Source organism: Hevea brasiliensis, chromosome 9 (assembly GCF_030052815.1).
Source record: "Hevea brasiliensis isolate MT/VB/25A 57/8 chromosome 9, ASM3005281v1, whole genome shotgun sequence".
NCBI classification, from domain to species: Eukaryota; Viridiplantae; Streptophyta; class Magnoliopsida; order Malpighiales; family Euphorbiaceae; genus Hevea; species Hevea brasiliensis.
In genome coordinates this window covers 9,316,030-9,385,677 of record NC_079501.1, presented here as the reverse complement: position 1 = coordinate 9,385,677, position 69,648 = coordinate 9,316,030, and the positions used below count along the sequence as shown (strand labels likewise).

The window sequence follows — 69,648 nt, the reverse complement described above, 5'->3', positions numbered from 1 at the left end:
AAATATTTTAATTTTTCTTAGAAATCTTTCAATCAAAATAAAATAAGAAAAAAAAAAGAAAGAAAATAATTTATCTTTAAGAAAAATTTAATAAATAAAGACTTGAACCTAATTAAAAAACTAGAGATGAAATTAATTTTTTTTAAAGAAATTAGCAAAAAGTGTATGAACTTAATTTTGCCTAAATATCCCTTTAGGATTTAGAGGAATAAAAATTTCTAGTTCTATTACTTGCCTTTTTTAAAAAATTATATAATAATTGATAATTAAAAAGTATAAAAGAGAAAAAAAAATTAAAATAGAGGGTATTGGAAATTTTATTGAGGATTTAAAGTAATAACAAAGTAATTGAGATAGTACTGAAAATTTCAGTAAGTATATAAAATAATAAAGTAGGAAAATTGAGAGAGTATTGGAAATTAAAATGAGAGTAGAAAATAATTATTTAGAGAATTTGAGAAAAAATGAAAAAATATTAAGAATTGAAGAAAATACAGAGAATAATTGTGTAGAGAATTAATGATATATATAAATGAATTAGGAGTGAGGTAATATATTTATTGAATTTTTTTATATTTAAATCGCCGGTTTAATCTGGTTTGAAATCGTCGGTTCAATCCGGTTCGGAACCGCTGGTTCACGGTTCTTAAAAAATATGAACCTGAACCAAACTGCAGAATAACGGTTTCAGTCCAGTTCAAAGCCGGTTCCGGTTTTGACAGAACCGATTTCGATTCGATTCGTGTTCAAAATCAGACCGTGGCCACCCTAGTATTAAGGGATTATCATAGACCCAGTTTGTGGAACTGTTCATCAACAGGTTTGTGCCAAAAAGCTTTAGAGATCAAAAGCAATGGGCCTTTGAGACTTTAAGATAGAATGGCAGATCCGTAGATGAATATGCTACAAAATTTTTGGAACTGAGTATATATGCCCCTACAGCAGTGGCCACAGAAAGTATGAAGGTAAAGAGATTCCTAAAGGGGCTGGACAGGAGGTATGTAAATCTGGCCATGATGTCTGATAAGTCTTTTAATATGATAGTTGATCGAGCCCGACAGTTTTAGATTAGCTATACAGGAGATGACAGTGGAAGGGCAGAGAAGAATAGAGCAGAAGGTTCTTCAAGAGTTCCCTACATGGGTAACACAAATAGCGGAGGCCAAAGTCACTACAGAGAAGGGTAGGAACAATAAGAAGAGTGGTTTTAAACACAAATCTCGAGGATTCAGACCAGGATATGGATCAAGCAGTGGTCATAGTTTGGGTTACAGCAGTTCTAGGTCTGGTTCAGGAGCCTCCTTGGCACCTTGCACACAGTGTGAAAGAGGACATTCAGGATCTTGTATGATGGGTTCAGGAGTATGTTTCCGGAGTGGCCAGTAGGGTCATTTTACTAGAGAATGTCCAATGTTCAGCGAGCCACATATGGGGTCACAGGGTTCTGTTGCAAATGTTCCTCGTCAATTGTATCCTAGTGCTTCCAGCATGGCAGGCAATCAGTTCAGTGGCCAACAGGGCTGAGGACAAGGAGGACGTGGATTTGGAGGCAGGTCAGGACGTAGAAGTCAATTTCAGGATTCTGCAATGTAAGGTAGGGGTCAAGCTCGGGTTTTCACCTTGACCCACTAGGATGCTCCGGCTTCCAATGTAGTTGTAGCAAGTATTCTTCTAGTATGTTCCTGTGAGGCTCGTGTTTTGATAGATTCGAATGTTACGCACTCATTTGTCTCCCCTGTTTTTGCCATGAGATTGGGTAGGAACCTTATAACTTTAAAATGCCCCTTGTCTGTAGCTACCCCACTTAGTGACAACATATATGTGGATATGATTTTCTGGGTAGCCCAGTAGTAGCGGATGGAAGGATCCTTCCAGCAGACTTGGTTCCTCTACCAGTAATGGATTTTGATATTGTAACGCCCCTAAGTTCGGTAGTGCGTTCTACTGTTCCCGTGACTAGTGTTGTTTGGACAGCTAGGATGTCTAGAACTACACTTCGATATGAGTGAGGAGACATAAAATAATGAAATACAAGAAAAGAAAATACAAGAAAAACAAAGAAAAAATAATAGCAATAAAATGTAACCAAGTTAAACGAGCCGAGAACCCTAGCGATGGGTGACCGCACCGTGAAGTTGCGGCTTGGACCGTTGACTAGCCCTGGACCGCGGGGAAACCTGGAAAATATTTTTAAGACTTAAATAGACCCCTATTGAAGTATAAATACCATTAAAAATATTAAATAAAAATTAAATAATTAGTACAAAAAAAGTGAGAAATCGAAAAATGGACAAAACCCGGTGTTACCGAAAAATCGGGAATACAACCCGAACAGGGGCATTGTGGTCATTTGACACCCCCAGTTGTCTTTTGACCTAAATGTCCATTAAAAATATATGATATTATATTTGTAAAATGTCATGAAAAATTAAATTAGTGGTACCTAATTCAATTGGCAAAAATTAGGGACTTAATGTGGGAATATGGAAAGTTTAACAATTATTTATTATTAAACTATGTTAGTGGACCATTATACAACATATTATATCATAAGTGGACAGAAATATCCACTAACAAATCTGCAATTCATCTTCTTCAATTGAAAATTTCCATTAGTTGCATGAAAGCTCTCAAACCTCTCCCATGGCCGCCCACCTTCAAGCCATTACAACTCCATGATCAAGCCATCTTTTCCCACACTTTTCTTCATTAAAGTTTATCCTTACCTTGCAAGGAAGAGTTTGATAGCAATTTTAAGAAGTTTTGGTGAGGTTTTAAAGAATTTTCAAAGTGGTAAGTTTGTGTTTTTTATTATTATTTTATTAAAGTTTGTAAGGATGTTATGGGTATTTGAATTATGGAGAGATTTTTAAGGTTTGATGTTTAAAGGGGGATCTGTACTTTTGACAGCCATGGAAACTCTTTGAGGATAGTTTATTCTTGCTTGTAAATAGTAGATTAAAGGGTTGATTAAATGTTTATGTGTGTAGGAATTAATTTGGGTGATGTATACTTAGTATATGTGAATGTGTATTTGAAATTGGAAGCTTGGAAATTAATGGAGTGTAATGTATGAATCGGCAGCTTGGTTTGGTGAACCATAAGGATGTTATTTCATGTTTGGTTTATGGAATATTAATGTTGAATTGTGATAGTTGTTATGGCAGCTTGGGTATATGTATGATGGTGTGAGGTTGGATATGTAAATGAGCTAGGTTAGGTTATTAAATTGTTGTAATTGAGTTTGAAAAATTCTGCACTATATGGCGCACGTTGAGTGTGATTTTAAGCTGCCAAAATGACTAACAATATGTTGTGAAATGTGTTTAGGTTATGGTACAAACCAGAATTGGCATGAATGGTTAGTTTGATAAGTGTTAAAAGTGACCTTGATGAGTAATGAACAAAATGCAATAGGGCAGTTTATGTTTTGGACCTAGAACCTTAAGTGTGTGGCTCCAATTGGTATGAGACCAATTGGAGGTGAAACTAGGCACAAAATGTGCCAACTTTCATGAAGGAAGCTTACCAAAATTCTGCTTGTAAGGTAACTTGAAAAGTGACCAAATCCGGATTAGTGCATTTAAGGCCTGAAAATTGACCATTTGGGCAGCAGTTAGTATTTTGGCCATAACTCACTCAAAACAGGTCGAATTGACCTAAAATTTTGACCATGAATAGTTAAGACCTATATCTACAAGTCTTATGAAGACACTAAAGCTCAGAAATGACCATAGGCAAGTCAAAAAGCTTGTATAATTTCAGGTCAAAAAACTGGCCGAACCTAAATTGACCTAAAATGACCTAAAGTGATCAATTTTGATGCATTTTGACCAGCAATAGTAAAATGACCATAACTTGGTCTACATAACTCAGAATGACTTGAAATTTTGCTCCGCGTGCAATAAGACATAGATCTACAAGTTTGTAGTTTTGACTGAAACCCGAAAGCCGAGGGAACTAGGTCATCCGGCTAGGTCAAATTAGTATACCGGGATCCGACAAATTGCAATAAAACGCAATATACATGGAAATGAATTTGGTAACACGTACCAATACTAAAAGGCTACAAATGTGACATATTGGTAACATTAAAAACCTAATTCACCTAGAATGCATCGAGGGTCGACATATTAGGTTGACTAAGGAAATAATAGAATTCGATAAATTAATTATTGAATCTTATTCTTAGAGACAGTTTAAATGAGTACTGAAACACTTCAAATTTGTGTTTCTCAGTTAGCAAAGACTCAGGGAAGGGGAAGGAAACACTGAGTCAGAGCCAAGAGACAGTTATCAGAGGTTTGTGCACAACTAGTTTTTAACTGATTTTGTTTTGAATATTTCATATGATTAAATGATATATTTTTCTTATGTATTATGTTTAACAAGCATTGTTATGGATTGAATAAATTATGTTTTGGAAAATTGTAATAGAACATGTTTTGAATTGTGATGGTAATTTTCATGGAAAAATGCAAATTTATGATTTGAATTGTGATGAGCATAAAAATTATTGGATATTGGAATTGACTTTGAATCGAATTATATTGTGATTTATGCTCACTAAAAGGATTGTGATATTGTTTTATATCTCACTATAGATGCTTGACTAGGTTATTACCCGTCTCTCTCATTTATTGAGAAGACAATGGAGTTAGTTGTGTTTTGATTACCATGGTACGTGCACAGGCTTAGATTTTCCTCTGATTTGAGGTTAGATCTAAGTTTTTTTTTTATCGTTATGGCCCTTGCAGAACATTCATTATTGTAGTGTGTACTGTGCACGATGATTCGACCTCCCCGACCATAGGGAGTTAGAATCTGATTCGACCTCCTCGACCATAGGGAGTTAGAATCACCCCAAAGATGGCCCTTTCGGATTAGTCTTGCATAGTTAGTGAGATACATAATGATTTTTGAGATAAAGAATGATTTTTGAGATACAGCATGGTTTTTGAGATACAGAATGGTTTTGTATAGTAAAGAATTGTGATTTCAATTATGATTTATGTATAATTGATTTTGTTGAAATTATCTAAATGGTTAGTTATGATTTAATAAATTGAATTTCATGATCAAAGTCATTTTATACAAATGATTCACATTATTGGCAATGAATATTTTAAGTTTTGGAATTTGATGAGTATTCAGATTTTCAAATTGTTTGCTGTAAATTTTGTCAAGGTATATTGTACTATGTTTTAAATTATAGTTGTGCACCACTGAGTTCACCACTCAGCGATAGCTTTGTATCTTTGTCATGAGTAAAAAGAGCATAGAGCAGTGAGTAAGTTTCTTTGAAGGCACATTCAGATCAGCTCCAAGTATATCATAGGTATACCCATGTACATAGGTTTTGATGTATGCATGCAATAATATGTATGCAAATTATTTGAGCAGTTGTATAAAAACTCTTGTAAAATATTTTGGTATGTAATTAAATGTAAATTATTGTAAATGTAAATTTGGAATTTCATTTATCTGAATAATTTTGTAATATTAAATGTTGAGTATTGTAATCAATGAAATGTTTCTTTATGATGAGATTAGTTTGAAAATGAATTGATTGTTTATTGAGAATTGAATTGTGAATTGAAATGAAGTTATTGGAGTTGTATTTGAGAAAACATATTGGGAGCATTTTCTTTTGCATGATTGAAGAACTGTTTTCTCAAAATACAGCAGGCACTTTGTCGAAAATTTGAAAATTTTTTTATAACACCAGATTTTAATCGATGATTTAAATTTCACAAAAATTGTTTTAAAATCCCTTGTAGTATATTTAATGGATTATCAGTAGGCGAAGTACGATAATTCATTAGGTGTACTACGGGACCATATTACATCTTACAGGGGAGTAGGGTGTGACAAATATAATTTTGGGAATGGATTGGTTGGTAACTCATTATGCCACTTTAGACTGCAGAAACAAAAGGGTGTACTTTCATATACCTGGTGTGAAAGAGTTTAGCTTTGATGGTGACAGTAGCGTGGCTCCATATAACTTGGTGTCAGCAATTAGTGCTACAAAAATATTGAGGCATGGATGTCAAGGTATTTGGCATTGGTGAGAGATAAATCTGTAGAAGGTGTTAGCATTGAAAATGTTCCTGTTGTCAGAGAATTTATGGATGTCTTCTCTGAGGAGCTTTCAGGGTTGCCACCAGAAAGGGAAATAGAGTTCTGCATTTATGTTGTGCCATGTACAAACCCCATATCAATGCCGCCTTACAGGATGGCACCAACAGAATTAAAAGAGCTAAATGAGCATTTATACGTCCGAGCACTTCACCTTGGGGCGCTCCTGTTCTATTAGTGAGAAAGAAAGATGGGTCCTTGAGGTTGTGTATTGATTATAGACAGTTGAACAAGGTGACTGTGAAGAACAAGCATCCACTTCCTCGGATCGATGATCTGTTTGATCAGCTCCAAGGGGCAAGATTCTTTTCTAAAATAGACCTACGATCAGGCTACTATCAGTTAAGAATCAGGAATGAGGATGTGTCCAAGATAGCTTTCAGGACAAGATATGGTCATTATGAGTTCTTGGTGATGTCTTTTGGACTCACTAATGCACCAACGGCCTTCATAGACTTGATGAATAGGGTGTTCAGGCCATTCATGGACCGTTTTGTCATCGTATTCATAGATGACATTTTGGTATACTCTCGGACTGAGGAAGAACATGTGTGGCATTTGAGGATGGTGTTGCAGACTTTGAGGGAGCAGCAACTATATGCCAAATTTTCAAAATGTGAATTTTGGCTAGAAAGCATCTTATTCTTGGGACACGTGATTTCTAGTGAAGGCGTTCAAGTAGATCCCAAGAAAATTGAGGCTGTAACTAATTGGCTTAGGCCTACAACAGTCACTGAGGTACGAAGTTTTATGGGCTTAGTTGGCTGCTATAGATACTTTGTACAGGATTTCTCCAGGATAGCAGCTCCCCTAACTAAGTTAACTCGGAAGAACGTTCTGTTCATTTGGACAGATGATTGTGAGGAGAGCTTTCATAAGCTTAAGGAGTGTCTAACTACCGCTTCTGTGTTGACATTACTGATGAGTGGTGAAGGATATACTATGTACTGTGATGCCTCCAGAGTTGGCTTAGGGTGTGTTTTGATGCAGAATGGAAAAGTAGTGACTTATGCTTCAAGGCAGTTAAAGAGGCATTAACAGAACTACCCCACTCAAGATTTAGGAATGACGGCTATAGTCTTTGCACTAAAGATCTAGAGACACTACCTGTATGGTGAAGTGTGCGAGATATACACTGACCACAGGAGTTTAAAGTACATCTTCCAACAGAGGGATTTAAATTTGAGATAGAGGAGGTGGATGGAGCTTCTGAAGGACTATGATTGTACCATCCAGTACCACCATGGGAAGGCCAATGTAGTAGCAGATGCTTTAAGTATAAAATCTTCTTGCAGCTTAGCGCACATATCAGTGGAGAAGAGACTATTAATTCAGGAAGTACATGAGTGGATGGATCAAGGCCTGATCTTAAATCTTTTACATGAGGGGGTATTATTGGTCCATTTTTCAGTGAGACCAGACCTGCGAGACAGAATTAGAGTTTCCCAGCATAGAAATCCACAATTAATGAAGATTATAAAAAGTGTATAGTAGGGTGAAGGTGGTGAGTTTAGATTTGCCAATGATGGCGCTCTTATGCAAGGTTCCAGGATATGTGTGCCCGACATGGATAATCTCATAAATGAAATCATGCGAGAGGCACACTATACACAGTACAATGTCCACCCAGGCTCCACCAAGATGTACCATGATGTGAAAGAAAGCTACTGATGGAATGGCATGAAGAGAGACATAGCAGACTTTGTGTCCAAGTGCTTGACTTGTCAGAATGTGAAGTTTGAATACCAGAGGCTGCCATAGTAGCTGCAAGAGCTCCCTATCCCATAATGGAAGTGAGAAATTATCACTATTGATTTTGTAACTGGGTTGCCTCGTACCACACGGGAATATGATTCGATATGGGTAATTGTAGATCGTCTGACTAAATCAGCTCATTTCTTGCATGTGAAAATCACATATTCTGTTGCACAGTACGCTCGGCTCTATGTTTGAGAAATAGTTAGATTGCACGGAGTTCCTGCTTCCATAATATCTGACAGAGGGTGCCAGTTCACTTGTAGGTTTTGGAGAAAGCTGCAAGAGGCACTTGACACATAATTAAACTTTAGTACTACCTTCCACCCTCAGACAGACGGGCAGTTCGAAAGGACAATCCAAACACTGGAAGACATGCTTCGCATTTGTGTTTTGGATTTTGGAGGTCAATGGGATGATCAGCTACCCTTGGTGGAGTTTACCTACAACAACAGTTATCATTCCAGCATCGGGATGGCACCCTATGAGGCGCTATGTGGCAGAAAGTATAGGTCTCCTTTATGTTGGACAGAAGTGGGAGAAGCGAAGGTGCATGATATAAACCTAGTGTAGTACACTTCAGAGATGGTTCTTTTAATCAGGGAATGATTGAAAACATATTTCAGTAGGCAGAAGAGTTAAGCAGATCCCAGACGGAGGGATGTAGAGTTTGCAGTAGGCAATTACATATTCCTGAAGGTTTCTCTGATGAAGGGAGTCATGAAATTTGGAAAGAAGGGCAAGTTAGCACCTTGGTATATTAGACCTTTTGAGATTACTGACAGAGTTAGAGCAGTTGCCTATCTGTTGGAGTTATCACCCAACATTTCTCATGTTCATCCTATATTTCACATCTCCATGCTTAGGAAATACATACATGATTCTTCTCATGTGTTACAACCAAATGTAGTAGAGCTGAGATAAAACTTGACGTTTGAGGAGCAACCTGTAGTCATAGTGGACTACCAAGTGAGGTAGCTAAGATCAAAACAGATCCCTATGGTTAAGGTTTTGTAGAGGAGCTAGTCAGTGGAAGAGTGCACCTGGGAGTCAGAGCGGGACATGCGTAGCAAATACTTTTATTTATTCAATGTGTAATTTTGTTCTTTTATTCTGCCTTATATAAAAATTCGAGGACGAATTTTCTGTAAGGGGAGAAGAATGTAACACCTCTAATTTTTAAATTAATTATTTTATGGGTAGATATTAATATTTTATTTTATTTAAATTTTAGGAAATTATTTGAAATTATTTGGATTTTAGAAATTGGGTTAGATTTTCCAAAAATATAAAATTTTGATGATTTTTAAAAATTAATTTTAAGACCGTGTGGAAAAACTAAAAATATATTTAGACTCTACGAATTTTTCTGAGTTTTCTAGAATTTTTTTCAGAATTTTTGGGCCTCGTTTTTTGTCCCAGGACAGAGTAAAAATTTAATTTTAGGTACCTGAATCGGACCGGCCGAATCGAACCGGTTCATTCTTCTCTTTTTTTCCTCTATTTTCTTCTCTCCCCGACACCATTTTCTCTTCCACGTTTCTCTCTCCTCCCTCCCCCTCCAAGCCGGCCACAGCTCCACCACCCCTCCCCGCGCTGTCGTCGACCTCCAGCACCCCTTTCCCGTCTCCAGCAAGCCTCCAGGCCGCTGAAAATCGCGCCAAACCCCTCCCCGCACGCTCATGTCCCTTCGCTTTCCCGGGCCAATCTCTACCAATCCGGCCACCAATCGGATCGGGTCTTGTCCCAAAACACTTCTACACCTCGAGAGCTTTTCATAGACACCAGCAATACTAAAATCCATCTAGCGGTTTGTCCAATTTTTGTCTGGGAAGTTTTAGCCCATTTTGAATTTCGGGCTAGATTTCTCAAAAACTGTAAACCCCACCAAAAATCTGAGAGTACCGGAGTGCTCCACTCGTCGAGAGCTTCGCGGCAATACCCATTTCAAATTTGTTCGACATCATTTTTTGGTAGGTCCCGTGAGACTTTACAGTATTTTTTCGAGTACTAAATGAGCTTAGAAAATTTCGTAAAAATTATATACTAACCCCCCGTGTTGTGGGCTTCTTGTAGGTACCTTCAATTAACGGAAATTCAATAGTTGCTCGGGTTTGTAATTTTGGGCTGGGCAGACAGGCTAATAAAAAAGTCTCCTAATTGAGTCAAGGTTATAGGCTATCCCACTGTTTTCAGACGTCCCGGACTCGTCTCCAAGGTCGGAATTGGCATAGGTAAACCCGAACCCTCATTTTTCTTAATTATCTAGTGTTTGATTTCGATTAAAAATCTATAAAATATTCGTGGTAGGTTAGAAAAATATAATTCCTTTTGCTTTAGCTCTATAATATTACTAAGGACCGCGGGGCAAAGTTTTAGAATTTTTAGAGCTCATTTGGATAATTTTTGCAAAAAGGGATAAATGTAGGGACTAAATTGTAATTTTTCAATTTGTGGTTGTTGACTGTTTGGATCGGCCCAGGAGGGGCCATGTGATGTGATTGAGTTGTGGATGTGTGGCTTGTGAATATAGAAGTGCAATTTGAACCCTTTTTCAGGTCCTATCCTAGGTATAGGGGAGACTCTGTTGGATTTCGGCACGACTCAGGGTGTCATTTGTCTTTTCCAAGCTTGTATCGAGTCAAATATATTAAATATTTGTAATAAAATTTGTCGGGTGAGCTGGGACAGCCTTCCTCCTCTGCCCAGCCGCCGCAGTGACCTCGGTTAAGTCCGTGAGTAAAAGATTAATTTTAATTATAATTTTAATATTATTATATGTTTAAGCATGCCCATGCATTACTTATAAATATATATATCTATGTAGTTAAATACTAGGTATGATTTATATTACATTATTAATTGATGAAGTGCTATGGATGTTGTTTGTAGTCATTTAGAGCAGTGTGCGTGCGTTGGCGTATGTGTGGTATGGTATTTGATATGGACAGGACGGGTAGACACGGCTTGAGAGACACTCGCTATTTATGGGTAAGTCGGGATAGACACGGCTTGAGAGACACTCGCTGGGACCCCACACTTGGTTTATTAAGCGAAAGTCCGGCTTGAGAGACACTCGCTAGCAGATGTTGAATAAGAGAGCTGTATAGAAGATCAACTCTCATATATGTACTGTTTAAATAGTGTTGAGTGTGTGAGTGCTACAAATTGCCTTTTTACTACTATGATGTGGTTTTTATGAAAATTATGATGATGTTGCATTCCACTCCTTAGGATGCATTAGCTTTAGTTAGCTATAGAAATTGTGGTTAAAATTAGTATTTTACTTTTTGAGTTGAACGCTCACTCCTGTTTATCTATTTTTCTAGGCTACAGGAGGATTATTTGTTGTGCCTAACATGCTCTTCTTTTTCGCAGGTCTATTAATAGTATTTAATGTATTTTATTCAATTGAGTTAAATTTTAGACTCCGCATGTGTTAGAAGTACTTATTTTTATTTTGGGTCTCTATTATAAAAGTTATGTTAGACCTATAAAATTGTTAACAGTATGTATGACTAGATTGGATGAGGGAGCTGAGCTCCCATTGGATTTTTGATATTATAAGTATGTAGAGGGTGAGCTGAGCTCCTCAATTTATTTTATATTGTGTTTACAGGTCGAACGAGTCAAAAACTTCCCGTTGAATAGTCCATTTTATGGCCGGACTCTGTCCTGTTGAATTCTTGAAATTGGGCCCAAATGGGCCTTAGGATTGGGTTGAGGAATAGTTAGGTTTACTACGGCCATTGGGGGCTTTAGGCTGGCCCAGGTCCTAGTGCCGGTTTGGCCCATAGGTTGGATAGTGGCACCAGCGGAATTTTATCAATCAAATTAATCATTGTTAGCAAATTTAAAATTTTTATTATACTGTTTTTAAAATTTTATAATTAAAATATATTAAATTTAAAAGTCTTAATATAAATAATTTGAAATAAATATGTAACAACCCAAAAAAAAAAAAATAAATAAATAAATATTATTTGGACCTAATTGTAAACTCCTAAAAAGTTGAGGACTAATAATGTAATTAAAAGATAAAAAAAAAAACGCAGCAGCCCTCTTTCCTCTCTCCCGCGTCACCCTCCCCCTCACCTTCTCCCTCTCGTTTTCTAGCCCTCCAGCCAGCCAGCACCAACGCCGGTGGCTCTCCCCCACCTCAGGACGGCGCTAGGCGGTGGTAGCCACTGCAGCAAGCGGCAGGAAGGAAAAGAAAGAGAGAGAAGAAAGGAAAGGAAAAGAGAGAGAGAGAGAGAGAGAGAGAGAGAGAGAAGTCGGGCCGATTTTGACCACCAATGCCTGCGATCCAAGGTGCCACTAACTCCCCACGAACCCAGCTCCATTTTCCGACCAGCCATGCCTGAAATAGTGGAGTTTCCGACGAGTTTCGAAGAGAGAGAAAGAGGAGAGAAAAAGGGACGGCAGTGGATTTCCGGTCACTTTTTCAGCGATCCGACCATTGGATCGGAAATCCAAGGCCACCAATGGACTCAGGACGACGAGATCTTCGAGATAGGACCGATCCTACTCTGATCGGACACCATTTGAAAAAGGCGATAATCGGACGGTCTAGATCGTTTGATGAGATTTTCGAACTTTTTCGATTCTCAAAATTTAAAAATAATTTTATAATAATTATTAACACAATTTGGACTTAATTTAGGTGCAATCGGATCGAGGATAGCTCACCGGCGTCGGGACCGCATTTTCAGTCAGATCCTACTGCCCGACGGCCCGTCTCAGAACGTGGTCAATATTATAGTCAATCTTGGCATTTTCAGGCGTTTTGGACGCATTCCATGTGTCAGAATTGACATAAGTAAACCTGAACTCCAAGTTGCTCATTTTCGACAAATATCGATTTAGAATAAAATTCATAAAATATTCATGGATGATCAGAAAATTATAATTCCTTTTGCAATAGCCTTATAATATTATTAAGGACCGCGGGGCAAAATTTTAAAATTTTTAGAGCTCGTTTGGATAGTTTTTGCAAAAGGACTAGTTATGGGGGCTAAATTATAATTTTTCAAATTGTGGATTGTTAACTGTTTGGGTAGGCCCAGGAAGGGTCTTGTGATATGATTGAGTTGTGATTGTGTGATTGGCAGATATAGAAGTGTATTTTGAAGCCTTTTGCAGGTTGGGTAGGTTCTAGGTATAGGGGAAATTCTGTCGAATTTTCGGCATAAATTAGGCTGTCTGTTGTCTCTTTAGAGTTTTATTTTGACTTAGTACTAATAAATTTATAATTTAATTATTAGGTGATCGATGTCAGCTATTCTCCTACATCCAGTAGCCACAATAGTCCTCGGTGTACTGTAAGTAAAATATTAATTTTAATTGTAATTTCGATATTATTATATGTTCAAGCATGCCCATGCATCACTTATAAATATGTATTTATGTAGTTAAACACTAGGCACGTTTTATGTTGCATTCATAATTGTTAAAGTGCCATGGATGTTGTTGTGGTAATTTGGAGCAGTGTGCGTGAGTTGGCGTGCGTGTGGTATGGTGTTGGCTATGGACAGGACGGGTAGACACGGCTTGAGATCTTCGCTGGGACCCGGTCCTTCGGGGTAGACACGGCTTGAGTTCTTCGCTGGGACCCCAATTTGGTTTATTAAGCGAAAGTCCGGCTTGAGTTCTTCGCTGGCACAGGTTGGATTAAGAGGGCTGTATAGTGGATCAGCTCCCATATATGTATTGTTTGACCTTATCGGGTGTGTGAGTGCTCCAGATTACCTTTTTACTATTATGATGTGAAAATATTGACGATGTTGCATTTCACTTTACAGGGTGCATTAGCTTTAGATAGCTATATAGATTATGGTTAAAATTGATATTTTACTCTCTGAGTCGAACGCTCACTCCTGTTCACCATATTTTTCCAGGCTACAGGAGGAGACCTTTTTCAGAATAACTTGTTCCTTTCCTCGCAGGTTATGAAAATAAAAATTACTTAACTATATTATTATTATCTAAATTTGTAATTTAGAACTCCGCATGTACTAGTAGTAGCATTAAGTCTGTCAGGGACTGCATGAATTTAAGTTTTTGTATTAACAAATAAAAAATTTATATGAGTTTTAAATAGTTATAAATGAGGTAACAGGGTTGAGCTGGGCTCCCCTAATTTTAGTTCCTAATAATTACTGGGTTAAGTTGGCCCAAAATACAATTATAACAGTTTAATTTAAATTATTTTATATGCATATTGGGCATAAATTGTGGGCCTAGTCATGGGTTGAGGAATAGTTAGGCTTACTACGGGCCTCGGGGGCTTTAGGCTGGCCCAGGTCCTAGTGACAAAGTTGGTATCAGAGCTTAGGCTCTAGATTCATGGGAAATAATATACTTGGGAGTGTAGAAGGAGTCTTGTTAGGATGTTACATGCGAAATATAGGATTCTATTTCGTCTTTTTCTATAATTCTTTGTTTCTAGATTCTGCGTTATACCTCGGGAAATATAAGAGTACCTCAGTTAGTGTCTTACTTTTCGTAGAGTACATAGAAACGTGAAATAGATTTAGTGTCACACCTTACCCCTCTGTAAGGTATAACATGATCCCGTAGAATACCTAATGAACTACCGAACTTCACCTATCGATAACTCATTAAGTACCCTACAAGGGATTTTAAAACAATTTTCTTATTTTTGATAAGTGGTGAGCATTTTCCAATAGGTATTTAAAACATACGATTAAAAGTAAATCTAGTTAATATTTTTGGTCCATTTTATTTTTACGCAAATTTTATAAAAATTTTGATAGAGTTCCCTCTGTATTTTGAGAAACCAGTTCTTCAAATACCTGAAATAAAAGCACTTCCAATAATTTTCTAACCACTGCTTCAAATTCATACTCAATCTCAACCAATTTCTCAAATTCACAAGTTCAATAATTCTCAAAATACTGTCAATCAATATCATTCATATTTCCTTAGAAACAAAACAATTTAGATACATCATTATAAGAAATTTACATTAAGAAAATCCAAACTAAAATTTATTACAACTTTATACAAACTTTATACAAGCTGCTCAAGACCGATTTTACATGTCCATACAATTACGTGCAATACATACATCAAAATGAATATTTACAGTCAGGGTATAAAATTATACCCGATAACTTCTAGCAGGTAGCTCCCCTGTCCTCAGCAGCTTAATCTGCTGCTCCTCTAGTCTCTATATCTGCGACAGCATAACAAGCTATCGCTGAGTAGTGAACTCAGTGGTACACAAACTAACAATTTAAAACTTAATACAATTTATGCTTGACAATTCATAACAAATAGAATTTAAAATTTCTAAATTCTTCAAAATCCATGACCTTCAGAAATCAATATTTTCATTTATGCAAATTATTCATTCGAATAACATTTTGATCAAATAGTAACTATTTATTTACATTTCTTTTAAATTCTGAGACAATGCAAAAATTTTTGAATCATTGACAAATTATTTATTTTAATCACAATTTATCAAATCATGCATAATTTAAAGGGCGTTGCCAACAATACACACAGTCGAACCCATGACCCAAAATTCGAATAGATGCCGTGTTGTACACCACGACATTTCACATACTCCCAATAACCGAGGCTAAAAGGGAGAAACAAAGACTAGCTAGTATATATGAGTACTCATTCACATCATTCCCCAAGCGGCAAGCTGGAGAGGAAGAAACTCGCCCCATCAAGTGGAGGAGTTATCTCACTAGACAAGCTAATGAGAATTCACAACATATTTTGTCATGTCAACTGTGGTTTCAAATCATATTCAAAACAATTTCTATTTACAAAGCATTTACAAATCAACATTTTTAATCATCATAAATTCATGCTCAAGGTTGGCAACACATCAAACTTAAAATTTACAATCCTCAAAACAATACAATAATTTCTTAAATGCATAAGAAAATTTGTATTCAAATTATACAATTTCATTCAATAAGTTAAAATTCTCAATATAACAAAAATCATAAATCATACAATAAATTTATTTCAAATCAATTTAGAATTGAAAAATAACAAAAGAGTTAGTTGTGCACAAACCTCAAGCGAGTCGCCTGTTGGCCTTGACTCGACTCCTCGGGTTCTGTTCCGGTATTCTTTTCCACTGAAACACACAATTTTATAGTGTTTCAGTACCATAATTTAACATAAATCCAAAAATAAATTTAACTTCACTTTTACCTAGCTCTAATGTGCTAATTTCGACGTTCTTGAAATTTTTGTGTTTCGGGTTACTATTCACTGCACTATTCAAGTCAAATAGTTGACTTTCTAAGGCTTAATAGGTATGGGAACTCCAACTTCACCCACATACCACATTTTAGTCATTAAACTTGTTGGTTTTGGTCATTTTCTCCAAGCTTAAGTCATTTTGGCAAAATTGCCAATTTTCGGTTTTGGTGCTCCGAAGTTACACTGTTCCATTGGTCAATCTACTGTTGGAATTTGGCAAAACTTCCTTCATAGAAAATGTTTCCTATTGTCTTAAGTGTATTCTCATTTTTGGATCACCCCAATCGGAGTTTTGTAGCTCAAGTTATGGCCAAAATACAATTCTTCATTCACGTGCTTTATTCATCGGCATTTTGGTTCTGGCAGATTTTTAGTCCAATTTTGTTCAGTAATTTGATCAAGTTAAGTTCATAATTTGGTCTAACTTTCTTCATATGAAATGTTCTACTATGTCTTAGGTTTCCATCGGTTCAAGAATCACCTAAATCCGAGTTTCCTAGAGAGAGTTATAGCCCTTCAAACATTACTGCTCAATGGAATTTCTGCAGAATCACAGGTACAGTAACTCAACTTTTTTCAATGATTTGAATGGGTTAATAGCATAATTTGGGTTGGTATTCTTCATGAAAGTTTTAGATCTATATCATATCTAATTGCTGGTAAAATTTCAGGTCATTTTGACCTTCCTAACTTGAGTTATGACCAAATGAGCGATTCTTATTCATTTGGTCGATTTAATCTTGATGGCAACTGCTCTCATTTCACTTTGGTCAATTGGTTCACCCAGTTTTGGTCAGTTTTTGGGCATGGTTCCTTAATGAAAATTGTGCCCTTTTATGTCTATTTTCATCCCCAATTGGTGGCATATCAATTGGGCTTGTAAAATTCCCGTTTTGGTCCTTCAAAGTAGGTTTGGTCATCTTGCCAAGACATGACCATTTGACCTACGAATTTGGTTTTCATTCCAACAATTCCCACACATCTCTTTTGGTCATTATTGACCATTTTTCATCTCATAATAAACCAAAGTCATCATTTAAGCATTTCTCCAAAATTTGGTTCACAAACCCTAGCCTTCTAACCCTAATCTCACTTAATTGTTTCATTTAACCAATTCAATGCCTATATACATGTTTCTTTAACTCTATCAAGCTCATATACACCTTAAAGTCCATCAAATTCATGCACACACATCAAACCCTAGCTAGCCTAAATTCAGCTTTGATCCCTCACAATTATTTTTGTTTCATTTTAAGTTACTTTCTAAGTTAATTAAACTAAGAACATAGAAATTTAGTAAAAGAATTCAAATTTATATACTAACCTTTGTTTGATTTTCCAATCACTAATTTTCTTCTCTTTTTTCTTCTTTTTTGCTTCTTCAATCTCCTCTTCTAGTAACCCAACCAAAGCTTAATAATAATTTAGTAGAATTTTTGGAGAATTTATGGGGTTGATTCAAGCTTTGAAAGCTTGAATTTCATGGTTATGGAGAAAACTAAGGAGAAAAAAGAGAGAGAGAGGAGAGATACACATTTTTGAAGAAGAAGAATGATTTTTTTTTTCTTTTCTTTTATGTTTTTATCCCTTTTTCAAGACCAAAATTCCCAAATTAATAAAATAATTTAATTAATCTTTTATGACATCATTCATGATGTCATCACCTTTGACTTTTCTTACTTCTTTCTTTTCTTTTTTTTTCTATTTATTTTTTTCTATTAGTTCTTTAATTTAATTCTCGATTCCAAAATTTTTTTTTTCTCTGATTTTATTTGACAGTTAGGTCAGGAGTCAGCTCTCGGGGTCAATTGACCAAATTGCCCTTCGCCGGTTCAACCCGGTTTGCAAATAATCCAATATTTCTTTCGGCTCCCTGACCTAATTATTTGACTGGCTTAACAGTTCTTTTTCATGATTTTCTCTTTTTCACTGTGTTTATAAGGGTCCTAAGGACCATGACGTCACTTTACGGTTCGAAATTTGAGTTTAAAATGACTTCGCAGTCGTTCCCGAGGAGGTCACTCATCGCTATGACTCTCGGCTCGTTTAACTTCTTATGTTCTGTTTTTTTTATTTATAGTTAACTAATTAAACATTACTAATTATTTGTGTTTATGGCTTATCAAGTTGTCTTAAGTATGGTTCTAATCCCCTTAATTGTCCGGACCGACACTGGTCACCGGAACAATGAAATATACCAAGCTATACCAATAGGGGTGTTACATTTAGCAGACATATTGAGGTCTACCATGAAAACACGTACTCCAATAAATACTATATTTTTGTCAATATGGGTTTAAATGGTGTGCCAATTTCGTGCAAGGCACGAGTACATAAAGGTGAGTCTTGAAAGTACAGTTGCCCTAGATAAGGATAAGGATACCACTGCTCGCAGTCGTCAGTGGATGACCCAGTCAGAGTAAGTTTATGATAATAGTAGATTCAAGAGAGATAAGAGATTAAGAGACCTAGTCTGTCAGGACGTATCGTAGTAAATATACAATGTTCTCGATGTCTGCTCTGTAAGCTACAGATTACAGTACTGACATGAGATTATTATGTAGAGCTGCGCGCATCCCCGTGGTGCTCCATAATGAGGGTGTTTGCGAATGGCCTCTGTTTTGGTACAGTTATGCCAGAACAGAGTTTTATATCTGTAGAGGAGTTAGGAACTCCTGGTTAGGGGTCTAGAGTTAGAATATTGAAAGGTCACAGTTGGGTGATAACTAGAGTCAGTGACTCAGTTACCCTAGCATGAGCTAGAGTTGCATTAAGAGTTGCCATCAGACCAGATGTTGCGGATTAGTTGCAAAGTAAAGGTGACATCTATAGAGTGAGACCATCTAGTCTTCAGTATGGAATTTTGGATGGTTTTTTTCTATACGACAGACGTTTTGCTTAGAGCTTAGTGAGAATAGTATACCTTATGTGTATTAGCAAGGTGTAAAGTACAACCCTACTACCTAGGAAGGTCGGAACTATGAATTGATGATTTACAGAGCTATGATATGATAAGAGAGTCATTAATTTGATATGGTTTTGGCAAGGTGGTAAATGCAATACCTTTGTTGCAGTAAGTTAGGATATAGTCCTATCTTTTCAGAAGGGATCGAAGTTTATTACTAATAATGGTGACCAACAAAATAGTGCCCCAGGTGAGACTGTAGAGTGTGGTAGAGAGTAGTTGGCTCGGGTATCCTGGAGAGGATAGAAGTTCCATTATAGGAATCATATATAATCAGATCATGATGGATGTAAATCCTTTGAATTGGATGACGAGTTTGGGTGCCCGGTACCTTAAGTTTTGGCTAATTAAGTAAACATGGAAAGAAAATAATAATAATAATAATAACAAATAAATAAATAAAATTGCTGCAAAATCAGTTCTCGAGGTAGTAAAGGTATTATGTAAGCTAAAGGATAAGAATAGAGATCATACAATAAAAGTATGACTGCAATTTTGTGAGTTCCTTTCTAATTTCATATTGTTCAAAACAATAGTATAATCTAATTATGATAGTGTTAAGAGTAATAAATTAGCGAAGATAAATCACAGAAGGCCAATGGATAGAGAAAGTGCAGAATGAAAGTTTAGAAAATTGATTGCATATGCAATATAATCTAAATGCCAGTGGAAGTACTAGCTAGAGTGATCAAAGGACCAAATCTGAGTAGCACAGATATGTGATAACGTGGTAGAGACTCTGAAAGATATAACTAGCAAGTACAGCTCTCATGTTATAAAAAGAATGGAACCAGAGATAGAATAGTCAAGTTCTATTTTGGGTAAAACAAATGAAATAAATGAAAGAACAACCTGAAGGGCACGTAATAAAAGGAACAAATTTAAGATATAGGGTAGGCTAATTGTTATTCTTGGTAAGGTAAATAACAACACTTAGCCTACCCTCAAGAAAAAAATGACTAAAGTGAAATTGCAAGAAAAAAATAAAAATTGGACGCGAGCACCGTTAGAAAGATGGAAGCGCCGCGTTTCACCCGCCATGCAGGGCTAATACAGTCATTACGGACATCAATGACCCAACTGCGCTCCTGCAGTATTTTTTTTTCTTTGAAAATCAAGGCGCGAAAACCTGACTCATCTCCCGCGCCTTGTCGACCAACCCTGATAGTCTATCCCTCTTTATTTCTCCGCTGGCACCTCGCCCTCCCTTCCCCCCTCCCCTACGCCCTCCCTGGCTTTGCATCCGCAATGTATCACCCCAACCAGCCTCACATCTCCCCCGCCACTCCTGGCACCTCCTCCTTCTCCTCGTCTGTCGATTTCAACAAGCCTGTCAAGAAACAACGCGGTAACTACAACTGTGGCCGCTGTGGTCTTCCCAAAAAAGGCCACTCCTGCCACCTTCCACCTGCTGCAACCTACACTCCGACCTCCGCTGATTCCTTCGCTTCCGTCTCCACTTCTAAGTCGCGTCCCCTTCCGCCGTCGCGTCAGCAGTACACTCACCTACGTAGAGCTCTCTCATTTGACGATATTGATATCCGATGCGACTCGCCGGAGCCTGAAATGGATGAATCGGAGTTGGATCTGCTGGTTTCCGGTTCAGGGAAATTGCCGGCGAGCTGTTTGTGGGAGGTGCTAAAGAGGCTCCCTCCAGCGGGACTGCTGGCGGCAGCTAGGGTTTGCAAGGGGTGGAGGGACACGGCAAGGCGGCTATGGAGGGCTGCTGAGGAGCTCAGGCTCAGGGTTCCACCCAGAGCTCAGCTTGGGTTTGTTGGATCCGTGTTGCAAAAGTGTCCTGGACTTGTTAGGCTGAGTCTTAGGATGGAAAGGTTCGGGCTTCTTTTAATGGGACACTCTTTGATTCTATGTTTTATCAGATCTAGGGTTTTACAGATTATATGTAGAATGAACTCGATCTGAACTAAATAAAAAGCAAGTAATAGGTGATCGCTGCTTGATCTATGACCATGAGTATGCCATGAGAATAATAAATGGTCAATGCAGGCACGTCGTGTTACTGTTTGATTTATAAAGTATCAATACAGGACTCGAAGCAGTGCTGTTTTCGTCGCATTTTGTTAGAGATATTATTTTCATGATAAAATAGCTAAGAAGTGAAATTTTGCTTTCAGTAGCTTGAAGATGATCAAAGGTAAATTAAAAAAAAAATTATGGACTCATTATCTAAGGACTGCCTTTTTTTTGGGGCATATTTTCATTGATTTGTACGTTTGACTTCAATCGACTACCATTGAAAGAATTGGTTTTTGATTGGTTTGTGTTCTTGGGCTGCTGCAGTGATGTCGACGCAACGATGTTGGCTTGCATCGCGTTCTCATGCCCCAATCTGGAGTTTATGGAGATTTCCACATCTGATACTGCAGTCAATCGGATCACAGGGTAAAAATTTCTTAATTATTTTCCCGATCACTGCTTGATGACTTGATCTTTTGTCTGGTTCTCTTTTGCTGTTCTGTTTAACCCTGCATCTCTCAAGTGATCCAGCCCCCTGGCAGAAAACGGTCTACATGTTGCTTAATAATGTTGAGACAATGTCAGCGATAATAATAATAATGTCAAAATAAAGGATTAAACGATGACCTTTGTGATTGTTTAGCTAGTGGAACTGAGTCCTATTTTATTTAGAATCGGTAGTGGGTTCAATTTTATGCATGTATTTTGTGCTTTTACCTCAGTTTTGTCCTTCATTTGTCGTATCTGAATCTGATAATACTTTTGCGTTGCTTTTGTTATAGGAATGGTTATTTCCATTTTTAGAGCGCTTTATTTTATTTTATTTTTATTTCACTAGGGTTTTAATTCCAGTTTGTAGAGTTTTATGTGATACCAAATGTTCCTATCAATTTTGCAGTGTTTAGGAATGAACCAATTCAACTTTTTTGGTTCTTCCAATGGTAAATTTGTTACTCAGGGTTCACATCACCGTCATCATCATTTTCAGTTGCTTATTGTCTCCTGTAATGCAAGAGAGTGCTGGCTCTGAAATAGTGTATTGATAAATGCTCCATCTTTTAAATGCAGCGATGAACTGAGTCGATTTGTTGCTGATAAACGTTGCCTTACAAGCCTTAAGATGGAAGGATGTTTTAACCTAGGAGGTTTTGTCCTCTGTTCATCAAGTCTCTCCACACTTTGGCTTTCAGATCTGCATTCTTTATCTAAGACGGTAATTTTTTATTCTTTTTATCTGAATTGATGCTATCCTTGTCTATATTTGAAGCTCTACCATTTGGTAAAAAAATGGCTATTTGGAAAGGTACACTGGCATTTAAGTATATTCTTTTGTACTTCTCTGTATCCCCCTTTTGTAGGTCTTTAACTGTCCCAATTTGAAAGAAGTTTCCCTAGATTTTTCTCCGCAAGAAAATGATAGTACTGACCTTGTTGCCATGGTTGATGCTTTGGGAAGAAGTTGCTCCAGATTACAAAATATACACATTGCGGCAGTTCGACTTTCTCACACTGCTGTGCTTGCTCTTACGGGTGCAAACTTAAGGTAACTTGAAAAATTTTGTAATTAGGTCAAGTTTTGTTATTTATGGTATGTGAGCGCTAAGTGATGCTTGTTTTGTTGAAAATTTGAAATTATTAACTTAATTGTTTACAGTAGTCTTCTTCAATTTTCTTTATATGCCCAACTAAAAAATTGTCAATAGATTTGCATTGTTGAATTGGATATGTGTGTGGGTGTGATAATGATTGTTTGATTGATCTATGATTTTAGGGGGCTGCGAATGCTTTCACTTGTCCTTGGAAGTGAAATCACTGATGCATCTGTTGCTGCCATTGCATCAAGCTATCCAAAATTAGAATTGCTTGATCTAAGCGGGTATGTAGTGGGGCTAAGTACTATTTATGTTTGGGCATTGGTCCATTGTCAACATTATATTTCTCATGTTGCAATTTGGTTTTAGGTCTAGCATCAGTGATAGTGGCATTGGTATGATCTGCAATGTGTTCCCTGCAACACTTTCCAGATTGCTCCTTGCTCTTTGTCCAAACATAACTTCAAGTATACTCCCAGTCCAAGCTCTATGTCTTTAATGATTTGATTCTATGTATGTTACATGTCTTGATGTTTACAATGCAGATATTCAGTTGATTCTTTTGTTGTTTGCATCTCTCAGGTGGAATTCAATTTGCTACAGCTCAATTACCTCTTCTTGAACTCATGGACTGTGGAATGACCATATGTGACCCCAGTTCTCAGTGTCTAAACTCTGATGGAAGTGGTGATGGCGAGTTGCAGACGACATTTCAGAACAAATTACACCTCATATGCCAGAAGCTCATTATAAAACATGGCCGGTTGAAGAAACTGAGCTTGTGGGGCTGTTCTGGCTTAGATGTGAGATTTTTTATTATCTTAAAAGCATAGTGTGTCTCAGAAGTATTGGTTTTCATTTTTTTCTAATTCTTAATTTGTGAACTTAAAAATTGCAGGCTCTATATTTAAACTGTCCAGAACTTAAGGATCTGAATCTGAACTCTTGTAGAAACTTGCATTCAGGTACAGTGCTTTATGCTTGGCTTCAGCTGATAATATATTTGGGTGTTGGTGTAGCTTTTTGCCCCCCTAATCAGCCAAATGACTAGGTTGTTTATGATTTTTATATCTGCAGAAACAGTGCTTCTTCAGTGCCCCAGTTTGGAATGTGTGCATGCCTCAGGTTGTCAAAAATTGTTGATCGGAGCAATTCAACGCCAGGTAAATAGTTGGTTACTTTGGAGTTCAAGTTTTGTTATATGATTAATGGTGCTACTTGCGGTTCGTTGGGGGTTCCCTTAGCCTAAGAGAGTTTGTGCACAAGCCGTCCATGTTACCTGTTGAAATTAAATTTGGAAAACATCAGTAGAAACCTTTTATAGTTGCATCATGATAGATTGATAGTTCATATTCAATTGTGATTATTCATCAAGCAAAAAGTGAATATTATGATCTTACAAGAGTCGAGCCTCTATGTACTCTCTTTCTAGTTGCAGAGCTGCTTTAGCGGAAGTGGAATGGGTATTTTCTACTATGTTACTTTTAAACCAAATCAATTGGCATACAAACATTAATAGCATAATTCTAGGCAATTCCCTATCCACTTCACTAAGAGAAGTTATTTTTATTCAATAAATTGTAAAAATTGGTGGAAATGGTTTTACGGTCATTATTTTGTTCACGGCATGGAAGGAAATTGCTTCAAGTGGTGACAACTATTTTTCAGTTGCATTGACCTAATATTGGCTCAAATTTCAATAATCAGATCAGATTTTTATGGCATTCTTGCTATTGAAGACTTCAATTTAGCATCGACACCTTCCTAACTAACATTATCTTACACATGTAAAGTACAATCTATAATCAATAGAGTTTAATTCTCACTCTTTCAGGATTGTTGGACGTGTCTGCAGGTTAATGATTTAGGTACTAAAGAAAACCAGTGCCCAAGTAAACGTCTAGCTGATGGCTCAAAGAGAGTTCGGGTGCCCCATTTCCTCAGTCAACAGGTAAGTTGATATCTTTTTCTCTGTTTTCCACTGGAAAATTCTTTCCTATTATATTAAATTAAAATAACCAATAATAGAATCAAATAAGTGTTAAATATGAGTGATTGTATAATAATTGAAGTAAATGTTACGTGCTTGGGTTTTTTGACTTGACTCGACTCATAGAAGACAGCATGAACGAGGTCCAAGTAGTATGTCTCCATGCCCTACCCTACCCAACTCGAGCAAGGCCTATGTTCAAGAGGGGCTGGACTTGAGATTTTATAAAACGAGGCCTTGTTCTACCTAACTCATTCATGCTAAAAATTATGTATATTTCCGTAGTGTGTATATATATGGGGTTATGCTCAATCTATGAATTAGGGTTTGATCATTCCACTGAATTGGGATATTAAAAATTTAGGTCTGATTGGATTTAGCCATTGAACTCGATTATATGGGAGTACTATAATTGAATATTCTTTAGCCATATATATTCGGCTTTTCTGTTGATTCTTGTATTTTTTTTAAAGAGATGACATAAATTGAAACGTATTTGAGAAGAATATGTTTGGATTAAACTCTATGCCTACATCTCACATTAGTTTTTTTCTCTACTTGTAGCCACTTGATGATGAAAACAAGAAGCAGAGGATTGGGGCCCGTCCTTGCAATGTGCTCGTGGACTGAGAATGTGTATCAGAAGCAGACAATTTGTTACTGTGCACATACTGTTGTCATCAATTTCTGATTTCTGTTGGGCGATGTGCCCTGTGAATCCATATGGTTTATAATAGTTCGATATGGCGGTAAGCATCAGGTTCAGTTGCCTTGTGGAAATCCCTTTTCATCAGACATAGTTGTTCAAAGGAAAAGCGGTACCTGAAGGCCTATGTTTGACTTGGGAGCTCTTACTGTTATAGCTATTCATTTATGAAATAAAATTTAATGCAATTTTGTTCGAGCTGTCCTGAATTCCGTAGTAGCATATAGCAAGGCCAACTCTCGGCAATTATAATTTACCATTGTTAAATATGTTGGGACTCGGGAACAAATGCCGATGGCGCTTAGTGACGTGAAAATAACCCCAAGTTTCTGCCAGGCTAGAATAAATTTGAGGTGGAACTATGACCCATCAACATTTCATCATCATAATTCCATCATGTTCTGCCCCCAAGTCTTTTGGGGCTTGGATTGAGATTTTTTATTTTTGGACGAGCTATATACAATTTACTGTAGTTCTCTCCCTTGCATAAACTTCCTGCTCTGCCTGTAGCGGGATTCAAATCACTCGACTTAGATCTCAAGTATTCACTGTTAGGATGTTCCCTCGGACTCGGAGATAATAATTTTAAACATTTAACTCAAAAGTTTTTCACATAAATTTACTTCTGATGTACCCTAACTGAGTTGAGGTAGGCAAAGTGAATTCAAGTCTTTGAGTTTTGAACATCCATCTCTTGTCTTCTTGATAAAAAGGTGGTTCTTGACTTTTATCTTCTTGAATCGGAGAGCTCAAAAGCGCAAATTAAAGTTAGCTTCCAACAAAAAAAAGTTGCTGGCTCCTTTCCAAAAGACAAAAGATGACAGACAGTTACCATCCAAACTGCCCAATCCTAAAGTCTTAACTGATTGCCTGCAGAGCGGAGACAAACATGACAAGTTGACAACCGTATTTAAATCTAGAAAATTCTTGCTTACATACTACCACTCATAAAAATGTTTTTATTTTACATGATAGGATCCATATCAACTCTCTATTTTTTCCCTCAAAAGTTTCATTTTTTTAGAGGCTCAAGTTCTCTTCCACTTTCGTTCAAGCTGCCGCCCCTGCCCCTTCCAAGCAGGGGTCGACTTTTCCTTTCCTTGCTGGAGGGTGGGTGAACAAAATGGTTTCTCTTTTTTCTGTGTGATAATTTGCTGTATAAGGTAAATATTTATATACATAGAAAAATGATATAGGTAAATCTACAGATTTCTTAATATCCTTGATTTGATATGATGATCCTTGATTTGCTTCTACAGATTTCTTAATATCCTTGATTTGATATGATGATCCTTGATTTGCTCCATGAATTTCTCTGATTTCATGATTGGATCCAGCTATTGATGTTATCAGCCCCCCTTCAAGCTGGAGATTGGATGTGCTTGTAGCTCAATTAATCCCAACTTGGCCACGAGAACAGAAAAGGAAGGACCGCCGAGGCTTTTGGTGAAAATATCAGCCAGTTGATGTTGGGCTGGAACATGCTGAGGTTGAATGAGGCCTTTTGTGATTTGCTCCCTGACGATATGACAATCAATGTCGAGATGTTTGGTTCTTTCATGGAAGACTGGATTGGATGCGATGTGAAGTGCTGCTTTGTTATCACAATATAGTTTGACAGGAAGCAAAGTACGTATTTGGAAAGTTTGAAGTAGATATGGTAGCCATTTTAGTTCGCAAACTGTAGAAGCCATGCTTCTATATTCAGCCTCAGCGGAAGAGCGGCTCACAGTGGGTTGCTTTTTAGACTTCCATGAGACTAGTGATTGACCAAGGAAAATGCAAAAACTCGTGATGGAACGCCTGGTTTCAGTACAAGAGGCCCAATCAGCGTCGCAAAACGCTTTCAAAGTACTAAGATCATTACCTGCTGGAAAAAAGAGCCCTTTACTTGGGCAGCCTTTGAGATATCGAAGAACATGAATTGCTGCGTTCCAGTGGACCTGTCGAGGTTGTTGCATGTATTGACTAAGCTGTTGCACAGAGAAAGAGATGTCTGATCGGGTGAGATTAAGATAAAGTAGCTTCTCGATGAGCCGTCTATATGTGTCTGGGGCAAGAAGTAGCTCACTCGTTTTGGAGGAAAGTTTCATGCCTCGCAGTAGTGGTGTTTGAGCAATTCTTGCATCATTGAGGCCGAGATCAGTCAAAATGTCAAGAATATATTTCCTTTGGCAAAGGTACATTCCAGCGGTAGAGCGAGCTATTTCAAGTCCTAGGAAGAATTTTGCAATACCTAGGTCCTTTATTGTAAAAGCTTTATCAAGGGATGCCTTGGTGTGGAGAATATCATCCTCATAAGGTCCTGCAATTAATACGTCATCTATATAAACTATCAAGGCAAGAAAATGAGCTCCAGTACCTCGCGTGAACAGGCAATGGTCGTGAGAGCATTGAGTGAAACCAAACTGGATTAGTTTGGATGTAAATTCCTTATTCCACTGACGGCCAGCTTGCTTTAGCCCGTATAAGGACTTCTTAAGCTTGCACACTTGTCCTGGTGTAGCCTTTGTATAGCCAAGTGGGGGTAACATGTACAACTCCTCTTCAATGGTTCCATGGAGATAGGCATTGTTAATGTCTATTTGATGAATGGGCCAACCAAAAGCAGTGGCTATCGCAAGGAAAAGTCGAGCGATGACCAACTCTGGTGAACAAGAAAATCAGTATAGTCAATGCCTTCTAGCTGGTTAAAGCCTTTTGCAACAAGACGTGCTTTATATCGGTCCACACTACCATCTTGATTATATTTGATTCTGAAAACCCATTTAGATGCGATGGGTTTTTTATGTGTGGGATGAGGAACCATGTCCCATGTTTGATTGAGCTCTAATGCATCAAGTTCTTGTTGCATGGCCTGAGTCCAGTTTGGATCTGTTTTTGCTTGCTCATATGTAATAGGTTCATGAGCTAGTGATACTGCTGCAACAAACTCAAGGTGATTGTGATCGAAACAAACATTAGAAAAGTGAAATGGGTGTTGATTATGGTTACCTGAGTCATCCGCCAGACTAGGTGAGTTACTATTGTCAAATGGGAAGGATGGATTAACATCAACTGTTGCCACATAATCATTCAACCAAGCAGGACGTATATGTGTGCGTGAGCTTCTTCTCATGATTGGAGCTGGTTCTAAAGCAGTGGTATTTTCTGGTTGGGGAACATCGAGCTCATGGTCAGTGGAGGTGTTAGGTATATCATTTTCTGATATTGGGTAAGGAGAGGGTGTTGATGTTGGTGTTTGGTGGATTGATTTGTAGGGGAATATATGCTCATGAAACTTGACGTCTCTGGACATATATATGGTTTGAGTTTCTAGGTCCATGAGTTTATAGGCTTTATAGCCCATAGCATGCCCCAGGAAAATGCTTTTGATCGCTCGCGGCTCAAACTTAGCTTTGGATGGCTTTGTGTTAGTGCCATAACATAGGCACCCGAAGGTTCTCAGTATTTGATAATCTGGTGGTTGAGAATGGAGAACTTCATATGGGCTTTTCCAATTGAGGACTGCAGTGGGCAGTCTGTTGATGATGTAGGTGGCATGGAGGATGGTATGTCCCCAAAACTTCTGTGGTAGATTGGATTGGAATAGAAGGGCCCTCGCAACTTGAGGTAGATGTTTATGCTTTCTTTCAACGACTCCGTTCTGTTGAGGGGTGTATGTGCAGGTCCTTTGGTGTAAGATACCATTTTGAACAAACAATTGTTCACATTCGTGGTTGATAAATTCAGTCCCATTATCCGTTCGTATGATTTTCAAAGTGCCTTCAAAGTGGTTCTTGATGAATTTTAAGAATGTTGCGATGGTGGAGGGAACTTGAAATTTATTAGCTAGTAAGTATGTCCAGGTTGACCTACTATAGTCATCCACGATGGTGAGGAAGTAGATGCGCCTTGCAAGGACTTGATCTTATATGGACCCCATAGATCGAGATGTAATAGTTGGAAAATGGCTAAGCTGTTGATGGTACTTTTTGGAAAAGGCAACCTTTATTGCTTAGCCAATGGACATATATCACAAGCAAAATGATTTCCATTGAATTTTATTTTGGCAATATGAGAAAATGTAGACTCAGATGCATGCCCGAGCCTTTGATGCCACAAATAGGAGTCACTCACATGACTTGAAATTGCATTGACAGAATCTCTACAATTATTTGAAAGTTGACATAGTTCCTCAAATGTAGTGAGCACAGAGGGATGTCGAGCTTGGTTGAATGAGCTTGTGACAAGCGTATATAGTCCCTTGTCCATACTTCCAATTGCCAATAACTTCCTAGTCCAGGGGTCCTGCATATAACAATGATTATTAGTGAAGAGAACAGGAATTTGTGAGTCTTTGGATAATTGGTGAATGGACAAGAGGTTATGTTTGAATTCAGGTATATAAATCACATTTTGTAATTTCAAATGTGGATGTAACTCCACGGTTCCTATATGGGTAATTTTTTTGGTGGAGCCATCAGGTAGTTGAACAAAATTGTGTGATTTTTGGGGCGTGAGAGTGGTAAAAAGATTTCGATCACAACACATATGAGTCATTGAACCACTATTAATAATCCATTTACCATCTTTACATAAAGCAGAGGTGTGAGAACTCTTACCAGCGAAGTTAGGGAAGTCGACACAACCAGCTTCATGATCGATTTTACCTTTCAATGCTTTCATGATTTCTTGCTGAATCAAGTTAGTGAGATTTGGGTTGTTCCAATCTCCAGAATGTTTGCCTTGTTCAATGGGTTCATCTGCTGTACTTCCTTGAGAAGTTGTATTTGCTAGATTAGCAGATGGTGTGGTTCTTCGTCCTTTATACCATTCCGGGTATCCAATGATTTTAAAGCAGCTTTCCGAGAAGTGGCCGGTTGTCTTACGATGCTCACAGTATTTATCCTCTTTCTTGATTCCATCCTTCCTTTTGTTTTAATTTTTGTTGCCTTCATGGATTCTTTTGGAGCTCAATCCTTTTGCCAACATGGCTACGGAAGATTCGGTGCTGTCAAGGGAAAAAGTGTTGATCTCTCTCTGTTTTTCAACTCGCAAAGCCATAGAGTAGGCTTTGTTGACAGGTGGGAATGGGTCCATGAGCAGAATTTGGTTGCGAACATGGTCATAAGATGGGTTCAATCCCGTAAGGAACTGAATCAATTTTGTATTATTTTCCATTTCTGCAATTTTCTTCAAGGCTCCACATTCACGAACTAGAAATTGCTTGAGACAAGCTAGTTCATCCCAAAGCTTTTTTAGCTTATTGAAGTAATTTATGAGAGACATATTACCTTGGCTAAGAGAGCATATCTCTCTGTTGATTTGATATATCAAGGGACCGTTGCTTTCACCAAATCTCTGGGTAAGCTCATCCCATAAATCCTTGGCAGACGATGCATATAGAAAAGCTTCTACTATTTCTTTTGACATAGAACTTAGTATCCAAGAGATGACCATGCTGTCGACCTTGAGCCATTTCTCAGAATCTGGAGAGGTATCTGCTGGCTTTTTGCAAGTGCCATGGATGAACCCAAGTTTATCATTGGCCCTTAATGCGATCAACATGGATCGACTCCAAGCGAGGTAATTATCGCCAGTGAGAGGGACGTTGACCAGTGACATGCCTGGGTGATCAGAATTTGATAAGGTGAACTGGTCATGTTCTGTTTCTTTCTTGGATGTGTTAGCCATGGTGGAGTAATAACAGGTACAGAAAGATTAGGTGTATTTTGAACGATAAACTAATGTTGTCGAGGTGGGATCTTTACTGCTCTGATACCATGAACAAAATGGTTTCTCTTTTTTCTGTGTGATAATTTGCTATACAAGGTATATATTTATATACATAGAAAAATGATATAGGTAAATCTACAGATTTCTTAATATCCTTGATTTGATATGATGATCCTTGATTTGCTTCTATAGATTTCTTAATATCCTTGATTTGATATGATTTGATATGATGATCCTTGATTTGCTCCATGAATTTCTCTGATTTCATGATTGGATCCAGCCATTGATGTTATCAGTGGGTCTCTCCTTCTTTCTTCTCTGGTGGAGTGTATATAGTCATTTTGTCTGCTTTTTTTTTTTTTTTTTATTGCAGACGGTTCTTTATCGAAGGAGTTCCAAGGCCTTGCATGTGCCCCTCCCTAAATCCTTTTGCTTCAGCAAGGGGTTGAGTTCTGTTTTACTATGGGTGTTAATCTAGGTTTACTTCTAATCCTTGGGTTTATTGTTGTTAGGTACCTTCCTAGTGACACTAACAATACCACCTCGGATTTGTGAGCATCCGGTCTCTTATAGGAGCACTGCCTAATGCCTTTGGATTTGTTGTGTTCTTTTGATCGAGCAGTGCTCTGCATGTTTCGTTTCACCGTTGAACTTGGGCTCTATCTAAGCTAGAGTTGTTTTCTTTTGCGGGAGGAGGTTAGATGCATTTCTCCAGTCTTTCCTCATGGGTGGAAGCCTGCCGCTGATCTCCTATCAGTTTCCTCTTCAACTCGAGCCACTAGCTGAGCATGGCGTCGGTAGTTTCAACTGGGTCTCTTGCCTTGTTTGACGGCGCTGGGAGCTTGAGGATTGAGTTGTTCTTTCGATCCTAGGGATCCAGATGGGATGTATGGGTTCCTGGACCGGGGTGTGTTAGATAGGGCCCTTTTTTGTGAGCTTTTATTTCCTGTACTTTGTTGTATTGGGCTTTTGAGCCTTGTTTTATTAATGAACTATTATATCTTTGTTAAAAAAAAAAAAAAAAAGATAGAATCCATGTCATATGTAGCATTGGAATGACGAGGGAAATTTTACTCTTCATTAATTGGACGTTATGTGAATCAGCCTAACTTCAGACCCAACCAATCACCCAACAAAGGCATCTATGCACCCTACGAAAAGCTCAAGTCCAAGAAACCGAAACCCTAGATAGGCAAGAATTCCTCTCACAGGGAAAGGAAAATGCTGCCGACCACACCAGATACTGCCACCGAAGAATTGTAAAGTGAGGGAAGCTCAAGGGGCGCTCAAGACTTTTGGTAGATTAGAAAAACCTTGGTACCATTCCTCGTGATGTTGGTAGGCTGAAACAAAAATCCATCAAACTATGCCATATAGTTCTCTTATCTTACGTCGTCAAAGAAATTTTTTTTTTTTTTAATAGAAGAATGAAGGATTATGAATTCAAACGTAACATCTACTAAGTAAATGATATACTTTTAACAATTAAATTAAGTTAGATTAGGCTTATCAAAGAAATTATTAGAATATCTAAATTTATTATATAAGGTACCAATTTCCCTTTAATTTCAGAAGATATCCTTACTATTCTATTGTATTTGCTGACTGAGTTCCATATTTAATACTCATATGCCTGAACTCTTTTTAATTGGCAAATAAATTCCATATGATTAATAAACTAAACGAAAATAAAATAAAATAAAATAAAATTATAGTAATCAGACTATTTCCCCAAGGGTATATAACAATAATATATACGGCAACCTTTTATTGGTTACTTGATAAACCATTTTGATGAATTCTTATAACTTAGATACTATCATTAAGAAAATGAATTTTTTTTTTTTTTGAAAATTTCTTATTTATTAACAAGTATGGTGTTCTCTCAATGGGCCAGTCAACTGCATCGGCCGGAGTATTGATCTTCTTGTATTTCAGTATTTGGAATAATTTGCAAGTTATTAAAATAATAACATAAATGCATGGATTTCAGCAATGTCAGATCCAAGATACGAAACTCATCTCTAAGCCCTTCATTTGTTCATAAAATAGAGCATCTTTAATATATATAATATTTCTTCTGGCAGATAAACTACCATCACCATCACAAAATTCTATTAATAATCCACTTCTCACTGGTCAAATGAGCTAATGGTAATGTGATACTTTCTCTCTCCATCGTAAGCGATTTTCCTTTTTTCCTCATTTTCAGTTCACCGGAGAGAAAGAGAGTGCAGTAATTTATATATATGTCAAAACTCTATAGTGATATCAAAGTGGTTGTGATTTCTCGAATTTGAGTCTAAATTAAAGTTATTTATAATTTTTTTTTAAAGTTTGTTAATTTCAGAAAATATCAAGAGACCTATTTATATACAGATGGGCATGAATAAATTCTCCATGAACATGCACATGATCTTGTTCCCTCCTCCAACAAAGCTATGGGACATTTCCCCTACTAAGTCTACCCCATATATATAAGAATTATAGCAATCTATCTACCATATAAAATCCAAAATGAATAAATAATTGAAGGAACTGCAGCACACAATAACTGCAAGAAACAACAGGTACGTTGATTATTACAATCATTAATTAATAGGCAAACCATTAACTCTAAACAAACCAGACATAATCAAGTCTTGCAACTTAAAAAAGACTCTTCATTTTTCCCTGTCCAAAGCGATTAATACTCAAGCAGTAGTACATATATAAAATATATATTAATTATGTAACAAACCACGACCATTAATACTGAAACAACCCCAAGAACCTGCTCAATCCATCTGCATGCGATTGCTTTTGTACTTGTCCTGCTTCACACTTTAGATAAAAGGAGCAGGCTCTGGTTGCTCGATCACTACTTCAGCATCTGTTCTTGAGTTTCTCCATGGCTTTTGGTGCTGAATTCCAAATTAAAGAAAATTAAAAAAAATTTCAATGATTTCATTAGCTTTTGCCTGAATTAACTACAATGATTTGGAAGTCAATTATTAACTTAATTAATTAATATAAGAGTGTCATCAACGAAAGAGTAATTTACTTAATTATTTTATTACTGATTAAAAGGTTAACCAGGTCTCAAGTTAGTGCTTTTTCTTTTCCATCTTTCAAGATTAGCTAGGTTAATTAAGTACTAACCAAGTCCAGTTGCATCGGTTCCTTTCATAATACGCAGCCGCTTGCATGATTCGGCAAACATCCTGAGGTTGAAACAAAGAAAAATGTTAATTTAATTAATTAAAATAATAATAAATTTTTTGTTAATATAATTATATAAGAACTTACTCCCATGGGACATCACCCACTAGCATCCAGTCACCGTCCTTATCTTCATAAGTTGGAACATAGTCAGTGCCATTAAGAAGATCTACGAGCTTGCTCTCATTCAGGAAATCTTTCATTCCTTGGGATCCACAATTTCCTTCAATCAAAATTAACACGCAAAGAAGCAGCCATCTGAGTGATCTAATTACTCAAAAATTACTATCAATTACATTAATTTGTTCATATATACCTATAGTGCTGAAGGAACTGAACATCTTTCCTAGGGCATGAGAGAGCTCCTGGTAGCTCTTGTACATCTTTAAGTCTACTTTTCGGAGGTAAGGTGCCCCATCCATGCTAACCTTGACAAAGGTTGCATTGAGCTTCTGTTCACAGTCCTCAGTGCTACTCTTTTGGACAGAAAACATGTTCTTTCTGAAGGATCGGACAGGAGGCCAACCAACTACTTGTGCCCTAAAATTTCACACAACAAAATTTTTTATAATTAAATATATACTATCATCTTTCATATTTAATGATCTTTAATTAACGTCCCAAACAGCATTTAATTGTTTTATAAGTGAAGGTATTATAGAGAGAATTACAGAAGCAATGGAAAGTGACAAAGCAAGTCAATGGAATTAAAGATACGTAGCTTTTCAAAAAATAAATTGATTGGGTCAAAATGAAAATGAATTATCTACGTTAATCTGTTAATTGGGCCAATAATTGCAAGCCACTGGATTTTTATTTTGGTTCTTTATGAGAAGGGCATCGATGTTGGACACAGGACCACTTTCAGGGTGTACCAACTGAGCTAAATAACGCAATTGGTTAGCTACTGAAAGTTTTGTTATAATTTATGTATCCTCCAATATTATAATTAGTTTATTTTTTTTAATAAGCCAATATTATAATTAGTTGTTTATATATTTTGTCTATTGAGATCTCAATTCTTACCTTATTACTCAAAATTTTCTTTCCTTATTCTTGGAAACCAGGAACTACTAATTATTGTGGTTTGCATCATTAAATGCATGGCTACACAAACTTAAATTTATATAGACAAGATCTACATGTAAATCTACTTACTGGCTTTTAAATTTGCTATAGTATGAAAATTTGCCAATGGTGATTTATGCTAACAGTAACTTCAATTATTTTCTTTATTCTTTATGTATCTATTTTTCTCCAATCATTCTCGCAGATTACTAGATGAAATTTACTTAATTCATGGAAAATACTTCTGTGGAATTCTAGATGCATATACTTGAAGTGCATCAACTAGCAGCTAAGCTAGAGATTAATGTTGATAAATCTAAGTTATGTGCATGTGCTAAAAGCTTAATTAGCATCAAAACCAGAAGGATTATTATAGAAACTGTTCTCTCTCATACTCACAAAGACGTATATTACCTAATCAGATATGTTACAGAAAAAAAAGAAAGACAGAAGGAAAGAAAAGGGAAGGGAAAACAAGAGACTGATTAAGTTAGATCAGAAAAAGAAAGCATGCAACTTACTTAGCTGGAGGCTTTTCTGGATCAGCAGCGAGAAGATGCTTCTCTCTTTGTAACTTGCTGGTATTGCCATTTTGATCGATCCCAGGGTCTTTGGATGAAAGATTAAGCTTCAAATCCACAGTCTCAGAGAAGCCTCTCTTCCTTGCCACCTCTCCTTCGCTCCCTCCACCATTATTTCCCGGCAACCCTAGCCTAAGCTCAGTCTCCTCAAACCCCATCTTTGCCTTGTCTCCTACTTCCATGGCCTCTGTGCGTTATGGTTCTTGAAATGATTGAGAAAATGGGAAATGTAATGAAAATTGTAATAATAATAATAATACGGAATAATCAAAGAGAAGCTTTTGTGAAGAGTTTGAGTCGTTGGGCTTTATGGGTATTAATATGCATATGTAGGGGTATGCTTCCCTTGTTTTTTTTAGGGTCAATGCGTTGTTGACACGTGGAATCTTTTCTGAGCTGGAATTTGAAAACTTTGCTGGTTTAGGTGACGACACGGTGATGCGTAGGCTTCCCATTGTTTGTGGTCTGTTGGCTTCGATTTCCATTTTCACTACTGCTTGGCCTACCCCATTTATTCCCTTGCTTCCCATTTTACCATTCTTAAAACAAGCCTTTCACTTCATTCCTAAACATTCAATAACCTTGCAATAACTTATATTCGTCAACAGTCATTTCATTTTTCCTTTCAAAAACTAATTACTATATATTTAAAATTACTATACAAAACATAATAATAATAATAATAATAATAATAATAATAATAATAATAATAATAATAATAATAATAAATCGAATCTGCTAGGAATGTGAAATTTCAGTGCTTTATTTGTACATTTCTAGGAAAGTTCAATTACCAAATTTAAGTTAATTTGTAGGTGGCCATATGGTCCTGAATTAATGAGACATCAATTAGAAAACATTCCTAAGATATAAATGGTGTAGATGTGCTTATCAAAGTTAATATGCAAATTTATTTTCAAGGGTGGCCGGCCCCCGTGCTGTGACTTAATATTAAGTGCTATATATATGTCGCATGCCTTTCCATTCATCGTGTTCTGTGGCACACAAACAGCTCACTAATACGTATCCCATCTACATTTTCTTACGTTAATTTCAATGCTTTGAGATTCAGCCATTACATTTTTTCATTGATTATATATACATATACCGACTATACTAACTAATAATATGCCAAAGTTGAGTTGGTAAGTGGGATGAATCTTGAAACTCTTGCCGAATCAGTAGCAAAATTTCGACATTTCTGCCATCTTTTTTGGTTATTTTTGTACGTATTTTAATGCATCAATTTATACTTGCATATATAAAATTGTACTAAATTAAATTGTAAATCATACATAAAAGGATACGACACTGTGTTTTAAAATGGTGACTTAATTACAAAAAAAAAGTATTGACTGGATAAATTTCAAATGTTTGGGTTTATTATTTATTTTATTTTAATTTTTTAATTTTAGACAATTAAATTGAACATTTCAAAATCTAAGAAATTTTATTCAACATCTAAATTAGAATTTGATAAATTATAATTTAATTTCTGAAGTTTGGTGAAACCTTATAACTTAGTCCTTATAATTTCAAGGTTAAGTAATTTAATTTTTGAGATTTAACAAATTTATAATTTAATTCCTTAATATAAACTTTATGTTAAATAGTATAAGATATATATATTATAAAGTTAAATTTTTCTTATTGTCAATAATTTTTCATAATTGTTTTGAAAATTTTATTAAGTTTTGTGAAATATGTTTTTTAGATTTTAATTAGTGAGATTTTGATTTGTTGAAATAAAATAAAAAATTCTTACGCTAGAAAACAAAGATCCGGTCACGTTGGATTTACAAGCTGTGATTTGACATGTAAAATCTCTTCCTGAAGTTTCGATCTTTACTTTTCTAGTAGTTATGAGTTTATCTGGAAATAGGCTAGTAGATGGAGACAGGCCTTGACTCGATTATAGTCTGTGACGACTAGATTAAGGCAGAAAAACTTGTGGCTTTCTATTTCTCTCTCTTATAAAATATATAAAACTAAGGATATTTTGATAATTTTTATTATAATTAATGGTCAATGGATAGTGGAATTAAGTTGAAAGTTCTACTAAATCTTAGGAACTGAATTGTTCAGTATTGAAAATATGTGAACTAAGTTTTAAGTTTTGCAAAACTTTAAGAACTAAATTATAATTTACCTATTAGAATTTGGAAATAAAATTTGGATGTTGGATTATTTTTTTTTAATTTTAAAAAATTTAATTTAATTATTTAAAATTAAAATATTATAATAAAATAAACAATAAGCGTAAAAATTTAGATGCTTAAAAAAAATAAAACGTAAAAGTTTAAATTTTTTTAACCAATTGGAAAAAAAAAAGGAGTTGTGAGTAAATTAAAAGACGAGAAAAGAGCAGCAAATCCACGGTCATAATCTGCAACTACATGATACGTATAAAGCTATATATACCAAATTCTAGTGGACAACAAAGATGACGAGCTAGATTGCAAAATTAGACATTGTGTTTAGGTCTTTCTTTACTTCAAGAAACAGCTCATATGTGCATCCATATCTTCCCAAGCAAATCAGTACTCACTTGGGATCAAAATAAATGTTAATTTGGTAATTTTAAATTTTAATAAATCAGCCAATAAGTAGGAAGAACTCGAATGTAAGATACACAATCTCATTGTATGTGACGTACAATTAATTGTACTAAAAAAAACTAAAAACAAATCTCTCTTCTCTTCTCTTCTCTTCTCTTCTCATGGATGGTTGGCTGGGAAGGGTGGGACCCAAAGGGTAGGTAAAAGCATGTGAGTAGATTCAATAGAAGAGGCCATGTGAACCTGTTGGGTGTCATGGGGCTATGTCGCCCAAGTGTCCAGTCCAATCCCATGTGCGCCGCTGCAGGGCATCCCACTTACCAACCCTATTTATTTCTTATTAATTAATTAATTATCATCGACCATGGAAGCCAAGTCTTCTCCAATGAAGATCTGCTCTTCTTTGTACTATGATTATTTCTGTAATATCCTGACACTTGTTTACGCTACAATCTATCATATATATATATATATATATATATATATATATATATATATATATATATATATTGGGTCCCAAGATGATTACACATTAATTAATATTATTTTTCCTTTTTCTTCAACTTCTTCTTTCTTTTTTTTACATTTCTTTTATTTTTTCCTGGGTATATAGAATAATGATTCAATGATTTTTTGATCAGAGACTGTTAGGTTATCCATTGGGCGGTGGTTATATAGGACACTAAAAAAACTGTAGGTCAAATGGTCTTAAGGTTGTAGAGCTAAGAGAGAAGATAACTCACAAAATGAAAGAAAAAAATATGGTCAAATTAAGAACGTATTGTGATGAAGTAGCTATGACTGAGAACTCCAACGGAGCTAGCTAGCTTCCTGCTAAAAGAATGCACACTTCACTCCCTACTCCCAAACCTAAAGTTGAAGTATATTAGTTGTTTTAAAGTGCCTGCATATCTATCTTTTGTCACAATAAAAAAGGGAAATTAATTGAAAAAAAAAATCAGAAAATGCATTGTCATGAAGTTGTATATATAAAGCTAGTTGTATATATAAAGCTAGTTGTATAGGTTTTTCTTTCATGCCAATAATATTTTCTCAATGACATTAAATGATTCCTACCAATAATCGTTTATATACTGGGGAAATTAATGCTCATCATTCATCAGTCCAGATGCAAAATATTCCTCTCTGCTGCATGTTCAAGGCCTAGGGTTTAAATTATCATCACTGAAACGCCTGTAGAGAAGAGAGAACAGAAAAAACCTAATTTTTCATATACAGTGAAAGATCTACAACTTATATATGCATGCGAACACATAATGAATTAAAAGGAGGATCAAAGTAAATAAACTGAGGATATCTAGGCCAGCTACTAATTGCATGTCTCTACTTGTGTAGATATAATATAAGTTTATAAACTTCGAGCTTCATTAATTATTTACAACCTGAAATAATAATAATAATATAAGAGACTAATTCTAGATTAAATGAAAAGACAAGTGTAATAAATGACATACTCATAGACACACGAATCTCATACTTAATTTTCTTGAATCATCAGAACAATTAATAAATCTGAATATACATGGCATACTATGAAACAGTTGTAACACCCCAAATTTTATTATTTATGAGTATTTTTGATATTTTAATTTTATTTGAATTTTAGGAATTTTTTTGAGATTTTTCGGATTTTAAAAATCGGGTTCGATTTTCCGAAAATATAAACTTTGATGATTTTTAAAAATTAATTTAAAGACCACGTGGCAAAACTAAAAATATATTTAGAGTCTACGATTTTTAGTTTTGAATTTTTTCGAATTTTTGGACCTCGAAATTCAAAATTTTGTATTTCGAATCGAACCGGACGGATCGGAGATTCTCTTTTCTTCCTCTTCCTCCCGCGCGCGGCTCCCCTTCTCTCTCTTTCTCTCTCTCCTCCCCTCCTGCGCCCCCCGGCGCCTCCTCCCCCTCCCTCCTCTCGCGCCCGCCCCCACGCATCCCGGCCGCCGTGGGCGCCCGCCGCGCGGAAAAAAACCCCCGCGCGCGCACTGCGCGCCCCCACCTCGGCCATCCGGCCCAGTCCGATCCCCGGTCCGACGGGTCTTGTGTCCAAAACCATCTACTCGGCGAGCTTTCCATAGACACCAAGAACGCCAAATCCATCGAGCGGATTGTCCGATTTTAGCTCGGGAAGATTTTAGCCCATTTCGACTTTTGGGCTAAATTTCTCGAAACCTGAATCACGAGGAAACCGAGGCCACCAGCACGCTCCATTCACATAAATTTAATTTTTGAACTTTGCGGTGTATTTTCGAGCATTAAATGAGCTTAGAAAATTCTGAAAATTTTATGTACTAACCCCGTGTTATGGGCTTCGTAGGTATCCTCGATTAAATTCGACAGTTGATCGCAAATTTAAAAGTCTCGGTGGACCGAGGTTTTGGCTAGCCCCATTGTCGACGCCCCGAATCGGCAAAGGTAAACCCGAACCTTGTTTTTACGTAATTTTCTAATGCTTAAATAGGATTAAAAATCCATAAAATATTCGTGGTAGCTTAGAAAATTACGATTCTTTTGAAATAGCTTAGTAATATTGCTAAGGACGCAAAGTTTTATAATTTTTAGAGCTTGTTTGGGCAAAATGATCAATAATAAGGACTAAATTGAAATTTTGCGTATTGTGATTGATGACTGATTTGATGGGGTGATATGATTGAACTGTTGATATATGGATTGTGAATATGGAAGTGCGTTTTTAGCCCTTTTTGCAGTCGGGGGTAGGTCAGGGGTAGGGAGACTTTTTCTTTTCTTTAAGACGACTTGACTTGATATTTTTCTTTGTTGTATTGAGTCAAATTTATTAAATAGATGTAATGTAATTGTCGTAAAATATTAATTTTAATAATTTCGATATTATTATATGTTCGCCCATGCATCACTTATATGCATATATTTATGTAGTTAAACTCTAGGCACGAATTATGTTGCATTGATAAAATGTGCCATGAGTGTTGTTGTGGTAATTTGGCGTGTGATGTGGTGTGGACTATGGATGAGTTCTTCGATGGGACCCGGTAGACACGGCTTGAGTTCTTGGGACCCCGATTTGGTATTTAAGTGGAAGTCGTTCTTTTGGATTTAAGAGAGGGATCGGCCATATATTATGAATGATGTTACGAGTGCGTGAGTGCTCCAAATTACCTTTTGATGCTATGATGTGAATATGATGATGATGTTGCATTTCACTCTACAGTTGCATTAGTTTGGATAGTTATAGAGATTATAGTTAAGATTGATATTTTACTCTGTTCAAAAATTTTGAGGATATTTTGTTTTAACTGCTTTTCTACCTCGCAGTTGTTTATCAATATTGTGTAATTTTAATTACTCCTAGAATTTCCGCATGTGTTAGCGATTTATTTTAATTTGAATATTTTTATCACGTTGGACCGTAAACTTAAATATGTTATGCATGTTGATGGATTGGATGAGGAGGCTCCCATTTATTTTATGTTGATGAGTATGTGGAGGGTGAGTTGAGTATTTATTGTGTGAGTCAAAACTTCCCGTTGGAAAGTCATTTTATAGGGACTTCTGTCAGCCTTTAATGAATAGTTTCGTGACAACAGTGATCCTTTTATAATAAGTTGATGAGGGTTTAGGCTCAAGAAATAGTAGTGATGATATGGATTCTTGTGGCAAAGAGAAGAGAAACGAAAGGTAGAAAATATGTGGACGTGCGGGTGGCTAACAAATTCAGAAATGCTGAGGTTTGGGGGGATGAAGGTGACTGGTTCATTGACTATGGAAATAAATAGTTGGGTATAATGATTAAAGGTATTGTAGCTACCCCTACTCAGATACCAACCACGACTTATCTGGGCTTGTTTTTGTCTGATATCCTGTCCCACTTTTTCATGCCAAAATGGACCACCCTTTTACTGGAACTCCTCAATGTTAGGTTTGGGCTTCTTTCACCCTCTCTGCTTTGGGACCACCATTCTTCCTATTATTACTACTTCCATTTCCATCCACGGGGTCCCTTCAACTCTATTGGAATCAATCACCTCCACCTCACGTGTGCTTCTGAAGATATGCCATTGCCAGCCTTCGATCGATAATACTTGCTTCAAAGGATTCTGTGAATGATACATATCCACAAACAAAATGCTGCTAATATATATAACTGCATAAATCAAAACCTACTACTAATCAAAGACACCCACAAAAGAAAAACAATAACTTCGTCTTCAAAGTGGATAATTAAACGATTGTCATGTATTTAAGATATTTAATTAGAGGTTTGGAATTTATTTCATTTAGATGTCAAATTATAACGAATTAACAATTGATAAATATTGGTCACTTAAAATCTTAAATCATTAACCACTTGTTTTGGAAAAATTATTCTTAATGGCATGTTTATTAAATACTCTAGATCAATAATACGAAATCGAAAAAAAGAAAAAAGAAATTGGCTTTCTAAGTGTTCAATCCAACGAGCTTCCAATCAGAATTAAAAGAAAAGGGGAAACCCTCATGGATAAAGAAGTCAAGCTTTAATTACAACAGGAGATAGTAATAATAAAATTGGATAAAAGGGGAGGAATTAATTGGATTAGAAGAGACGTGGAAAGGAGATGGTGATGGTGTACGGACGCAGAGGCTAAGCAGAAAACAGTGTGTGTGGGAGAGGCATTTGGGCCTATTAAGTCCAAAATATATAAAGTTGTAGCATCACGTGTGGCGTAAGGGTTGAGGCCCACATCTCAACATCAAAATGTTTAACTCGTCACACGTGCACTTCACTGATTTGATGCTTTTTTTTTGTATTTTCTTCCCTCCCTAGTAAGTTGCTAACCGCTACCTTACCCACCTCCACCTGCTGGAAGCATTTGCTTGTAGCCCACAGTCAATGGGCAGGAAGAATTGTCAAGTTAATGAATAATTATGTCCACAGGAAAGCTTTTTTCTTTTTTCAAAATTTGTTGAGAAAATTCTGAGATTATTTAAAATATTTTCTTAGAAGTTAGTTTTATCTTTGTTCCATAAGAATTTAAATTAAATATATAAACCTTTTTATTTCAAAGTATATATATATATATATATATTGAATTTTTCATGCATAAGCAATTTAATTCCACACTTGTGAGCCCTTAATTTGCCATGCATTGCCCGTTTTTATGATGTGCGGGCCATCTCTGAGTTGTTTTCTTTTGGAATCATATAGCTAATAGCCAATAGGGGTGTGTGCGTGTGCATGTTCTGGCTTTCTAAAAGGCCCATACGTACTTAATGTTGAGTTCAAGCTACCTATATATTGTTATCCACCGGCAAACCAACTTGGGTTTGGTTCATTTCCAACCAACCACACCACACTGCCTTCGACTATGTGAGCCATTTCAAGAATAGGGCAGTCTCCCCTTCCCATCCTTCCCTTTTCTTTTTGTTAGTTAGTTCATTTTATGTTGTCTGTTATAGTTTACTTTCCATTATCAAAATTCATTACGAAATGGTATATATTAGAATTATCTTTAATTATGTGAAATTATAAGGTCGCTCAATTATAATTTTTTTTTTTTAAATCAAATCTCATTCCTTCGTTTGGATAGAGAGAAATGGAGACAAGAGAAAAAAAATTTAATTTCTCCAATTTCTCTTGTTTAGACATTAAAGAGAGGACAGAAATAAGAAGAATAATAAAAAAAAATCTATTTCTTAAATCTTTTTAATTTATCTAAAATATTTTCGTTCAAATTAAGTAAAATATAGAAAAATGTGAAAATAAATTCATTATCTATATTAAAGTTACTTAGTTGTTATCTGTAATAGATAATTATAAAACTATTTTTTGAGCTATCATTTACAAGTTTAAATTTTTAGGTTGAGTAGTTAGACGCTCTATTTATTAGTTAAATATTTCAATATAAAGCAAAATAGGCATGTGATTGTTTAGGCTTTTGGTGAGCTTTCAGGTGTGAGGGTATAATAAAGAGATATAAAACTATTATTAGAGCTCTCATCTACAAGCTTAAACTTTTATCTACAAGTTTAAACTTTTAAATTGACTAATTTCTTGATATTATAAAACATAAGAAAAAAAAAGAGAATATAATAGTTATTTTTTTTTAAAAGAGAAATTATATTTCTTTCGTATTCAAATAATTTATCCAGACAACAAATTAAACTTTATTCTATTTATTTCCCTTTTATTTTTTTGAATTTTCCTTAATTCTCCATCACAATAAAGGATTAAAAAAAAAGAAATAAAAAAATAAAACGCTGGCCACTATAATGTGAAGTGAATTAATTACAAAAGGAAAAGCAAAAACCATGCAATGACATGCAAATTAATATTATAACAATTACTTATAAGAGGAGTCTCTCAATGGACAAAGTCACAGTCCGCACATTCTTATAGAATTTGAAGATATTAGCCCACAGCTGCCATGACAATCTATGTTACTATAATTAATACAAAACCCAAATTTGCGGATGATACTAAAAACATGTAACAACCAAATTTTATTACGATATGCACAAGGAAATCATTTGTATACCACAAGAAAAATAATTAATTCTTGCTCAATTGTACACCACAAGACTCCATATCCTTTTGGTTATGGAGTCTCTTACAATCGTGTGAAAGCATTACAGCTAAAATGTGATATTTTTCTATTTTTTCTATGGTGGGACGTCTTCTTTAAATGTGAGAAGTAATTCCATTCACCTACATTTCTTTTGAGTTTTATTTCTACCAACTATTTATTTATTATCATCTCAAAAAATAAAATTATTATTTATTTTATCATCGTCATATCATATATTAGATGCAGGAATAGGGAAAATAAAATAAAAATTAATTAATTAAACATATTTTAATTTACAAAATCAGTGATTAATAAAATTAAATTTAAAAGTAAAATTTTCCAATTTATTTATGCATGCTCGAATTAAAAGTGACCCCGAAAGAAATGATCATGAGCTGACACCGCCACATGGCACCCCCATGTCATGCATAACCCACAAACCAAATCACAAACAAGGAAAGGGTCCCACTCAGCTAGAATCCCACATGGGCATGCCATGCCAATCAACTACACCCACGTGGGACGCTCTTGGTCACGTGGGATGTCCCATCAAACCTCTTCGTGATCCAAAGTCCTTCGATTCACTTCTTATAAGATCACATCAAAGCCGTTGATCCTTGGTCCACAGATTTGAATGCTGTCTGCTGTGCTTGTCTCTGCTTTGTCTCCCTCACTTCCAGCATTCAACTCCTCGGTGTTCCTCAGTGACAGGCAACCAGATCTGTCCTGTCATAAACATAAATGATTTTCTATTCACGCGCAATCTCAAGCGCGTTTGAAAGGGTCCCATTTAGGAGACCCAATCTGTCTCGCTGTCTTCGACTGATTGGTCGTTGAGAGAGTGCGTGGACTGAAAACACGTGGGTTTTACGACTTGTCATCAATGAAATTCATGCACGGAGAGAATAACTAGCCTAGATGTTGTCCCTTGTGAATGCCGCTATAAAATCAATTGTCCATTGCGCCTTTATCATCAATCCAAGTTTCCCTTAAAAATCTGATTCGAAAACACAAGAAAATTTTCCTGGAAAATCTAGTTCTAAATCAAAGTTTTCAGTAAAGGGTACCTTAATTAACAGAAGTTGTAACTAACAGAATCGGTTTGAATCAATGGCATACGAAGGCGATCTCAATCTGAAGGCGACAGAGCTAAGGTTAGGGTTGCCAGGGAGCGATGAACCTCGGAAAAAATCCACTCCTAGTGTAAGGAGCAACAAAAGGGCCTCACCAGAAATATCAGAGGAGTCTAGGACCAGAAGCAATTCTAGTGCATCGATTGCTGAAAATGGTGACAGGGATATTTGTGCACCTCCGGCCAAGTAAGTTCTTTTACGTTTCACCGATACATATTTAAAACAAGAAAATGAGTTGGTGGATGAATGAGTATTAACTTTGGTACGTGTTGGCTATTGATGGGCGCAGGGCACAAGTCGTGGGATGGCCGCCGATCAGATCTTATAGGAAAAATTGCTTTCAAACGCAGCAAAATGAAGCTGAGGGTACTTGTATGTACGTTAAAGTAAGCGTGGATGGTGCTCCTTATCTGAGAAAGATTGATCTTAAAGTGTACAAGAGTTACCCAGAGCTCCTCAAGGCCTTGGAGAACATGTTCAAGCTAACTATTGGTAAGAATTCACAGATTTTTAATACGATATATAATTAGGGTTTTTTTTTTTTTCCTTTTATTTTTGTTGGTGATCTAATTCTAATGAGTTTGTTACTTAATCCTCCAGGTGAGTACTCAGAGAGAGAAGGGTACAATGGATCTAACTATTCTCCTACTTATGAAGACAAAGATGGTGACTGGATGCTTGTTGGAGATGTTCCATGGGAGTAAGTTCTCTCTCGCATAGCTTTCTTGTCTTACAAGGAGCACTCTTGTTTTATCTATTCTCAAGACTCACAAGGGTTTTTGTTCTTATTGCAGAATGTTTATTTATTCCTGCAAGAGGCTGAGAATTGTGAGAGGATCAGAAGGTAGAGGATTGAGGCATTGAGCTGTTCATAGAAAGCTGGAGAACATATAATCATATATCTACCAAGATGCAGCTAAAAAACACAGTGATTCAGAGGAACAGACATTAGTCTTGTGTTCCGCGAGAAGTCAGGTCTCTTGGAGATTACAGGAGCAGATTGATCAGATCATTTTGGAATTTTGGCTTTCGTCCTCTGGATTTTTGATCTTATTAATTTAAAGTTTATATACTGGGAAAATAATGAAGCAGCAAAATTTTCGAGATTCAATTGTACAAAGGGGAAAAAAAAGCATTATTACTTTATCTTTACATCTCGATATGTATCATTTAGGAATACAAAGACAGAATTATACTATTTTCTTTTTTCGAGAATTAAATGCATTTCAATGATAAAAAATAATAATATAATGAAGATACATGTTACCATTACACAAAACTATGCTTTTGCAATTCATTTTTTTGTTTGGATTCAAGCCGTGGCTACAAGACTCTTGAATGTGATATGATTTTGCAACAAGGGGACAGGGATTTTTCAGCAGGGTTCTATACACAAGAGTATTTCTTTCTGAATGAATTCACTTCAAATCCTAATTAAATAGATTACTTTATTAATTCTGTATAAAGATAATTATCAAACTGGATCATGAATTGCCGAGCTCATTATATTCTTGTGCTTCTTCGGACAAGCCGAAGCTTTTTCTTCAGTGGGTTCCCTTTTCTCCCACCGAAAGTGTGGGCTTCTTTCCTTCCCCAACCTCTAGAAGGGGTGTAGACATGTTTTGTGGGTTTTGTTCTTGAAATAGCAGATTCAGAGCTTCTCGGAAAGGGATTTAATATGGTAATCTGTTTCTATGGTTATATGGGTTTGATGTGGTTGGATGCAGGTATTGGCTTTGGGAGCAGATCCAACGAGAGGTGACCAGAGGATTAAGAGCTGGCGTTTTAGATGCTATTGTCGGTGCTCCAAGGCTGAAGGAGAGTGAGATGCCATACCCTCTATTTCTCTTCCATCCTAAATCGATGGTTTATAGAGCACAATATTCCTTGAAAAGTGATGCTCTGTTCATTTGAGTTATTGGGTTTCCTCTTGGTTCTATTTAGTTGTTTCAGCAGCGCATGATTCTAAGGAAGCTTCTTTTCTTCTTGGTTTCCAGCAACATCTCTGGTTCACAGGTTGTCCGACGAACAGCGTTGTGATTTCTTTGATCTATGTTTGGTAATGGGGCTAGGGGCTAAGGTTTTGCGGTTAAGGATACTGAGCCTCTATTGGCGGCCCTGCTAATTGGTCAGAGATGCTAATGGGTAAGGGGTTCCTGTATAATCTGGGCTTTGACCTTCTCTTTGTAACTTTGCCTGTATTGGGCTTTAATGCAATGTCTCTTGCAATTCACAAAAAAAAAAAAAATTGCCGTTGAGTTACATGCTAGATAAGCTAATCAAAACATGTTTCATGCTTATGTGTTGGGTTTGAAAGAAGAAAAAACTAAGAAAAATGAGAGAGATTTCCACTGAAACAGAGATTGATTTCTTTCTTATTTTCACAGCTATTTACCTCTAACAACTTTCACATTATCCCTCCACGCTCTTATATCCAGCAGATACTTCCTTTTTATGGGCAAAGGAATGCCTTTTGCTAATCAACAAAGCCCATACTTACATCATGCTTAGGTATGGCTAAATTGCTTTTCTTGTATTCAAACTAAAAATCTCATAAACCTCCAACATTATATCCAAAGAGTTATCCCTGACGAGCTATAGGAGAATAGAATTGTTCTGAATTCTGATGCAGTCCCATATAAAATGTTAATTGGCTTGGGAGAGAAGACGGAATTGTGGGCAACTGCAAAATTTCCATAATCATAAAAGTCTCCTACTATCAAGATCGAGTTACACTCAGTCTTGGCATGTAAACACACACACAAAAAAAAAAAAAAAAAAAAGCATGCAAAATAAGTCACTAATTGGTAAATATTTCCAAATTATTATTTGTTATTTAAAAGAATCATGTGCCGTGGAGAGAAAATGAACAAACACACACAAGTATAAACAGGGCAGCCCTCCGTTAAAAGCCTGAACCAGATAACATATAAATCAACAATAATAGAAACTATAATTTAAATTTTTAATAAACAATAAGGAAAAAACACTTTAATTCATACATAACTAGTTAAACAAAGCTGAAAGGTATGGGAATTACGATGACCTAGTCCAAAGCATGACCTTACGCAAGGACTATTTTTGAAGAACGACCAAAAGCTCTAAGCTGTTAAAACACGAATGAGCATGGCGGTACAATAAAGACCAGGTTTGCCCCATCCATCTTGTTGACAAGTGACATCTGCTGCTACACTGAGTCAGGAAAGATATGCTTCCTTTTTATTATTTGTCTGGGTTAGTTTCACTTTGAATTCCTCGGAATCTTGATATTCATATAATGAGAAGGGTATGCAAATATCACAGCTGCTTATTACCATCAGACAAGATGCCCAGACATTGTCAACCCAAAACCAAAACTAATTATAAATTATTAAGTTTTTAAATTTTCAAATTTTAAAGAGTTTTGTTTGTGGTGCATATGTGGTGGAAAGAAGAAGGAAAAACCATTATAATGACAAGAATATTTGAACATGTTCCAAAAAGTTCAGAAACTACAAAGAATTACAACTTTCAAGCAATAGATTCCACATTGCAGCCTATACAAACAAAGCCCATTGAGGCGTTCCAAAAATAACCTCATAACAAAATGAATATTAAGCAGAGACACTGCAACATATGGTATAATATTGGACAAACAGCACCATGAATTAATTACTAAAAAGGCATGAAATCATCACTGGCCATTCCTGATCACGAATGGCTCCCATTCTTTCATCCGATAATGTCACCCACGAATTAAGCCTGGGTGGGTTGTACATACCTTCAACCCATAAAGCCTCTCCAGTATCTTTATGCTGGAAATCAGGATATTTTGGCTCCTCTGTAAATCATAAGAAGTAATTGGGATTAGAATCTGATGGTTGAAGAATCTGCAACACATAAACAACTGAACAATCAGTTTCAACTCAATATAATATTTGCGAAGAAAGTTCTAAAGCAAAGGACTCTAATCTAACTGGCTAATTTCATGAAATGCTATAAATGAAAGACGACTGATAGAATAATCCATATTCAGTTAGTAGGTCACACGAAGGCATTAATACACGACTGATAGGCATTTTGCCAAGGTAAATCAGTATCCATATTCAGTTATGCTCCCACAGAAGGATGTATCAGATATGAAGAATATTGTGGTAAAGTAATGCTAGACTCCGAACATTTTCCAACTAGAAACAGAGAGGACTACCTTGTTCTTTCTATTATCCCAACACTCCAAAGGATTAGCAAAAGGGCTTGATATAGTTCTTCTGTGGATCCTGTGCAGTTTGCAGCGTCATTGCCAAACTTGTTCTGCCAATAATTAAATATCAAATAACATGCACATGACAATTTCACTTTTTTTTTTTTTTTAATCTGAGACCATGTTTCATGAAAGACATAACTTGCTTCGGTGCTATCAGAATCACGATCATATGATGCTGCTGACACAGAGTTCCTTCCAATAAAATACAATTGCTGCACCACTACGTGCAGGAGGTTGAAACAATAACAATCCATTCATTTCACTATTGCAAAAATAAAATATAAGTGAATGTATGGTCACGAATAAAGCACTTTGCAGTGGATCTGCAGCTTTCCATCATCATTTTCCATTATATCTGAAACCAATCGACCAGCAACATATATTTGGTGGCCTTTCAACATGCCCAGAAGCAACTTGTGCCTGCTCATCCCAGAACGTCTAACTGATCCTGTGAACCATCAATTTCCATTTTCCAGACTTTAGTACCATATTTTGTATTCTACCAAGTAATTAGAATGTCATGAAGCAATCATTTTATGTCATAAAAAAACAGGAAAAAATATATGTAATGCACACATATGAGAGAGTGAGAAAGCACATACAGTATCGTATGGTATAAAGTAAATTCCAGTACATACAAGTGGTATTCAATGAGAAGGAGAACGGCTCATATATGTAAGCTACAACCATCCAATCCAAACTGGCTATTGAGTGGTCATGCCACTAAATAGAGATTTCCTTTATTACACCAAACCATTACTTCAGTATCTCAATTTCCCCTCCATTATTCTTTGCTAGCTTTCCAAGTTTCATACTTAGGAAGCTTAAACAAAAGCTCTTCTAAAAATTAACTTATTTCAAAACCCCAAAACTCTTCACCCCTTCCCTGGTCATCAATTATGGTATGACAAATGCTAAATACAAGCTGTACCTAATACCAAAACGCAAAAATAATTCTCTGATAACCAAGCATGCAAAATTTGAAAACACAACGCTAGAAATACATAGTCACTAGATCGTCTCCTTGGCGATTTTCCTGACGGCGAGTAGTGTCTACGCAAGGACCTTGCGACAGGATAGGTGCTTGATTTTTACAGGGGTCCCAACAGTACTGATGAGATGCTATGTGTTACAGAGCTCCTTATTCCATGGAATCTCTGCCGGTTTAGCATACTCCACCACCTGATTGAAGCGGTTGTCTCTGTAATGAACCGAGCATTTCAAGAAGCGATTGAAGCGAAATCGTACAACATCTGCCGGAGGCTAAGAGGACAAGTGAGTTGAGGACAAAGCAGGGCTCTGGGCATCGGCGATAGGGTTCCCTGCAGCACAGAGGAAGACGTTGCTGCAACCGGAGGACGATGAAAATTGATGGGCCTCAGCCCAAATGGTTGCCGGTTTTGCGATTGGCCCAACTCCATCGTTTTCTCTAGTGGCTTGAATGGTTTTGGGTTTTGCGTCTTCTTCTTTTCCTATATGTCTGATTTCTGAGGATGAAAGGGTTTGGAATAAATATTGATGGGCCTCAGCCCAAAAATGGGGGACTGAATGATGGGCCCAATCGATGTTTCTGTGATACGCAGTCACCGAGTTACGCATGCTGTAGGAGTTAAGAACTAGGTAGTGGGAAGCTGCTCGCCTGACTTCATTCGTTTCTCGGTTTTCTGGTATCAGAATCGGGGATTTCTATCTTCTTCAAAGTGAGCTCAGCGTCCTCGAAAATGCTAGCTCGTCTCGCCTCCGTGCGTCTCCGCGAGATCCGTCAAGTTTTCCGTCAAGCCCCTCAGGTTTTCCCTTTGATTTTCTCTCGTTTTCCCTTCTTTCAGTCATTCTTTTTGATCTAATTACTTTGTTTCTTTCGTTTCTGCAGACATCAAGATCCTTCTCCACTGCCTTAAACTACGTGAGTACGAGCGGTTGCCTTTATATATTCCCTTCTTTTTTTTTTTAATTTTAATTTTTTTTACAAAAAATATCTTGTGAAATTGGTGATTATGCAGCACATTGACACTCCTGATAATAATCCGAATCTTCCATGGGAATTCACTGATGTAAACAAGGAGAAGGTAAAGTTTGAATATCAGTATAATGCGTTTTAATTTTCTGATTGAATTTGTTTATTTTTAGTAAAGCTTGATTTTTTCTGTAGCTAATTTGCTAATCGGTGAATGTATTATTTATGGAGATAATGATGCTGGTAGCATTTGACTTGAATGGACAAGTAGGTTCAAAATAAAAATAGAGAATGGAGAGTGGGGGAATTATTCACTAGTTTGGTTGATTGATGTACTGGTCTCCTGAACAAGACGCTCATGAGCGTACTGGTTGAAGTTTTAGAGACCATATTTTAAACAAGAGATGAAAATAACCCAAATGTAGGGCTTTTAAACTTGGCTCATTCTGAAACTTTAACTGCCAAGTTGAAGCTTTTAGTGGCCTAAACAACACTCTTAAAGCTAGAGCATCTTCTAGAACTGATAAACTTACAAAGCAGCCCCATCAATTATCATATCTGTAGTCAATATCTTATTCTCTGATGTGATATTATATAATAATATTATAAAGCTGGCTTATTCAAGTAGCTATTACTAAATATTAAGCTTAGAATTGTAAATGATCTGCAATAAATCAACATATGTAGAAGAGACTTTTTAAGTTTAGCTGGATTCTAAATTTTAATAAGCATGTTTTCACTGCTTCTCTATGTGCTTTTGATAAAAAATGTCAATGTAGGTAAGGCATGAATCTTGTCACATGACATATTATTAAATGAAACTTCCTTTAGCTATAATATTCTCTTCCCTTTTTGGTGCGCAGACATTACCATTTTTCCATTTGAAATTTGGAGTTTGTTGATCTGTATTACTTTCTAATTATTTTCAGTATGCATACATATTTGCTTGCACATTCAAGAAGTGGAGGTGTTCTAGATGTTGTGCTGGGTCATGTTCTTGCTTTGTGCTTTAGCTACTTATGGTAGAAGAAATTCCTAATTTTTCCAACCTTTTCATAAGCTGGTCCAAGTTATTAATCTGATGTTTCTTGGGGAGCTTAGTCCATTGCAATTTGCAAGCATAGCTAGAAAAGAATAAAAGAAACTTCCTTAGCATTTTTTTTTAACCTCAAATCATACCTGTTTTAGGTACTAAAACGTCCCTTACTAGAGATCGCCAGCTGTATTTGATGTGTTACTGTCAGTGAAATTTTTTAATTCTGAGTAATCTTCCTTGCAAGAGTGTTCGAGTAATTTAGGACATAATAGTATATTTATAAGTGAATAATAAAGTTCGGTTTGGCTATCTCACCAAAAAGACTTGAGTGTTCACTTTGCTCATTTGCGTCGAGGATTAAAATTACCTGTTTTAGGTACTAAAACGTCCCTTACTAGAGATCCCCAGCTCTATTTGATGTGTTACTGTCAGTGAAATTTTTTAATTCTGAGTAATCTTCCTTGCAAGAGTGTTCGAGTAATTTAGGACATAATAGTATATTTATAAGTGAATAATAAAGTTCGGTTTGGCTATCTCATCAAAAAGACTTGAGTGTTCACTTTGCTCATTTACGTCGAGGATTAAAATTAATTTATCACTATCTAACGGTAACTCTTACTGTAGTGACAATTGTTTTTTGTAGCTTCTTCTCTCTTATGAGACAGGATGATGCAATAGCCTCATAGTTGTTATAAGGGAGAATAGAATAAAACAAAAATTGAGAAATTATCATGGTATGCTGTGGAAACAACTTCTTGTCTTGATACAAATTGAATAGTTTTCATGTTTTCTGAGGATCTTACATTCATGGATCTGCTTCCTATAATTTCTTCAACCAAAGCATTGGTATTTTGATTGGCGCGTGCTTTAATATTGTTTAGATGTTTCACTCTTTAAACTCTGCTGTTAGGTTAAAGAAATACTATCTCACTATCCATCCAACTACAAGCAATCAGCAGTCATTCCTCTGCTAGATCTTGCACAGCAGCAGCATCGGGGTTGGCTTCCTGTGTCAGCAATGGATGCGGTAAGTAGAAAAGGATGCATGAAATTTCTGATTTCGATTCACATGTTTATGAACTTGTACTAATAATTTGAGCTATTCCCCTGCAAGTGAAAAACCTAGTGAAATGCTTTATATTGCATATCATGCATGATGATACTCTGCCATCAAATATAAAATGATAGTAGTTGGTTAGAGACTTAGAGTTGAATAGCGAATACTAATAGTTACATATCGTGTTTCTTTCTAGTTCAATGCTATATGAATAACCTTTTAGTTGAATGTTTTATGAATGCTCCAGGTAGCTAAGATTATTGAAGTTGCTCCTATACGTGTTTATGAAGTTGCAACATTTTATTCAATGTTCAACCGGTCACCAGTAAGAAAATAAATCTTTGACAGCAATCTGAATTTAATTCTTTGAAGTATGCCAATTTGTGGTGGCACAAGCTGCAGCTTACCTGAAACCTCTTTCATTGGATTTTCAGGTGGGCAAGTACCACCTACTGGTTTGTGGCACAACACCTTGTATGATCCGTGGTTCACGAGATATTGAAGATGCATTACTGAAACATTTAGGAGTGAAGCGCAATGGTGAGCTATAAAAGACAAACATGTTGACTGCTTTCACACTACATTTGACCACACATTAAGATTTTGAGTTTTGAAGAATAAAGCTTTGAATTTTTAACGTGCAGAAGTAACAAAGGATGGTCTTTTCTCTGTTGGTGAAATGGAATGTATGGTGAGTCTTTCACTCTGTTTAATGCTCTCAATGTGCTTTTCCAATCAATTTTATGGCTGGTGTTGCTTGCTTAATTGTGGATTCGGATGCAGATAGTTAGAATAGAAATAAAAGGAAACGTTTGGAGAATGTCTTTCAAGTGTCTTTCGAGTGACCATCTTTAATAAGCATGTTATATTCTCCAAATGTAATTTTGAAGTTTTTGTCTGTGTGAGCGTGTGTGGAAATTATAGGTATATGAATGTAGCTTGCCCATTATTCTCAATCAATATATTCCTGTTTGTCCTCATATATGTGGTATTTATAAGCAATCTATGCTTCCAATCTCCACATTGTTTTATTTATAGAAAAAAAATTGAGACTAAGAGCATGTTTGGTAAATTATAATGGAAAGTTATGAAATGCATAGAACAGTGAATAAGAATTTTATTCCATTAAGCTCCATTGTGATCTATTAAAGAGACACTATGATCAAATCCTTCCTTGACAAGATATGGAGTTTTAATGGGTATGGAGGGTTACCCTCGTAGGAGAGAGGAGAGAGGAAACAAGAAATACGGTTCCTATGCTCTGTCTGTGCGTGCATGTGTATATATTTCTCTATTCTCATTGTTGTAATTGACTTGTGCATGGTTTAATGTTGTTGCTTTTGTCTGCAGGGATGTTGTGTAAATGCTCCCATGATTACTGTTGCTGATTACTCCAATGGATCTGAAGGATATACATACAATTATTATGTGGGTTCCATGATAATTCCTTTGTCTTGACAAATTGTACTTTTCTTTCCCGATAGCAGAAAGCTTTAGAAATTTCATGTTGCTTTCTTATACTAATTGCAGGAAGATGTTACTCCAAAACGGGTTGTTGAGATAGTTGAGCTGTTAAGAAGGGGAGAGAAGCTACCGGTAAGACAAATGAGGAGGTTGCTGGAGTTTTTTCTTGTTTGATTAAGGATATTGTTACTATGAAGTTAAACTCTTTTATATATCTATATTTCAGCCTGGCACACAAAACCCAAAACGCATTAAGTGTGGGCCAGAAGGAGGCAACACTACTCTGCATGGCGAGCCAAAACATCCTCCATGCCGGGATCTTGATGCCTGCTAAAGTTATGGTAAATGTTGTCTCCAATAATGAAGCTTGGATGTTTCAAGCTTCCCTGTATGATCCTTTTTGTTTTCTTAATCTTAACCATTCTTTGTATTTGCCTGCCGGCTTGGTTTCTGGCTGATGCTCAAATTTCCCACTTCATATTCAAGTTATGAAATGGCTAAGCAATCCCTTGATGCGCTTGAATTTAAACATTGAGTGGATTCCTTCATATGGTCGTGTGACATGATTGAGAACCATCACAAATTTAATCAATTATCTTCATTTCAAATCAGAAACAATAACAATGATTGATTGTATTTATCATTAAATGTTGCCATTCCGAGGCAGATTCACCTGTTTTCATTGAACTTTTTGATACTAGGTATCTTTTGCACTTGATATTTCCTTTGCGTATGGGTCAGGTAGAAATTATCCTGTTTTCGTTGTTTTATTGAACTTCCGAGCAATTGCACTGGCCTATCCTATATGGGTTGCAACCAACAGAATTGAAAAATGTGAGGATTCACTGTTTATATGGGGAAGTTGGCCATGATATCATGACACCTGGAATAAGAATTTTTAGTGAATGGTGTAAATAGGTTTGTGTCGGGCAAAAAGTAAAAAAAATTATTAATGAGAGTGTTGAAAATGACGACAGACGTGAACACACACTAGTAGAAGTTGGAGCCAGCGTGGAAGTTGAGATGAGTTGCTTATTGGTCAGAATTGGCCAACCGATTTCTGGATTGGGCTTTAGTCAATGGGGTTATGAGAATTAAAGTCAACAGATTGATAGGTTCCATACCACTCATCCCTTCTAGTCTAAACGAGGAACAATACCAGATATTTCACACTTCGCATGCTGCACGAGCACTTTCCATTGCCAAATCCATGAAAAGACTTGCATGCCAATTGTCGTCTATTTGCTTCTCCAGCAATTGACAGTTTTTTCTGACTCTCTCTCCGTTAAATTCGTTTATTCGATTATTTATTTTTTGGACGAAACCAACTTAAGTTTCTTATCCAATTTGTTTTTTGATTTCCCCAACAGGGGAAACCAAAAAGTCCCCTAAGGCCTTCATTATTCATACCTCAGTAATATGAGATTATTCATTTTCATTTTATTTATTATTGAATTATTTTGCATTTACCTAAATTTCGACTTGATGAATTGAAAATTTCATTACACTCTATCTAACGGAACATTATAAAGTATTTTATATTCTTATTAAAGATAGTGTACTAATAAGAAAATACCACTTTATGAATTCTATATATACTAAGAACCAATCCTTGGTCTTGTTCATAGCAACAGTGTACAAAGTTTTTTTTTTTTCCACTTCTTTTTTTGGCTTTTTTTTTTTTTATAAATTTTTTCAAGTTGTTTACTTCTTTTTTACAAGGATGCCAATATACTATTGCCCCTTCACAATTCCACCATGCACCCCATCTCTCCCAATTGCCATTTTCTTTTTACTTTTTTTTTTCTTTTTTCCAAATTTGACAATAACTACAACACTCTTCTTGTAAACTCCTTTTTTTTTTCAATTCTTATATTTTGTAGTTTTTTTTTACAATTTTTTTAAATTGAAGTATAAAATAATTATTTTTTTTTCAAATTATTTTTTCAATGACATTTAAAATATACTTTTTCAAAAAGTTATTTTTTACCCTCTCAACCTCAATAAACAAACATGACTTGTTTCTTTTTCTAATATACACTCACTAATTCTAGATGACTAATATTAATTACTCAAAACTATAATTGGTTAATGATATACTTATTAATAAAAATGTACATTAAATATGAATGCATTAAAAAATATATTAACTACTTTTTAAAATATAAGTGGATTATATTTTAAAACGAATGAAAAAAAGCCCATTTCTATAAACAGAAAAAACAAAAGTTTTATATATTATTTATTTTATTTCTCAGTACCTAATTAAAATTTATAAAATAATAATAGTCATAGTAATAATAATATTATTATTACTATAATAACAACAATTCACAATTTGTGAATAATCCCTTGCACTAAAATTCCAAACTCATCAACGTAATTTTCCGATAAAATTTAGTCTTACTGCATTTTTATATTCCATCCCAATAGATTAGCTCTCCTCTCCCACTAAAACTTCTGCCAAAACATCGACTCAGAAAACCTTTTTTTTTTTTTAAAAAAAAAGTAGAATAGTAGTTGGGATGAGGATATGAGTAAAATAGATCAGTGAAACCAAAGCAGGCCCACCCATCACCACCACCAATGACTTAACGTCCAATAATGATTCAGAAGAAAAATAAGTCAAACGGCTTTTGGAAACACAAGCTGCACCCCCTAAACAAAGTAGCACTATCATTTTCTTTTGGACTACAACAGCCATCACATTGAAGCAACCAACAATTATCCATTCTACTTTTGCATTCCATTTCCTCTGAAATCAACTATTACAATAACTTTTTTTTTTTAATTTTTTTTTTATATATATACCCTCTTCCCCTTTTTACAAGGTCCCACAGCCACTACCGAAAATCACTAGAAAAGTGCTCCATCATTTCCCACTATCCCCACCACTGATACCATAAAGAAGAGCGTATCAAATGAGCTTTGACAATTCTTCTCTTTCACTTGAACTTGGCAGAACATCAAGGGCCTGCCTGCATTTTTTTAGGCATTGATATCGAACCCTGTCTTGAAAAAAGCTGGAAAGGAAAGGCAAAAGCAAAGAACTATGGCATCTGACTTTGATTGCAATTTGAAAAATTAGCGAACATCTATTTGTGGGAGTTGGAACGGGACAAACACGATGCAGGACCCCAACATTTGGCGACTTTTAGATAGGTCTATGGGATGCTTACCCCTTAGTAAGGTCTATGACTGGGGATTTGTTTCTGGTTTTAAAATAGTTGAGGTTTCCGGTGGCTGCGCATGGTAAATTGCTGTGGCCAGAGAGACAGGCATTATGCATAGAGCCTTTGATTGGAGAAACTGCATTGCAGCACCAACATTTTCTTCCATAAGCTTAGCTACCTGTCGCTCCGTACCATCATTTGACCACTTCTCCCAGGTTGGTTGGTTTCTTCCACCTTCGCCAGTGTCATCCTATATCAGGAAGAGGTGGCTAAATGTGAAAACGATGATGATATGTTATCCTCCATAAACAATATCTTATCTTTATTACCTCAACTGAAGATAGTGGGATGTCCGTTACAAGTGGTGCAACCGCACCAGCTCCGCCCAATCTACTCATGCTTAAAACCTGATAATGATAAATAAACATTAGTCAAACAAAAGGGGAGAGGAATAATAAAAAAATTTCAATTATCACAACAGCTTTTTTTGTGGACACTCCATTTCAAAATGAAAGAGGCATGCGCTACTAAATAAGCCATTGAATATTCAGCCGTCTATTGCGTAACAAAAATAGGATTTACCTTTGCTAGTTGATATTCAATTTATAATTTGTCATGTATAGTGGAGGCAACCATTTATCAAAATTTATGAGCATAAAACCTCTCATATGAAATGGAAAACTAGACCCATTTCCATCATTTCCTTAGCACAATCGCATCACCTCGATATCAACATCTCTGGAAGTAGACCCAGTTCAAGAGATTTACAGGGAAACATATAAGGACCACTATATAGAGACAAAAGTGGCTTTAAGAATAACTTGTGCATGGAAATTATAATTATTAATTGGTGTGAAAGGCCAAAATAAGTTATATTAATTGAGTACCACCACCAATTCTTTGGCGTAAGAGTCTGTCTTAATTGGATGAGAGATTACTGACATCATTTATCAGTTGGGCAATTATTAGAACTATGACTGACATAATCAACAATGCTTGAATATAAATTAGATTTGGAAAAGGAACACCTAAAAAATATCAAACAATAGATTCATGGGCATATACACAGAACCTAACAGGCTAATACATATATTTTCAAAACTTACATATCCACGAATCAAGTTATGTCAATGGGATTTATCATAAAGAAAACAGCTGAATATGGATTTTGAAATTGATAGGGAAATTGATCTAAATCTTATAATACCTTAACTTGGAGCCTTAGGAACTTCACATAATCCACAATTTCATCAAGCATGGCAGCCCTATCTGTCTGCACAAACAAAATACACATCAACAATGAAGGGAAGAAGTAGGCATTATTCTTGGATAAACTTTCTTGAAGATTAACTTCAAAAAATTTCTTCCCTTGATCAACCAAAACATTCATCCTTCAGCCATTCCCAACAACAAAACTTCTTAAATCTCTAAATATAAAACTGAGGCTAGACACTCCATGTCTCCATGCACAGTTTAAACAAGCCATAAACAAAAGAAATTCCATTTTTGTACCAGCCAAGGAATCCGTTTTTTTTTTTGCTTCATTGCTTTCCTTTCTTTTAATAATCACATCCTAAACATTTTATCACTTGGTCCATTTCTGACTCTAAGATGCATGTTTCATTCTAAATTAAGGCATACAGAATTATATATAAGCTGTAAGTTTAAAAAAATATATATATTAAAGTACAGAACAAAGTTTAGACCATCAAACTATAAAAGTTCTTTCCATGCTTGCCTGAGGTTGCAGCCAGTACAAAACCAAATGCATGAGGAAGTTTACGGCTGAATTTCATTTCTTGGACAATTAACGATATATTCTGATAATCCTTCATCATTTAACAGTTGCCAAAAAGGGTGCAATAAAAGCCATAAAAGTCTATATATTTTAAATAAAGGTCTATAAAAGATAATAAATGCATTTCAAGCCAGTAAAAAATGACGAGTAGTTAGTCACAAAGAATAGAAATGTGAATATGAAAGGCAATCATGTCTGTTGAACACTAGCTGCTTCTACAAAAATATATTATTTTAGCTGAATTCTATCAGAAATTAGCATTGAACAAAGGTGATATTCATAATTAGTTAAGGGTGTTTTCCAAATGGTCAATTTGCAGAAACATTTATTTATTTATTTATTTTCTGATTCTTTTGCATGACAGGAAGGAGCAAAGTTCTTAGTATTCAACTTTCAGCATTTAAGGTTTTTGAACCTTGCTACTATTCATTGGTGCGTGAGTTTGACTGAACTACCACCAACTATATGCCTTTGACGAAAACTCATCGTGTTATGGATATTTCCAGGGAGCATAACAAAAAAGCAGGTCTCAAGGCATTTAATCATTTGGGCACACCAACACAACTCAGCACAGGGATCAAATCCTGGCCATTACAATTACTTAAACTGTAATTAGCACTGGAAACCATGCCATTATGCAACTAGCAAACTACAGATTGGCCAACTTTTAGGCTATAATCTCCAAAACCATAACTCACAGGTTTCAAATTTGTTATTACCTCAATTTCATAAGCTTTGCTATATTTTTGGAATGTTTACATTCAGAAAGAGGATTACAAAGAATTTAGGAAGAAAAAGTTTATCTGTGGCTTTCTTTCCTCTAAATTGTGTATCGTTTCACTTCCAAACGTAGGAGGCAAGCATGAAGTACAGAATGCTTTGCCTACAATATAGAAGCTCAAAACATGCTTCAACTAAGTTCATAAAAAAAGACATCAGAGAGAAAAGGACACACCTTATTGACACTAGGAACCAATTCCTGCAAGGCCCTGATTCTTTCAGCTATTCTTTCTCGGCGCAACTGAGCCAAATAGAAAGGAATGAAGAGTTATTTTCTCATTACCATGAGAAAAGAACAATGAACTGAAGGATCAGAGAAAAAAAAAAGAAAAAAAAAACATATGGTTCTTTTTCCAGAGCCCATCAAGTGTTCAAACTAAAATCAATAATAGCCTGTATTTTTTAATATGAATAAAGACCTATATTTTACTTTTGAACAAGGACTTAAAGCTGTGATTCTCAACTCACTGTTAAGTTTATATGCAGTCATTTTGGAATCACGTTATTGTTTTTCTTTTTTTTTTTTAATTATTTTAAAAAACTGAGGCTACATCTACACTCTTGATAATATTATACTACTTTCATGTTAGCCGTCTTTTTCTTACTACATTAGACATACCCGCTCAGCAATGCTGTGTGGATCTGTGGCCTGTCCTCTTCTAGCCCGCACCCTGGGGCGCATTGTGGGCGGATGTGGAGCTGCAGCCAAAGTTGTAGGCATTGGCTGACCATGAAAAACCTGCAAAGATATGATAATCACATCAAGGATGAAGTTGCAATAAACTATAAACCATTTCACCAATCAATACTACATTGTCTGAATAGTCAATTGAGTGAGAAAAGATCGCATCAAGCTATTAAATCAAAGGTAATGGGCCATAAAAGAAAACACCTTTTACAGCACTACAGCATTTTTATTTTTAATTAACATTTGACAAAATCTTTAACCACAATAAATTTTCAATTATAAATTTAAAACAAAAAAAATTATCACAATATAGATTAGAATGAAACCATTACATATGGTGCTTGTTAGCATGGATTGATAATTTGCTGCACCAAAAGAAGCTGTAGATGGCACAACACTGAATGCTTTCATTGTTAGGATTGGACTACAAGAAGTTGAAGTCGTTTTGTGTGAGACAAATGTGACCAACTAGCCATTGGTGATCATAGAACTTATTAATTTGATAGAAATCAGTAAATTATTATGCAACATTACATCATTACACGAACACTAGAAGGGACTTTATCAAGAGCCTGAAGTTTTGCTCCCTCGTAAAGATTTAGAAAGATCAAATAATCCCTAACTAATACTGAATCAACCAAAAATAAAACCTAAAGACATCTTCCATTTCTTCCCTTCACGGACTTGAGAGATTTTTATTTTCATCTGAGCTTCATATTCTGCGTTATTCTGATCTTTATTTCATAGATATCCAATGTCTTAACAGTTTAAGCCTACAGATCAGTCCCTAGAACTCAAAGAGTCGACATGACAGAGACTACTTTTATTCTTTCGTTTTTTTCAAATAGAAATACTAAAAAATCTGAATTTTGCAACAATAAATTGCCTTCTCTGCATCCCCCAAAATTAAAAAGAAAAATTTAGGGAGAAAATAAAATCGACATTCAAATCACACAAACTCACATCTCTGGCTCATTTTTGTATCTTCCATATGGAATCATTTTCTTTCACTTCCCTGCATTTTCTCTCAAAGCAATTAATCACTAGCAAAAAATCTATAAGAATAAAAAAAAAAGAATAATTCACTTACATTTTTCACTGTAGTAGCTCTGCCATCAACAACCTCGTCTCGAAATCTCTTCCCACTCCCTGATGCCTCATCAGGCTTCAAAAACCCTCCCTTTCCCTGGTCCAAGCTCAGTCCCAACGGGAACCCATGAAAGCCAGCACCTCCTCCTCCAGCAGCAGCACCGAGGGTAGTGATGTGGCTAGAACCGTCACCTGAGCTAAGCTGCAGCATCATCGGAGATTGAGCAGCAGCTGCCGCCCCAGCCAAGCCTGCGTCGGCTCCCACCAAGCTAGCCTCAGCCGAAGCAAAGTTAGGGAGGGCAAGGATTTCCTGAAGGAAATCATCGGCAGGAGGTTCCGTGGGGTTATTGGCCATTCGTTGGACTCGGACGAGTCAAAGTGAGTGGAGATAGCGGGTTAGGACTCCAAAAGAGCATCTATAAGCAAAATTGTTGAAGAAAAAATGGCAGCTAAGAGATTTTGGGGGGTCTCAAAGTTTGAGCTTTACGCGTTGCTTAACTTTGCTTGTTGCTTTCCCAGTGAGTACTAAGAACAAAGAGAGGATGCGAGGACCATTTCTTAAATATATCATACTTTGCATAAAAGGGTTCCTTTCTTAAGAAATTTACGTGACTGCCCACTTTGAAATGAGTTGATAGCTGATGGATAATATTATTAATATTTTTATTTTTTATTTATAAATTTAATATTTTAATTAATATATTTTAATTTTATTAAAATATTTTTTTATTAATAATATAAAATATAAAATATTTATTTATACCTAAAAACTTAAAATTAATTATAAAATTTTTTATAAACAATAATAATTATTTTATCTATATTTTAAAAATTATATAATTATCTTAAAAAATAATTATTTTCTTATTTCAATAATAAAATAAATAATATAATATAATAAATTAATAATTATATATTTATTTAAATAATATAATATATTATTTTAATAATTATATATTTAATTTAATAATAAAATAAATAATATAATGTAATAAATTTATAATTTTATATTTATTTAAAAATTAAATAAATTATATGATATATATGTTTATTAGTCATTTCACATATCAACAGCAACGGCTAAATATAATTTTATTAAATATTTAACATAAATCAGCTATCAGTTATTAGTTGATAGCTAACAGTAACAACTTTCAGCTGACAGCTATTAATTGCATTTAACAATTAAATCAAACAGGTTCTTACTCTCTTGTCTTGCTTTTCATAAACGACACCGGTTTATGACTTTACATTGCATGTCTGTTCATAATTTTATTAATACAGATATTTTAAGCCGACGTACTCTTGATTCACAGTAATACTACTCTTAAAATACTTCTACTAAAATTGAAACCTTGCCTCTTGATTTTATCTGCTCACTACTTTACAGGCTTGCTTGCGTCTCTAATATATGCTGACGTGAGTCTACAACACCCACCCTCTCAGGCCTTTTGTTTCTGGTACTTACAAATATATAGCTGTCTATAATCTAGTCTAGCACAATCGATTACGTAGTTATATTCCATCGAAAAAATGGTAGGCCAATACGTAATGAAGTTGCATTTTCTTCGCATCTTTTTTCTCCCTTCTGGCCTTTGTAGACAATGCCAAGCTTTGGCCATCCAATTCTTTACCTTTTGACTTCATAATTTGCTAGCAAAAGTTCCTACGGTATCATTTCTGGAACACTGGATATTCTGACTTTGTTAGAAGATCGATCGAAGGGACATAGCATCAAAATCAATTAGGACAGCCACGAGGTTAGACATTTGCAGTATTTCCTTAGCTTCTAGGCAATTAGACTTCTTAAAACTAGCTCTTTATCCTAACCCATGATAGAATAGAGAAAATTCCCTATTGAGTAATTGAAATCTCTTGTAAACTGGTTGTTTATCTCTGTAAAACAATATAAACATCTTGAGAACAACTGTTATGGATCTACTCAATAGAATATCTTTGTCTTTCACTCAAAACTGGCCAATAAAGCTGTTGTAATCAATAGTTTTTGTGATCATGTAACCTAATTCATGGGTTGGCTCTTGGATTCCATTAACTACATTAAAATGTTAATAGAAGGATATGTAAGCAGAGCTCATCCAACAAATTAGGTGATCAACTAGAATTACCATTGAATTAAGATACAGATTTCATTTATAGCCACACCCAGTGTTAAGAGGAGATTAGTTTTCCTTCTAAATCTAATGCCAAAATTCCCATAAGCAATAAGCAGCACTTTCTGAAGTTGCTTCAGAAACAGCAAAATCTGCAGAAGCATTAAAAAAAAAAAAAAAAAAAGAAAAAAAAAAAACACACACACACACACTAGACTTGTTAGTGAACTTTTATTAATATTTAAATCAATGGAAATAGCCATTGTCATCCAAGGCTACCATCAAAAAGTTTCATCCTCAATTTCATTTTCAGGAATGCTCTTTACAAATGCTAACCATTCAAAGAACAAAATACTAACTCATTCGTATTCTAATTGATTTTGGGGCTGTGTGAAAAAATCTTTGGCATTGTGAGCCACCTCAGCCTCCAGTATAGCTTCCAACACAATGTCAGGTCCTTTCATATCATCGGTCAACACTCAACACATCAATATGCTTATTTAAATATCAAATAACACACGCCTCAGCAACAATATACTTTATGAACAGGAAATGACTAATAATTCAATTATCCATCAATTAAGATACAATCAATGAAAACTTTAAATGAAAATGCTCATAATGTAAGTATGAACTGGATGCACATGCAACATTAAAATGTTATTGATAATACACCACTGTCTATTAAAGGAAGACAATGACATGAGGTAGACCAAACTTAAAGAACAAAAACAGCTATCAACACAATTTAACTAGAACCATATTTTAACTTGTGAAAAAAAAATGTACATGTATTGTTTATTTATATTTCAAGCCACAAATTCTGCCACATATCAGGAACCTATATAATTAAATAGTTTTACCATTCCACCCATACATAAAGAAAGTTTTAGTTTTCCTAATTTCAATGATCAATCAAAACATTAACCCTAATAGTTGTAAATTTAACCACTCAGAATTTAAAGCATTGAACAATGACTTCTCCAAAACCTTGAAGAAATGAATTCACAATTTTTCTTTCTTATCTTACCCCATCTTTGATAGGTAATATTTCCACTGCCATGAAGCAAAATGTCCACACACTTACAAACCAAATGAGAAGTTGCACAGTAAATAGCAGATAGGGATTAGATTTATGGGAGTCTAGGGAATTAACTTGAAGGAAAAATCACACTCGCTCACACATACACATATATGTTTCCTTCCTATTATTCTACAAAGAATTCCATCTGTTGAGGAGAAGGAAAAGAAAAATGCAATAAACGTCTTTTTTCTTCTTTGGTTTATATATGTAAGTGTGTGCGCTTGCGCATACACACACAGAGATAGAAGGGAAGAGGAGGGAGTTGGGGTGGTAACTGGTAAGTAAATTCTTAAATATACTTCAGTTGGGAATTTTAATTTTGGTTCCATGGGAGTAGAAAGTTATTATCATATGAGATATAGTATATGTACTCCTGTTACAGCCTCCTGTATTGTGTTGCAGACGTATTGGGATGATACACATTATATATACCAGGACACAATGAATGGACAGGAGCACTCACTAGTGTATAACATAAGAATAAAACATTAGAATACGCATAATGTTATTGTCTTTATTATACAAACAGTTCATCATGTGTCATAAACAGATAAAAGTAAACAAAAATCCCATCGTTCTACATGTGTATGCATGCTGAGGGATGAGGGGTGGACATAGGCAAAACAAAGGGGAGCATGAGACAGAAACAACAAATGTTAGTGATAAGGATACATCACCTGTCAAAACAAAGACACAGTAACACACCCAGAGGAGCAATGCCCATTTCACTTCAAAAAACCCTACTAACCTGACTACAGTAAGACTAGGAACAATAATGCTAACACTGGATTACTGCTTACAAGGCATCATTGCTAGATGCAAACATAAGATAGTATGGCTCCAGAAAAAAAAAAATTATTGCCTGGGCGATTTGGTGACATCCCAGTACTTTCAGCAGACACAGGCAGAACATTTAGAAGACCAAGATCATCAACAAAATTTCCTGCATCTGCACCACTTTGCAATGAGTTATGAGCCAAGCTTCGCGGAAGAGGATTCAGCCAATCTTGCATAAGCAGTTGCTTCGCTGTGCAAAATACACGAATCTGAGGCCTTTGAACCAGAACCCTAGAAGCAAAACAAAAATTAAAGAAAGGAAAGAGAGCACTAAAATAGTGATAATTCAAATACCATTACTTCCACAGAGAAAAATTGATGGATGACATATAAATTTGCTCAATAAAAACCTTGGAAATGGTAGTTGTTGCTATACTCCCTCCATTTGTTTGCTCAATATAAGGCTTGGAAACAACAGCTTTCAGTGTATTCTCTGTATCTAAATTTACAGGAACACTACTGGCTAAATCCTCAACAAGAAAGGCTAGAAACAGTTAGAAACCCCGACAGTGCAGAAAGAATCGTAATTTGGAAAATATACAAGAAGATTGACAATACCATTAGAACCAGATGAAGGATCAATGTTATCTACAAGCCTCCGAGTTAATGGATCAGGATTCAAGATAGATTGTGTCCTGAAATTCCTTGTGGACCTAAAACAAAAACTACTACATATCTCAATAAACATCGTCTTTGCAATTCATAAATCCCACATTCAAACTGCAACGAAAAAAAACCATATCCGACATCATTGCCCACTCGAGACATTATAATGCACAAGGAAGCCATTACACATTTTCTACTCAAGAAATTGCATTTAAAAGAATTATTAAAAAAAAAAAAGAAAAAGGCTGGAAAAATCACCTGGCGGGCTTGAGATTGCTGCATAACGTTTTCGAATTGGCCACGAGTTAACTGTACATAGCCAATGGCTCGACATCTAATCTCCCAGCCGTTCTTGCTATTATTTATAGATCCTTGGATCTTAATTACAATACATTAAACCAACATCAGGATTCTAAATTCAATAACATCTACCACAACCTTATAAACAAAGGAAGAGATAGAGAGGTGACCGATCAATGCAGCGGTGGCTCCGAGTAACAGGAAGAGTTCTCCATAAGAGACCCCTCGCATTGTACTCACTCAGCCCCCAAAAAGGTTGCCACCTTTCATTGTTCACACAGTTTAAAATATATATATATATATATATATATATATATATATATACACCGCAAAATGCGAAATTCATTAAGCAATAGCGGAAACATCAACTTGGAGTAGAGAAGAAGAAAATCAGGTGCTTCCTCATTATTTTCTAAAAAAATTAGTATCTTTCCAATTTTTTAGTGTTGCTTGCGGTAAAAATATACAAAATTATAATTGATAACACGTTTTATTATGAAATTAATGAAAAAATAGAATAAAAAATTCACTCTAAAAATTTTGACTTTGCGAAAATGACATATATTTTAAAACAGCCAAAAACATAAGAAATATATCTGAAAGTTATAATTCTCTTATTAATTTACTATATCACGTAAACCATTTTATATGAAATTACTAATGTAATATAAAATTATCCATTTATGGGACAGAGAGAATACTTAACAAGGGATTAAGGCTCTGTGCGAGTTTTTCAAATTACAAATCTGGGTCATTTTGCCCCCACAGAGAATGGATTCCCTTGTTGAAAGTAGTAGAGAATGCGATTCTGTGGAATCTCCTCGTCAATCGGCATCGCTCTGCTGGCGTCCATCGGCATTATCGTCTGTTTTCGGGCTGTTTTGGAATAAAGGGTCCCTGATGAAACAGAAATTGAATCTGGACTCGTGCTTAGCAGGCACCAGTAAGCCCAAAAAAAAAAAAACTAGCCCACTAGTTAGTGAACTTGAGCATTTGCTTACACTCTTTATTTTTATTAGAAAATAAATATGAATGTGCTTTTATTCTCATTATATTTAGATTTTTTTAAAATTAATTATATAGCATATTAAAAAATTAAAATACAATTTTATGAAACTCATGATTAAAAATTTAAAATATTATAAAATATATATTTAATAAGTGTACATATATCTAATAAAAAAATGATATCTTACATATTTTTATATACTTTAATTGCACTGATTATATTTTTATCTG

At 35.7% G+C, this 69,648-nt stretch overlaps 7 protein-coding genes across 14 annotated transcripts; 3 read left to right on the top strand and 4 right to left on the bottom strand.

Moving 5' to 3' along the window:
• The first annotated feature begins 20,248 nt into the window (after positions 1-20,248).
• Positions 20,249-25,577, top strand: LOC110665444 (F-box/LRR-repeat protein 17). Its single transcript, XM_021825575.2, has 11 exons — positions 20,249-20,946; positions 21,416-21,517; positions 22,160-22,304; positions 22,450-22,634; positions 22,863-22,967; positions 23,053-23,150; positions 23,266-23,486; positions 23,582-23,648; positions 23,761-23,846; positions 24,539-24,634; positions 25,238-25,577. The coding sequence occupies exons 1-11, from the start codon at positions 20,363-20,365 to the stop codon at positions 25,301-25,303; spliced, it is 1,755 nt and encodes a 584-aa protein (XP_021681267.2). The 5' UTR covers positions 20,249-20,362; the 3' UTR covers positions 25,304-25,577.
• Positions 25,578-33,652: 8,075 nt separating this feature from the next.
• Positions 33,653-36,246, bottom strand: LOC110665445 (auxin-induced protein AUX28). Its single transcript, XM_021825577.2, has 5 exons — positions 35,888-36,246; positions 34,615-34,838; positions 34,386-34,521; positions 34,239-34,300; positions 33,653-34,000 (listed from the first exon to the last, which is right to left on the bottom strand). Exons 1-5 carry the CDS (start codon positions 36,127-36,129, stop codon positions 33,963-33,965), a joined length of 702 nt encoding a protein of 233 aa, XP_021681269.2. The 5' UTR covers positions 36,130-36,246; the 3' UTR covers positions 33,653-33,962.
• Positions 36,247-45,999: 9,753 nt separating this feature from the next.
• On the top strand, positions 46,000-47,468 carry LOC110665446 (auxin-induced protein 22D). The gene is made up of 4 exons (XM_021825578.2): positions 46,000-46,375; positions 46,479-46,681; positions 46,790-46,889; positions 46,984-47,468. Exons 1-4 carry the CDS (start codon positions 46,167-46,169, stop codon positions 47,051-47,053), a joined length of 582 nt encoding a protein of 193 aa, XP_021681270.1. The 5' UTR covers positions 46,000-46,166; the 3' UTR covers positions 47,054-47,468.
• A 2,167-nt stretch (positions 47,469-49,635) lies between these two features.
• Positions 49,636-51,898, bottom strand: LOC110665448 (uncharacterized). Of its 5 annotated transcripts, none has more exons than XR_002496898.2 (3): positions 51,035-51,883; positions 50,376-50,880; positions 49,636-50,058 (listed from the first exon to the last, which is right to left on the bottom strand). XR_002496898.2 is itself a non-coding variant. In XM_058152758.1 (3 exons), exons 1-3 carry the CDS (start codon positions 50,599-50,601, stop codon positions 49,914-49,916), a joined length of 279 nt encoding a protein of 92 aa, XP_058008741.1. In that variant the 5' UTR covers positions 50,602-51,884; the 3' UTR covers positions 49,636-49,913. The 5 variants fall into 5 exon arrangements, 2 of the variants coding, with proteins under 2 accessions (XP_058008741.1, XP_058008740.1); XR_002496897.2 differs by having other exon boundaries at positions 51,071-51,882; XM_058152758.1 differs by having other exon boundaries at positions 50,376-50,479; positions 50,572-51,884.
• A 112-nt stretch (positions 51,899-52,010) lies between these two features.
• Positions 52,011-56,472, top strand: LOC110665447 (NADH dehydrogenase [ubiquinone] flavoprotein 2, mitochondrial). The gene is made up of 10 exons (XM_021825579.2): positions 52,011-52,219; positions 52,303-52,335; positions 52,433-52,498; positions 54,333-54,449; positions 54,727-54,804; positions 54,914-55,019; positions 55,124-55,170; positions 55,830-55,907; positions 56,010-56,075; positions 56,170-56,472. The coding sequence occupies exons 1-10, from the start codon at positions 52,154-52,156 to the stop codon at positions 56,275-56,277; spliced, it is 765 nt and encodes a 254-aa protein (XP_021681271.1). The 5' UTR covers positions 52,011-52,153; the 3' UTR covers positions 56,278-56,472.
• A 2,179-nt stretch (positions 56,473-58,651) lies between these two features.
• On the bottom strand, positions 58,652-64,017 carry LOC110665449 (transcription factor UNE12). The gene is made up of 6 exons (XM_021825580.2): positions 63,473-64,017; positions 62,314-62,433; positions 61,870-61,935; positions 60,324-60,389; positions 59,446-59,523; positions 58,652-59,366 (listed from the first exon to the last, which is right to left on the bottom strand). The coding sequence occupies exons 1-6, from the start codon at positions 63,824-63,826 to the stop codon at positions 59,136-59,138; spliced, it is 915 nt and encodes a 304-aa protein (XP_021681272.1). The 5' UTR covers positions 63,827-64,017; the 3' UTR covers positions 58,652-59,135.
• A 3,143-nt stretch (positions 64,018-67,160) lies between these two features.
• LOC110665450 (uncharacterized) lies at positions 67,161-69,316 on the bottom strand. 4 transcript variants are annotated; one of them, XR_009151173.1, is made up of 4 exons: positions 68,368-69,315; positions 68,062-68,168; positions 67,854-67,966; positions 67,161-67,734 (listed from the first exon to the last, which is right to left on the bottom strand). XR_009151173.1 is itself a non-coding variant. In XM_058152756.1 (4 exons), exons 2-4 carry the CDS (start codon positions 68,189-68,191, stop codon positions 67,636-67,638), a joined length of 363 nt encoding a protein of 120 aa, XP_058008739.1. In that variant the 5' UTR covers positions 68,192-68,223; positions 68,368-69,316; the 3' UTR covers positions 67,161-67,635. The 4 variants fall into 4 exon arrangements, 2 of the variants coding, with proteins under 2 accessions (XP_058008739.1, XP_021681273.2); XR_002496900.2 differs by having other exon boundaries at positions 68,062-68,156; positions 68,368-69,313; XM_058152756.1 differs by having other exon boundaries at positions 67,854-67,987; positions 68,062-68,223; positions 68,368-69,316.
• Between the last annotated feature and the right edge of the window lie 332 nt (positions 69,317-69,648).

What these genes read in the sequence shown, in the direction of transcription:
- LOC110665444 (XM_021825575.2), top strand. Translation starts at nt 20,363, where the DNA reads ATGTATCACCCCAACCAGCCTCACATCTCCCCCGCCACTCCTGGCACC. An exon ending in TGCATTCTTTATCTAAGACG is followed by an intron (nt 22,305 to 22,449) that starts GTAATTTTTTAT and finishes CCCCTTTTGTAG; the next exon opens with GTCTTTAACTGTCCCAATTT. An exon ending in TTGTCCAAACATAACTTCAA is followed by an intron (nt 23,151 to 23,265) that starts GTATACTCCCAG and finishes TGCATCTCTCAG; the next exon opens with GTGGAATTCAATTTGCTACA.
- LOC110665445 (XM_021825577.2), bottom strand. Translation starts at nt 36,129, where the DNA reads ATGGAAGTAGGAGACAAGGCAAAGATGGGGTTTGAGGAGACTGAGCTT. An exon ending in CCAGAAAAGCCTCCAGCTAA is followed by an intron (nt 34,839 to 35,887) that starts GTAAGTTGCATG and finishes GTGAAATTTTAG; the next exon opens with GGCACAAGTAGTTGGTTGGC. An exon ending in GTGGGTGATGTCCCATGGGA is followed by an intron (nt 34,301 to 34,385) that starts GTAAGTTCTTAT and finishes TTTCAACCTCAG; the next exon opens with GATGTTTGCCGAATCATGCA.
- LOC110665446 (XM_021825578.2), top strand. Translation starts at nt 46,167, where the DNA reads ATGGCATACGAAGGCGATCTCAATCTGAAGGCGACAGAGCTAAGGTTA. An exon ending in ATTTGTGCACCTCCGGCCAA is followed by an intron (nt 46,376 to 46,478) that starts GTAAGTTCTTTT and finishes TGATGGGCGCAG; the next exon opens with GGCACAAGTCGTGGGATGGC. An exon ending in CATGTTCAAGCTAACTATTG is followed by an intron (nt 46,682 to 46,789) that starts GTAAGAATTCAC and finishes TTAATCCTCCAG; the next exon opens with GTGAGTACTCAGAGAGAGAA.
- LOC110665448 (XM_058152757.1), bottom strand. Translation starts at nt 50,686, where the DNA reads ATGGATTGTTATTGTTTCAACCTCCTGCACGTAGTGGTGCAGCAATTG. An exon ending in GGGATAATAGAAAGAACAAG is followed by an intron (nt 50,059 to 50,375) that starts GTAGTCCTCTCT and finishes TATGTGTTGCAG; the next exon opens with ATTCTTCAACCATCAGATTC.
- LOC110665447 (XM_021825579.2), top strand. Translation starts at nt 52,154, where the DNA reads ATGCTAGCTCGTCTCGCCTCCGTGCGTCTCCGCGAGATCCGTCAAGTT. An exon ending in TTGGTGAAATGGAATGTATG is followed by an intron (nt 55,171 to 55,829) that starts GTGAGTCTTTCA and finishes TTTTGTCTGCAG; the next exon opens with GGATGTTGTGTAAATGCTCC. An exon ending in GAAGGGGAGAGAAGCTACCG is followed by an intron (nt 56,076 to 56,169) that starts GTAAGACAAATG and finishes TCTATATTTCAG; the next exon opens with CCTGGCACACAAAACCCAAA.
- LOC110665449 (XM_021825580.2), bottom strand. Translation starts at nt 63,826, where the DNA reads ATGGCCAATAACCCCACGGAACCTCCTGCCGATGATTTCCTTCAGGAA. An exon ending in CACACAGCATTGCTGAGCGG is followed by an intron (nt 61,936 to 62,313) that starts GTATGTCTAATG and finishes TATTTGGCTCAG; the next exon opens with TTGCGCCGAGAAAGAATAGC. An exon ending in TCCCACTATCTTCAGTTGAG is followed by an intron (nt 59,367 to 59,445) that starts GTAATAAAGATA and finishes TTCCTGATATAG; the next exon opens with GATGACACTGGCGAAGGTGG.
- LOC110665450 (XM_058152756.1), bottom strand. Translation starts at nt 68,191, where the DNA reads ATGTTTATTGAGATATGTAGTAGTTTTTGTTTTAGGTCCACAAGGAAT. An exon ending in TCCTTCATCTGGTTCTAATG is followed by an intron (nt 67,988 to 68,061) that starts GTATTGTCAATC and finishes AACTGTTTCTAG; the next exon opens with CCTTTCTTGTTGAGGATTTA. An exon ending in CAACAACTACCATTTCCAAG is followed by an intron (nt 67,735 to 67,853) that starts GTTTTTATTGAG and finishes TTTTGCTTCTAG; the next exon opens with GGTTCTGGTTCAAAGGCCTC.